This window comes from Rhipicephalus microplus, unplaced genomic scaffold, assembly GCF_043290135.1.
Source record: "Rhipicephalus microplus isolate Deutch F79 unplaced genomic scaffold, USDA_Rmic scaffold_38, whole genome shotgun sequence".
Lineage (NCBI taxonomy): Eukaryota > Metazoa > Arthropoda > Arachnida > Ixodida > Ixodidae > Rhipicephalus > Rhipicephalus microplus.
Window position 1 is genome coordinate 2,082,471 of NW_027464611.1, and position 68,071 is coordinate 2,150,541.

Sequence of the window (68,071 nt, forward strand, 5' to 3'; positions counted from 1 at the left end):
CTGATGGTGGTGAGAGTGGAGCACGACTGTCTCTGTGGCGCCATTGGCTAGCGCGATCGGCTGTTAACCGAAAGGCTGGAGGTTCGAGCCCTCCCGGGAGGGGTGTGTTGCTTTTTTCTTTGCGCTTATAGCTTTAAAGATATGTTCTGATGGTGGTGAGAGTGGAGCACGACTGTCTGCGTGGTGCAATTGGCTAGCGCGATCGGCTGTTGACCGAAAGGTTGGAGGTTCGAGCGCACCCGGTGGTGGTGCAGCGCTTTTTTTTCTTTGGGCTGATAGCTTTGAAGATATGTTCTGATGGTGGTGAGAGTGGAGCACGACTGTCTCTGTGGCGCCATTGGCTAGCGCGATCGGCTGTTAACCGAAAGGCTGGAGGTTCGAGCCCTCCCAGGAGTGGTGTGTTGCTTTTTTTCTTTGGGCTAATAGCTTTGAAGATACGTTCTGATGGTGGTGAGAGTGGAGCAGGACTGTCTCCGTGGCGCAATTGGCTAGCGCGATCGGCTGTTAATCGAAAGGTTGGAGGTTCAAGCCCTCCCGGGAGGGGTGTGTTGCTTTTTTTTCTTTGGGCTGATAGCTTTGAAGATATGTTCTGATGGTGGTGAGAGTGGAGCAGGACTGTCTCCGTGGCGCAATTGGGTAGTGCGTTCGGTCGTTAACCGAAAGGTTGGAGGTTCGAGCCCACCCGGTGGTGGTGCGGCGCTTTTTTTCTATGGCCTGATAGCTTTGAAGATATGTTCTAATGGCGGTGAGAGTGGAACAGGGCTGTCTTCGTGGCGAAATTGGCTAGCGCAATTGGCTAGCACGATCGGCTGTTAATCGAAAGGTTGGAGTTTCGAGCCCACCCGGTGGTGGTGCGGCGCTTTTTTTTGGGCTGATAGCTTTGAAGATATGTTTTGATGATGGAGAGAGTGGAGCAGGACTGTCTCCATTGCGCAATTGTCTAGCGCGATCGGCTGTTAACCGAAAGGTTGGAGTTTCGAGCCCGCCCGGGAGTGGTGTGTTGCTTTTTTATTTGCGCTGATAGCTTTGAAGATATGTTCTGATGGTGGTGAGAGTGGAGCACGACTGTCTCCGTGGCGCGATCGGCTTGAGCGATCGTCTGTAAACTGAAAGGTTGGAGGTTCGAGCCCATCCGGTGGGGTTGCGGCGCTTTTTTTTCTTTAGGCTGATAGCTTTGAAGATATGTTCTGATGGTGGTGAGAGTGGAGCAGGACTGTTTCCGTGGCGCAATTGGCTAGCGCGATCGGCTGTTAACTGAACGGTTTGAGGTTCGAGCCCTCCCGGGAGTGGTGTGTTGCTTTTTTTTCTTTGGGCTAATAGCTTTGAAGATATGTTCTGATGGTGGTGAGAGTAGAGCAGGACTGTCTCCGTGGCGCAATTGGCTGGCGCGATCGGCTGTTAACCTAAAGGTTGGAGGTTCGAGCCCTCCCGGGAGTGGTGTGTTGCTTTTTTTTCTTTGGGCTGATAGCTTTGAAGATATGTTCTGATGGGGGTGAGAATGGAGCAGGACTGTCTCCGTGGCGCAATTGGGTAGTGCGTTCGGTCGTTAACCGAAAGGTTGGAGGTTCGAGCCCACCCGGTGGTGGTGCGGCGCTTTTTTTCTATGGCCTGATAGCTTTGAAGATATGTTCTAATGGTGGTGAGAGTGGAACAGGACTGTCTCCGTGGCGAAATTGGCTAGCGCAATAGGCTAGCGCGATCGGCTGTTAATCGAAAGGTTGGAGTTTCAAGCCCACCCGGTGGTAGAGCGGCGTTTTTTTTTGGGGCTGATAGCTTTGAAGATATGTTCTGATGATGGTGAGAGTGGAGCAGGGCTGTCTCCATTGCGCAATTGTCTAGCGCGATCGGCTGTTAACCGAAAGTTTGGAGTTTCGAGCCCACCCGGGAGTGGTGTGTTGCTTTTTTCTTTGCGCTGATAGCTTTGAAGATATGTTCTGATGGTGGTGAGAGTGGAGCACGACTGTCTCCGTGGCGCGATCGGCTTGCGCGATCGTCTGTAAACTGAAAGGTTGGAGGTTCGAGCCCACCCGGTGGGGTTGCGGCGCTTTTTTTTCTTTAGGCTGATAGCTTTGAAGATATGTTCTGATGGTGGTGAGAGTGGAGCAGGACTGTTTCTGTGGCGCAATTGGCTAGCGCGATCGGCTGTTAACTGAACGGTTGGAGGTTCGAGCCCTCCCGGGAGTGGTGTGTTGCTTTTTTTTCTTTGGGCTGATAGCTTTGAAGATATGTTCTGATGGTGGTGAGAGTGGAGCAGGACTGTTTCCGTGGCGCAAATGGCTAGCGCGATCGGCTGTTAACCGAAAGGTTGGAGGTTCGAGCCCACCCGGTGGTGGTGCGACGCTTTTTTTCTTTGGGCTGATAGCTCTGAAGAAATGTTCTGATGGTGGGGAGACTGGAGCACGACTGTCTCCGTGGCGCAATTGGCTAGCGCGATCGGCTGTTAACCGAAAGGTTGGAGGTTCAAGCCCTCCCGGGAGTGGTGTGTTGCTTTTTTTCTTTGCGCTGATAGCTTTGAAGATATGTTCTGATGGCGGTGAGAGTGGAGCAGGACTGTCTACGTGGCGCAATTTGGTAGCGCGTTCGGTCGTTAACCGAAAGGTTGGAGGTTCGAGCCCACCCGGTGGGGGTGCGGCGCTTTTTTTCTATGGCCTGATAGCTTTCAAGATATGTTCTAATGGTGGTGAGAGTGGAACAGGACTGTCTCCGTTGCGCAATTGGCTAGCGCGATCGGCTGTTAATCGAAAGGTTGGAGTTTCGAGCCCACCCGGTGGTGGTGCGGCGCTCTTTTTTCTATAGGCGGAAAAAGCTATAGGCAGCTTTGAAGATATGCTCTGATGGTGGTGAGAGTGGAGCACGACTGTCTCCGTGGCGCAATTGGCTAGCGCGATCGGCTGTTAACTGAAAGGTTGGAGGTTCGAGCCCTCCCGGGAGTGGTGTGTTGCTTTTTTTTCTTTGGGCTGATAGTTTGAAGATATGTTCTGATGGTGGTGAGAGTGGAGCAGGACAGTTTCCGTGGCGCAATTGGCTAGCGCGATCGGCTGTTAACCGAAAGGTTGGAGGTTAGAGCCCACCCAGTGGTGGTGCGACGCTTTTTTTCTTTGGGCTGATAGCTCTGAAGAAATGTTCTGACGGTGGGGAGACTGGAGCACGACTGTCTCCGTGGCGCAATTTGGTAGCGCGTTTGGTCGTTAACCGAAAGGTTGGAGGTTCGAGTCCACCCGGTGGTGGTGCGGCGCTTTTTTTCTATGGCCTGATAGCTTTGAAGATATGTTCTAATGGTGGTGAGAGTGTAACAGGACTGTCTCCGTGGCGAAATTGGCTAGCGCAATTGGCTAGCGCGATCGGCTGTTAATCGAAAGGTTGGAGTTTCGAGCTCGCCCGTTGATGGTGCGGCGCTTTTTTTTGGGGCTGATAGCTTTGAAGATATGTTCTGATGGTGGTGAGAGTGGAGCAGGACTGTCTCCATTGCGCAATTGGCTAGCGCGATCGGCTGTTAACCGAAAGGTTGGAGTTTCGAGCCCTCCGGGGAGTGGTGTGTTGCTTTTTTTTCTTTGCGCTGATAGCTTTGAAGATATGTTCTGATGGTGGTGAGAGTGGAGCACGACTGTCTTCTGGGCGCAATTGGCTTGCGCGATCGGCTGTTAACCGAAAGGTTGGAGGTTCGAGCCCACCCGGTGGTGGTGCGGCGCTTTTTTTTCTTTAGGCTGATAGCTTTGAATATATGTTCTGATGGTGGTGAGAGTGGAGCACGACTGTCTCCGTGGCGCAATTGGCTAGCGCGATCGGCTGTTGACCGAAAGGTTTGAGGTTCGAGCCCTCTGGGGAGTGGTGTGTTGCTTTATTTCTTTGGGCTGATAGCTTTGAAGATATGTTCTGATGGTGGTGACAGTAGAGCAGGACTGTCTCCGGGGCGCAATTGGCTTGCGCGATCGGCTGTTAACCGAAAGTTTGGAGGTTCGAGCCCACCCGGTGGTGGTGCGGCGCTTTTTTTTCTTTGGGCTGATAGCTTTGAAGATATGTTTTGATGGTGGTGAGAGTGGAGCACGACTGTCTCCATGGCGCCATTTGCTAGCCTGATTGGCTGTTGACCGAAAGGTTGGAGGTTCAAGCCCACCCGGTGTTGGTGCGACGCTTTTTTTCTTTGGGTTGATAGCTCTGAAGAAATGTTCTGACGGTTGGGAGAGTGGAGCACGACTGTCTCCGTGGCGCAATTGGCTAGCGCGATCGGCTGTTAACCGAAAGATTGGAGCTTCGAGCTCTCCCGGCAGTGGTGTGTTGCTTTTTTTTCTTTGGGCTGATAGCTTTGAAGATATGTTCTGATGGTGGTGAGTGTGGAACAGGACTGTCTCCGTGGCGCAATTGGCTAGCGCGATCGGCTGTTAATCGAAAGGTTGGAGTTTTGAGCCCACCCGGTGGCGGTGCGGCGCTTTTTTTTGGGCTGATAGCTTTGAAGATATGCTCTTGTGGTGGTGAGAGTGGAGCAGGACTGTTTCCGTTGCGCAATTGCCTAGCGCGATCGGCTGTTAACCGAAAGGTTGGAGTTTCGAGCCCTCCCGGGAGTGATGTGTTGCTTTTTTCTTTGCGCTGATAGCTTTGAAGATATGTTCTGATGGTGGTGAGAGAGGAGCACGACTGTCTCCATGGCACGATCGGCTGGCGCGATCGTCTGTTAACCGAAAGGTTGGAGGTTCGAGCTCACCCGCTGGTGGTGCGGCGCTCTTTTTTCTATAGGCAGAAAAAGCTATGGGCAGCTTTAAAGATATGCTCTGATGGTGGTGAGAGTGGAGCACGACTGTCTCCGTGGCGCAATTGGCTAGCGCGATCGGCTGTTAACTGAAAGGATGGAGGTTCGAGCCCTCCCGGGAGTGGTGTGTTGCTTTTTTTTCTTTGGGCTGATAGCTTTGAAGATATGTTCTGATGGTGGTGAGAGTGGAACAGGACTGTCTCCGTTGCGCAATTGGCTAGCGCGATCGGCTGTTAACCGAAAGGTTGGAGTTTCCAGCCCTCCCGGGAGTGGTGTGTTGCTTTTTTCTTTGCGCTGATAGCTTTGGAGATATGTTCTGATGGTGTTGAGAGTGGAGCACGACTGTCTCCGTGGCGCGATCGGCTAGCGCGATCGTCTGTTAACCGAAAGGTTGGAGGCTCGAGCCCACGCGGTGGTGGTGCGGCGCACTTTTTTCTTTAGGCAGAAAAAGCTATAGGCAGCTTTGAAGATATGCTCTGATGGTGGTGAGAGTGGAGCACGGCTGTCTCCGTGGCGCAATTGGCTAGCGCGATCGGCTGTTAACCGAAAGGTTGGAGGTTCGAGCCCACCCGGTGGTGGTGCGACGCTTTTTTTCTTTGGGCTGATAGCTCTGAAGAAATGTTCTGACGGTGGGGAGAGTGGAGCAGGACTGTCTCCGTTGCGCAATTGGCTAGCGCGATCGGCTGTTAACCGAAAGGTTGGAGTTTCGAGCCCTCCCGGGAGTGGTGTGTTGCTTTTTTCTTTGCGCTGATAGCTTTGAAGATATGTTCTGATGGTGGTGAGAGTGGAGCACGACTGTCTCCGTGGCGCGATCGGCTAGCGCGATCGTCTGTTAACCGAAAGGTTGGAGGTTCGAGCCCACCCGGTGGTGGTGCGGCGCTTTTTTTCTTTAGGCTGATAGCTTTGAAGATATGCTCTGATGGTGGTGAGAGTGAAGCACGACTGTCTCCGTGGCGCAATTGGCTAGCGCGATCGGCTGTTAACTGAAAGGTTGGAGGTTCGAGCCCTCCGGGGAGTGGTGTGTTGCTTTTTTTTCTTTGGGCTGATAGCTTTGAAGATATGTTCTGAGGGTGGTGAGAGTGGAGCAGGACTGTCTCCGGGGCGCAATTGGCTTGCGCGATCGGCTGTTAACCGAAAGGTTGGAGGTTCGAGCCCACCCGGTGGTGGTGCGGCGCTTTTTTTTCTTTGGGCTGATAGCTTTGAAGATATGTTCTGATGGTGGTGAGAGTGGAGCACGACCTTCTCCATGGCGCAATTGGCTAGCGCGATCAGCTGTTGACCGAAAGGTTGGAGGTTCGAGCGCACCCGGTGGTGGTGCGGCGCTTTTTTTGGGCTGATAACTTTGAAGATATGTTCTGATGGTTGTGAGAGTAGAGCAGGACTGCCTCCGTGGCGCAATTGGCTAGCGCGATCGGCTGTTAACCGAAAGGTTGGAGGTTCGAGCCCTCCCGGGAGGGGTGTGTTGCTTTTTTCTTTGCGCTTATAGCTTTAAAGATATGTTCTGATGGTGGCGAGAGTGGAGCACGACTGTCTGCGTGGTGCAATTGGCTAGCGCGATCGGCTGTTGACCGAAAGGTTGGAGGTTCGAGCGCACCCGGTGGTGGTGCAGCGCTTTTTTTCTTTGGGCTGATAGCTCAGAAGATATGTTCTGATGGTGGTGAGAGTGGAGCACGACTGTCTCTGTGGCGCAATTGGCTAGCGCGATCGGCTGTTAACCGAAAGGCTGGAGGTTCGAGCCCTCCCAGGAGTGGTGTGTTGCTTTTTTTTCTTTGGGCTAATAGCTTTGAAGATACGTTCTGATGGTGGTGAGAGTGGAGCAGGACTGTCTCCGTGGCGCAATTGGCTAGCGCGATCGGCTGTTAATCGAAAGGTTGGAGGTTCAAGCCCTCCCGGGAGGGGTGTATTGCTTTTTTTTCTTTGGGCTGATAGCTTTGAAGATATGTTCTGATGGTGGTGAGAGTGGAGCAGGACTGTCTCCGTGGCGCAATTGGGTAGTGCGTTCGGTCGTTAACCGAAATGTTGGAGGTTCGAGCCCACCCGGTGGTGGTGCGGCGCTTTCTTTCTATGGCCTTATAGCTTTGAAGATATGTTCTAATGGTGGTGAGAGTGGAACAGGACTGTCTTCGTGGCGAAATTGGCTAGCGCAATTGGCTAGCGCGATCGGCTGTTAATCGAAAGGTTGGAGTTTCGAGCCCACCCAGTGGTGGTGCGGCGCTTTTTTGGGGGCTGATAGCTTTGAAGATATGTTCTGATGATGGTGAGAGTGGAGCAGGACTTTCTCCATTGCGCAATTGTCTAGCGCGATCGGCTGTTAACCGAAAGGTTGGAGTTTCGAGCCCGCCCGGGAGTGGTGTGTTGCTTTTTTCTTTGCGCTGATAGCTTTGAAGATATGTTCTGATGGTGGTGAGAGTGGAGCACGACTGTCTCCGTGGCGCGATCGGCTTGCGCGATCGTCTGTTAACTGAAAGGTTGGAGGTTCGAGCCCACCCGGTGGGGTTGCGGCGCTTTTTTTTCTTTAGGCTGATAGCTTTGAAGATATGCTCTGATGGTGGTGAGAGTGGAGCACGACTGTCTCCGTGGCGCAATTGGCTAGCGCGATCGGCTGTTAACTGAAAGTTTGGAGGTTCGAGCCCTCCGGGGAGTGGTGTGTTCCTTTTTTTTCTTTGGGCTGATAGCTTTGAAGATATGTTCTGATGGTGGTGAGAGTGGAGCACGACTGTCTCCATGGCGCGATCGGCTAGCGCGATCGTCTCTTAACTGAAAGGTTGGAGGTTCGAGCCCTCCCGGGAGTGGTGTGTTGCTTTTTTTTCTTTGGGCTGATAGCTTGGAAGATATGTTCTGATGGTGGTGAGAGTGGAGCAGGACTGTTTCCGTGGCGCAATTGGCTAGCGCGATCGGCTCTTAACTGAAAGGTTGGAGGTTCGAGCCCTCCCGGGAGTGGTGTGTTGCTTTTTTTTCTTTGGGCTGATAGCTTTGAAGATATGTTCTGATGGTGGTGAGAGTGGAGCAGGACTGTTTCCGTGGCGCAATTGGCTAGCGCGATCGGCTATTAACCGAAAGGTTGGAGGTTCGAGCCGACCCGGTGGTGGTGCGACGCTTTTTTTCTTTGGGCTGATAGCTCTGAAGAAATGTTATGACGGTGGGGAGACTGGAGCACGACTGTCTCCGTGGCGCAATTGGCTAGCGCGATCGTCTGTTAACCGAAAGGTTGGAGGTTCGAGCCCACCCGCTGGTGGTGCGGCGCTCTTTTTTCTATAGGCAGAAAAAGCTATAGGCAGCTTTAAAGATATGCTCTGATGGTGGTGAGAGTGGAGCACGACTGTCTCCGTGGCGCAATTGGCTAGCGCGATCGGCTGTTAACTGAAAGGTTTGAGGTTCGAGCCCTCCCGGGAGTGGTGTGTTGCTTTTTTCTTTGCGCTGATAGCTTTGAAGATATGTTCTGATGGTGATGAGAGTGGAGCACGACTGTCTCCGTGGCGCGATCGGCTTGCGCGATCGTCTGTTAACTGAAAGGTTGGAGGTTCGAGCCCACCCGGTGGTGGTACGGCGCTTTTTTTTCTTTAGGCTGATAGGTTTGAAGATATGCTCTAATGGTGGTGAGAGTGGAGCACGACTGTCTCCGTGGCGCAATTGGCTGGCGCGATCGGCTGTTAACTGAAAGGTTGGAGGTTCGAGCCCTCCGGGGAGTGGTGTGTTGCTTTTTTTTCTTTGCGCTGATAGCTTTGAAGATATGTTCTGATGGTGGTGAGAGTGGAGCACGACTGTCTTCTGGGCGCAATTGGCTTGCGCGATCGGCTGTTAACCGAAAGGTTGGAGGTTCGAGCCCACCCGGTGGTGGTGCGGCGCTTTTTTTTCTTTAGGCTGATAGCTTTGAATATATGTTCTGATGGTGGTGAGAGTGGAGCACGACTGTCTCCGTGGCGCAATTGGCTAGCGCGATCAGCTGTTGACCGAAAGGTTTGAGGTTCGAGCCCTCTGGGGAGTGGTGTGTTGCTTTATTTCTTTGGGCTGATAGCTTTGAAGATATGTTCTGATGGTGGTGACAGTAGAGCAGGACTGTCTCCGGGGCGCAATTGGCTTGCGCGATCGGCTGTTAACCGAAAGTTTGGAGGTTCGAGCCCACCCGGTGGTGGTGCGGCGCTTTTTTTTCTTTGGGCTGATAGCTTTGAAGATATGTTTTGATGGTGGTGAGAGTGGAGCACGACTGTCTCCATGGCGCCATTTGCTAGCCTGATTGGCTGTTGACCGAAAGGTTGGAGGTTCAAGCCCACCCGGTGTTGGTGCGACGCTTTTTTTCGTTGGGTTGATAGCTCTGAAGAAATGTTCTGACGGTTGGGAGAGTGGAGCACGCCTGTCTCCGTGGCGCAATTGGCTAGCGCGATCGGCTGTTAACCGAAAGATTGGAGCTTCGAGCTCTCCCGGGAGTGGTGTGTTGCTTTTTTTTCTTTGGGCTGATAGCTTTGAAGATATGTTCTGATGGTGGTGAGTGTGGAACAGGACTGTCTCCGTGGCGCAATTGGCTAGCGCGATCGGCTGTTAATCGAAAGGTTGGAGTTTTGAGCCCACCCGGTGGCGGTGCGGCGCTTTTTTTTGGGCTGATAGCTTTGAAGATATGTTCTTGTGGTGGTGAGAGTGGAGCAGGACTGTTTCCGTTGCGCAATTGGCTAGCGCGATCGGCTGTTAACCGAAAGGTTGGAGTTTCGAGCCCTCCCGGGAGTGATGTGTTGCTTTTTTCTTTGCGCTGATAGCTTTGAAGATATGTTCTGATGGTGGTGAGAGAGGAGCACGACTGTCTCCATGGCACGATCGGCTAGCGCGATCGTCTGTTAACCGAAAGGTTGGAGGTTCGAGCTCACCCGCTGGTGGTGCGGCGCTCTTTTTTCTATAGGCAGAAAAAGCTATAGGCAGCTTTAAAGATATGCTCTGATGGTGGTGAGAGTGGAGCACGACTGTCTCCGTGGCGCAATTGGCTAGCGCGATCGGCTGTTTACTGAAAGGATGGAGGTTCGAGCCCTCCCGGGAGTGGTGTGTTGCTTTTTTTTCTTTGGGCTGATAGCTTTGAAGATATGTTCTGATGGTGGTGAGAGTGGAACAGGACTGTCTCCGTTGCGCAATTGGCTAGCGCGATCGGCTGTTAACCGAAAGGTTGGAGTTTCCAGCCCTCCCGGGAGTGGTGTGTTGCTTTTTTCTTTGCGCTGATAGCTTTGGAGATATGTTCTGATGGTGTTGAGAGTGGAGCACGACTGTCTCCGTGGCGCGATCGGCTAGCGCGATCGTCTGTTAACCGAAAGGTTGGAGGCTCGAGCCCACGGGGTGGTGGTGCGGCGCACTTTTTTCTTTAGGCAGAAAAAGCTATAGGCAGCTTTGAAGATATGCTCTGATGGTGGTGAGAGTGGAGCACGGCTGTCTCCGTGGCGCAATTGGCTAGCGCGATCGGCTGTTAACCGAAAGGTTGGAGGTTCGAGCCCACCCGGTGGTGGTGCGACGCTTTTTTTCTTTGGGCTGATAGCTCTGAAGAAATGTTCTGACGGTGGGGAGAGTGGAGCAGGACTGTCTCCGTTGCGCAATTGGCTAGCGCGATCGGCTGTTAACCGAAAGGTTGGAGTTTCGAGCCCTCCCGGGAGTGGTGTGTTGCTTTTTTCTTTGCGCTGATAGCTTTGAAGATATGTTCTAATGGTGGTGAGAGTGTAACAGGACTGTCTCCGTGGCGAAATTGGCTAGCGCAATTGGCTAGCGCGATCGGCTGTTAATCGAAAGTTTGGAGTTTCGAGCTCGCCCGTTGAAGGTGCGGCGCTTTTTTTTGGGGCTGATAGCTTTGAAGATATGTTCTGATGGTGGTGAGAGTGGAGCAGGACTGTCTCCAATGCGCAATTGGCTAGCGCGATCGGCTGTTAACCGAAAGGTTGGAGTTTCGAGCCCTCCCGGGAGTGGTGTGTTGCTTTTTTCTTTGCGCTGATAGCTTTGAAGATATGTTCTGATGGTGGTGAGAGTGGAGCACGACTGTCTCCGTGGCACGATCGGCTTGCGCGATCGTCTGTTAACTGAAAGGTTGGAGGTTCGAGCCCACCCGGTGGTGGTACGGCGCTTTTTTTTCTTTAGGCTGATAGCTTTGAAGATATGCTCTGATGGTGGTGAGAGTGGAGCACGACTGTCTCCGTGGCGCAATTGGCTAGCGCGATCGGCTGTTAACTGAAAGGTTGGAGGTTCGAGCCCTCCGGGGAGTGGTGTGTTGCTTTTTTTTCTTTGCGCTGATAGCTTTAAAGATATGTTCTGATGGTGGTGAGAGTGGAGCACAACTGTCTTCTGGGCGCAATTGGCTTGCGCGATCGGCTGTTAACCGAAATGTTGGAGGTTCGAGCCCACCCGGTGGTGGTGCGGCGCTTTTTTTTCTTTGGGCTGATAGCTTTGAATATATGTTCTGATGGTGGTGAGAGTGGAGCACGACTGTCTCCGGGGCGCAATTGGCTAGCGCGATCGGCTGTTGACCGAAAGGTTGGAGGTTCGAGCCCTCCGGGGAGTGGTGTGTTGCTTTTTTTTCTTTGCGCTGATAGCTTTGAAGATATGTTCTGATGGTGGTGAGAGTGGAGCACGACTGTCTTCTGGGCGCAATTGGCTTGCGCGATCGGCTGTTAACCGAAAGGTTGGAGGTTCGAGCCCACCCGTTGGTGGTGCGGCGCTTTTTTTTCTTTGGGCTGATAGCTTTGAAGATATGTTTTGATGGTGGTGAGAGTGGAGCACGACTGTCTCCATGGCGCCATTTGCTAGCCTGATTGGCTGTTGACCGAAAGGTTGAGGTTCAAGCCCACCCGGTGTTGGTGCGACGCTTTTTTTCTTTGGGTTGATAGCTCTGAAGAAATGTTCTGACGGTTGGGAGAGTGGAGCACGACTGTCTCCATGGCGCAATTGGCTAGCGCGATCGGCTGTTAACCGAAAGATTGGAGCTTCGAGCTCTCCCGGGAGTGGTGTGTTGCTTTTTTTTCTTTGGGCTGATAGCTTTGAAGATATGTTCTGATGGTGGTGAGTGTGGAACAGGACTGTCTCCGTGGCGCAATTGGCTAGCGCGATCGGCTGTTATTCGAAAGGTTGGAGTTTTGAGCCCACCCGGTGGCGGTGCGGCGCTTTTTTTGGGCTGATAGCTTTGAAGATATGTTCTGTTGGTGGTGAGAGTGGAGCAGGACTGTTTCCGTTGCGCAATTGGCTATCGCGATCGGCTGTTAACCGAAAGGTTGGAGTTTCGAGCCCTCCCGGGAGTGATGTGTTGCTTTTTTCTTTGCGCTGATAGCTTTGAAGATATGTTCTGATGGTGGTGAGAGAGGAGCACGACTGTCTCCGTGGCGCGATCGGCTAGCGCGATCGTCTGTTAACCGAAAGGTTGGAGGTTCGAGCTCACCCGCTGGTGGTGCGGCGCTCTTTTTTCTATAGGCAGAAAAAGCTATAGGCAGCTTTAAAGATATGCTCTGATGGTGGTGAGAGTGTGGCACGACTGTCTCCGTGGCGCAATTGGCTAGCGCGATCGGCTGTTAACTGAAAGGATGGAGGTTCGAGCCCTCCCGGGAGTGGTGTGTTGCTTTTTTTTCTTTGGGCTGATAGCTTTGAAGATATGTTCTGATGGTGGTGAGAGTGGAACAGGACTGTCTCCGTTGCGCAATTGGCTAGCGCGATCGGCTGTTAACCGAAAGGTTGGAGTTTCCAGCCCTCCCGGGAGTGGTGTGTTGCTTTTTTCTTTGCGCTGATAGCTTTGGAGATATGTTCTGATGGTGTTGAGAGTGGAGCACGACTGTCTCCGTGGCGCGATCGGCTAGCGCGATCGTCTGTTAACCGAAAGGTTGGAGGCTCGAGCCGACGCGGTGGTGGTGCGGCGCTCTTTTTTCTTTAGGCAGAAAAAGCTATAGGCAGCTTTGAAGATATGCTCTGATGGTGGTGAGAGTGGAGCACGGCTGTCTCCGTGGCGCAATTGGCTAGCGCGATCGGCTGTTAACCGAAAGGTTGTAGGTTCGAGCCCACCCGGTGGTGGTGCGACGCTTTTTTTCTTTGGGCTGATAGCTCTGAAGAAATGTTCTGACGGTGGGGAGAGTGGAGCAGGACTGTCTTCGTTGCGCAATTGGCTAGCGCGATCGGCTGTTAACCGAAAGGTTGGAGTTTCGAGCCCTCCCGGGAGTGGTGTGTTGCTTTTTTCTTTGCGCTGATAGCTTTGAAGATATGTTCTGATGGTGGTGAGAGTGGAGCACGACTGTCTCCGTGGCGCGATCGGCTAGCGCGATCGTCTGTTAACCGGAAGGTTGGAGGTTCGAGCCCACCCGGTGGTGGTGCGGCGCTTTTTTTCTTTAGGCAGAAAAAGCTATAGGCAGCTTTGAAGATATGCTCTGATGGTGGTGAGAGTGGAGCACGGCTGTCTCCGTGGCGCAATTGGCTAGCGCGATCGGCTGTTAACTGAAAGGTTGGAGGTTCGAGCCCTCCCGGGAGTGGTGTGTTGCTTTTTTTTCTTTGGGCTGATAGCTTTGAAGATATGTTCTGATGGTGGTGAGAGTGGAGCCGGACTGTTTCCGTGGCGCAATTGGCTAGCGCGATCGGCTGTTAACCAAAAGGTTGAAGGTTCGAGCCCACCCGGTGGTGGTGTCACGCTTTTTTTGGGGGCTGATAGCTTTGAAGATATGTTCTGATGGTGGTGAGAGTGGAGCAGGACTGTCTCCGTTGCGCAATTGGCTAGCGCGATCGGCTGTTAACCGAAAGGTTGGAGTTTCGAGCCCTCCCGGGAGTGGTGTGTTGCTTTTTTCTTTGCGCTGATAGCTTTGAAGATATGTTCTGATGGTGGTGAGAGTGGAGCACGACTGTCTCCGTGGCGCGATCGGCTAGCGCGATCGTCTGTTAACCGAAAGGTTGGAGGTTCGAGCCCACCCGGTGGTGGTGCGGCGCTTTTTTTCTTTAGGCTGATAGCTTTGAAGATATGCTCTGATGGTGGTGAGAGTGGAGCACGACTGTCTCCGTGGCGCAATTGGCTAGCGCGATCGGCTGTTAACTGAAAGGTTGGAGGTTCGAGCCCTCCGGGGATTGGTGTGTTGCTTTTTTTTCTTTCGGCTGATAGCTTTGAAGATATGTTCTGATGGTGGTGAGAGTGGAGCAGGACTGTCTCCGGGGCGCAATTGGCTTGCGCGATCGGCTGTTAACCGAAAGGTTGGAGGTTCGAGCCCACCCGGTGGTGGTGCGGCGCTTTTTTTTTCTTTGGGCTGATAGCTTTGAAGATATGTTCTGATGGTGGTGAGAGTGGAGCACGACCTTCTCCATGGCGCAATTGGCTAGCGCGATCAGCTGTTGACCGAAAGGTTGGAGGTTCGAGCACACCCGGTGGTGGTGCGGCACTTTTTTTGGGCTGATAGCTTTGAAGATATGTTCTGATGGTGGTGAGAGTAGAGCAGGACTGTCTCCGTGGCGCAATTGGCTAGCGTGATCGGCTGTTAACCGAAAGGTTGGAGGTTCGAGCCCTCCCGGGAGGGGTGTGTTGCTTTTTTCTTTGCGCTTATAGCTTTGAAGATATGCTCTGATGGTGGTGAGAGTGGAGCACGACTGTCTCCGTGGCGCAATTGGCTAGCGCGATCGGCTGTTAACTGCAAGTTTGGAGGTTCGAGCCCTCCGGGGAGTGGTGTGTTCCTTTTTTTTCTTTGGGCTGATAGCTTTGAAGATATGTTCTGATGGTGGTGAGAGTGGAGCACGACTGTCTCCATGGCGCGATCGGCTAGCGCGATCGTCTGTTAACTGAAAGGTTGGAGGTTCGAGCCCTCCCGGGAGTGGTGTGTTGCTTTTTTTTCCTTGGGCTGATAGCTTTGAAGATATGTTCTGATGGTGGTGAGAGTGGAGCAGGACTGTTTCCGTGGCGCAATTGGCTAGCGCGATCGGCTCTTAACTGAAAGGTTGGAGGTTCGAGCCCTCCCGGGAGTGGTGTGTTGCTTTTTTTTCTTTGGGCTGATAGCTTTGAAGATATGTTCTGATGGTGGTGATAGTGGAGCAGGACTGTTTCCGTGGCACAATTGGCTAGCGCGATCGGCTGTTAACCGAAAGGTTGGAGGTTCGAGCCGACCCGGTGGTGGTGCGACGCTTTTTTCTTTGGGCTGATAGCTCTGAAGAAATGTTCTGACGGTGGGGAGACTGGAGCACGACTGTCTCCGTGGCGCTGTCTGTTAACCGAAAGGTTGGAGGTTCGAGCCCACCCGCTGGTGGTGCGGCGCTCTTTTTTCTATAGGCAGAAAAAGCTATAGGCAGCTTTAAAGATATGCTCTGATGGTGGTGAGAGTGGAGCACGACTGTATCCGTGGCGCAATTGGCTAGCGCGATCGGCTGTTAACTGAAAGGTTGGAGGTTCGAGCCCTCCCGGGAGTGGTGTGTTGCTTTTTTTCTTTGGGCTGATAGCTTTGAAGATATGTTCTGATGGTGGTGAGAGTGAAACAGGACTGTCTCCGTTGCGCAATTGGCTAGCGCGATGGGCTGTTAACCGAAAGGTTGGAGTTTCCAGCCCTCCCGGGAGTGGTGTGTTGCTTTTTTTCTTTGCGCTGATAGCTTTGAAGATATGTTCTGATGGCGTTGAGAGTGGAGCAGGACTGTCTACGTGGCGCAATTTGGTAGCGCGTTCGGTCGTTAACCGAAAGGTTGGAGGTTCGAGCCCACCCGGTGGGGGTGCGGCGCTTTTTTTCTATGGCCTGATAGCTTTCAAGATATGTTCTAATGGTGGTGAGAGTGGAACAGGACTGTCTCCGTTGCGCAATTGGCTAGCGCGATCGGCTGTTAATCGAAAGGTTGGAGTTTCGAGCCCACCCGGTGGTGGTGCGGCGCTCTTTTTTCTATAGGCGGAAAAAGCTATAGGCAGCTTTGAAGATATGCTCTGATGGTGGTGAGAGTGGAGCACGACTGTCTCCGTGGCGCAATTGGCTAGCGCGATCGGCTGTTAACTGAAAGGTTGGAGGTTCGAGCCCTCCCGGGAGTGGTGTGTTGCTTTTTTTTCTTTGGGCTGATAGTTTGAAGATATGTTCTGATGGTGGTGAGAGTGGAGCAGGACAGTTTCCGTGGCGCAATTGGCTAGCGCGATCGGCTGTTAACCGAAAGGTTGGAGGTTCGAGCCCACCCAGTGGTGGTGCGACGCTTTTTTTCTTTGGGCTGATAGCTCTGAAGAAATGTTCTGACGGTGGGGAGACTGGAGCACGACTGTCTCCGTGGCGCAATTTGGTAGCGCGTTCGGTCGTTAACCGAAAGGTTGGAGGTTCGAGCCCACCCGGTGGTGGTGCGGCGCTTTTTTTCTATGGCCTGATAGCTTTGAAGATATGTTCTAATGGTGGTGAGAGTGTAACAGGACTGTCTCCGTGGCGAAATTGGCTAGCGCAATTGGCTAGCGCGATCGGCTGTTAATCGAAAGGTTGGAGTTTCGAGCTCGCCCGTTGAAGGTGCGGCGCTTTTTTTTGGGGCTGATAGCTTTGAAGATATGTTCTGATGGTGGTGAGAGTGGAGCAGGACTGTCTCCATTGCGCAATTGGCTAGCGCGATCGGCTGTTAACCGAAAGGTTGGAGTTTCGAGCCCTCCCGGGAGTGGTGTGTTGCTTTTTTCTTTGCGCTGATAGCTTTGAAGATATGTTCTGATGGTGGTGAGAGTGGAGCACGACTGTCTCCGTGGCGCGATCGGCTTGCGCGATCGTCTGTTAACTGAAAGGTTGGAGGTTCGAGCCCACCCGGTGGTGGTACGGCGCTTTTTTTTCTTTAGGCTGATAGCTTTGAAGATATGATCTGATGGTGGTGAGAGTGGAGCACGACTGTCTCCGTGGCGCAATTGGCTAGCGCGATCGGCTGTTAACTGAAAGGTTGGAGGTTCGGGCCCTCCGGGGAGTGGTGTGTTGCTTTTTTTTCTTTGCGCTGATAGCTTTAAAGATATGTTCTGATGGTGGTGAGAGTGGAGCACGACTATCTTCTGGGCGCAATTGGCTTGCGCGATCGGCTGTTAACCGAAATGTTGGAGGTTCGAGCCCACCCGGTGGTGGTGCGGCGCTTTTTTTTCTTTGGGCTGATAGCTTTGAATATATGTTCTGATGGTGGTGAGAGTGGAGCACGACTGTCTCCGTGGCGCAATTGGCTAGCGCGATCGGCTGTTGACCGAAAGGTTGGAGGTTCGAGCCCTCCGGGGAGTGGTGTGTTGCTTTTTTTTCTTTGCGCTGATAGCTTTGAAGATATGTTCTGATGGTGGTGAGAGTGGAGCACGACTGTCTTCTGGGCGCAATTGGCTTGCGCGATCGGCTGTTAACCGAAAGGTTGGAGGTTCGAGCCCACCCGGTGGTGGTGCGGCGCTTTTTTTTCTTTGGGCTGATAGCTTTGAAGATATGTTTTGATGGTGGTGAGAGTGGAGCACGACTGTCTCCATGGCGCCATTTGCTAGCCTGATTGGCTGTTGACCGAAAGGTTGGAGGTTCAAGCCCACCCGGTGTTGGTGCGACGCTTTTTTTCTTTGGGTTGATAGCTCTGAAGAAATGTTCTGACGGTTGGGAGAGTGGAGCACGACTGTCTCCGTGGCGCAATTGGCTAGCGCGATCGGCTGTTAACCGAAAGATTGGAGCTTCGAGCTCTCCCGGGAGTGGTGTGTTGCTTTTTTTTCTTTGGGCTGATAGCTTTGAAGATATGTTCTGATAATGGTGAGTGTGGAACAGGACTCTCTCCGTGGCGCAATTGGCTAGCGCGATCGGCTGTTAATCGAAAGGTTGGAGTTTTGAGCCCACCCGGTGGCGGTGCGGCGCTTTTTTTTGGGCTGATAGCTTTGAAGATATGTTCTGGTGGTGGTGAGAGTGGAGCAGGACTGTTTCCGTTGCGCAATTGGCTATCGCGATCGGCTGTTAACCGAAAGGTTGGAGTTTCGAGCCCTCCCGGGAGTGATGTGTTGCTTTTTTCTTTGCGCTGATAGCTTTGAAGATATGTTCTGATGGTGGTGAGAGAGGAGCACGACTGTCTCCGTGGCGCGATCGGCTAGCGCGATCGTATGTTAACCGAAAGGTTGGAGGTTCGAGCTCACCCGCTGGTGGTGCGGCGCTCTTTTTTCTATAGGCAGAAAAAGCTATAGGCAGCTTTAAAGATATGCTCTGATGGTGGTGAGAGTGTGGCACGACTGTCTCCGTGGCGCAATTGGCTAGCGCGATCGGCTGTTAACTGAAAGGATGGAGGTTCGAGCCCTCCCGGGAGTGGTGTGTTGCTTTTTTTTCTTTGGGCTGATAGCTTTGAAGATATGTTCTGATGGTGGTGAGAGTGGAACAGGACTGTCTCCGTTGCGCAATTGGCTAGCGCGATCGGCTGTTAACCGAAAGGTCGGAGTTTCCAGCCCTCCCGGGAGTGGTGTGTTGCTTTTTTCTTTGCGCTGATAGCTTTGGAGATATGTTCTGATGGTGTTGAGAGTGGAGCACGACTGTCTCCGTGGCGCGATCGGCTAGCGCGATCGTCTGTTAACCGAAAGGTTGGAGGCTCGAGCCCACGCGGTGGTGGTGCGGCGCTCTTTTTTCTTTAGGCAGAAAAAGCTATAGGCAGCTTTGAAGATATGCTCTGATGGTGGTGAGAGTGGAGCACGGCTGTCTCCGTGGCGCAATTGGCTAGCGCGATCGGCTGTTAACCGAAAGGTTATAGGTTCGAGCCCACCCGGTGGTGGTGCGACGCTTTTTTTCTTTGGGCTGATAGCTCTGAAGAAATGTTCTGACGGTGGGGAGAGTGGAGCAGGACTGTCTCCGTTGCGCAATTGGCTAGCGCGATCGGCTGTTAACCGAAAGGTTGGAGTTTCGAGCCCTCCCGGGAGTGGTGTGTTGCTTTTTTCTTTGCGCTGATAGCTTTGAAGATATGTTCTGATGGTGGTGAGAGTGGAGCACGACTGTCTCCGTGGCGCGATCGGCTAGCGCGATCGTCTGTTAACCGAAAAGTTGGAGGTTCGAGCCCACCCGGTGGTGGTGCGGCGCTTTTTTTCTTTAGGCTGATAGCTTTGAAGATATGCTCTGATGGTGGTGAGAGTGGAGCACGACTGTCTCCGTGGCGCAATTGGCTAGCGCCATCGGCTGTTAACTGAAAGGTTGGAGGTTCGAGCCCTCCGGGGAGTTGTGTGTTGCTTTTTTTTCTTGGGGCTGATAGCTTTGAAGATATGTTCTGATGGTGGTGAGAGTGGAGCAGGACTGTCTCCGGGGCGCAATTGGCTTGCGCGATCGGCTGTTAACCGAAAGGTTGGAGGTTCGAGCCCACCCGGTGGTGGTGCGGCGCTTTTTTTCTTTGGGCTGATAGCTCTGAAGATATGTTCTGATGGTAGTGAGAGTGGAGCACGACTGTCTCTGTGGCGCAATTGGCTAGCGCGATCGGCTGTTAACCGAAAGGCTGGAGGTTCGAGCCCTCCCAGGAGTGGTGTGTTGCTTTTTTTTCTTTGGGCTAATGACTTTGAAGATACGTTCTGATGGTGGTGAGAGTGGAGCAGGACTGTCTCCGTGGCGCAATTGGCTAGCGCGATCGGCTGTTAATCGAAAGGTTGGAGGTTCAAGCCCTCCCGGGAGGGGTGTATTGCTTTTTTTTCTTTGGGCTGATAGCTTTGAAGATATGTTCTGATGGTGGTGAGAGTGGAGCAGGACTGTCTCCGTGGCGCAATTTGGTAGCGCGTTCGGTCGTTAACCGAAAGGTTGGAGGTTCGAGCCCACCCGGTGGTGGTGCGGCGCTTTTTTTCTATGGCCTGATAGCTTTGAAGATATGTTCTAATGGTGGTGAGAGTGTAACAGGACTGTCTCCGTGGCGAAATTGGCTAGCGCAATTGGCTAGCGCGATCGGCTGTTAATCGAAAGGTTGGAGTTTCGAGCTCGCCCGTTGAAGGTGCGGCGCTTTTTTTTTGGGGCTGATAGCTTTGAAGATATGTTCTGATGGTGGTGAGAGTGGAGCAGGACTGTCTCCATTGCGCAATTGGCTAGCGCGATCGGCTGTTAACCGAAAGGTTGGAGTTTCGAGCCCTCCCGGGAGTGGTGTGTTGCTTTTTTCTTTGCGCTGATAGCTTTGAAGATATGTTCTGATGGTGGTGAGAGTGGAGCACGACTGTCTCCGTGGCGCGATCGGCTTGCGCGATCGTCTGTTAACTGAAAGGTTGGAGGTTCGAGCCCACCCGGTGGTGGTACGGCGCTTTTTTTTTCTTTAGGCTGATAGCTTTGAAGATATGCTCTGATGGTGGTGAGAGTGGAGCACGACTGTCTCCGTGGCGCAATTGGCTAGCGCGATCGGCTGTTAACTGAAAGGTTGGAGGTTCGGGCCCTCCGGGGAGTGGTGTGTTGCTTTTTTTTCTTTGCGCTGATAGCTTTAAAGATATGTTCTGATGGTGGTGAGAGTGGAGCACGACTGTCTTCTGGGCGCAATTGGCTTGCGCGATCGCCTGTTAACCGAAATGTTGGAGGTTCGAGCCCACCCGGTGGTGGTGCGGCGCTTTTTTTTTCTTTGGGCTGATAGCTTTGAATATATGTTCTGATGGTGGTGAGAGTGGAGCACGACTGTCTCCGTGGCGCAATTGGCTAGCGCGATCGGCTGTTGACCGAAAGGTTGGAGGTTCGAGCCCTCCGGGGAGTGGTGTGTTGCTTTTTTTTCTTTGCGCTGATAGCTTTGAAGATATGTTCTGATGGTGGTGAGAGTGGAGCACGACTGTCTTCTGGGCGCAATTGGCTTGCGCGATCGGCTGTTAACCGAAAGGTTGGAGGTTCGAGCCCACCCGGTGGTGGTGCGGCGCTTTTTTTTCTTTGGGCTGATAGCTTTGAAGATATGTTTTGATGGTGGTGAGAGTGGAGCACGACTGTCTCCATGGCGCCATTTGCTAGCCTGATTGGCTGTTGACCGAAAGGTTGGAGGTTCAAGCCCACCCGGTGTTGGTGCGACGCTTTTTTTCTTTGGGTTGATAGCTCTGAAGAAATGTTCTGACGGTTGGGAGAGTGGAGCACGACTGTCTCCGTGGCGCAATTGGCTAGCGCGATCGGCTGTTAACCGAAAGGTTATAGGTTCGAACCCACCCGGTGGTGGTGCGACGCTTTTTTTCTTTGGGCTGATAGCTCTGAAGAAATGTTCTGACGGTGGGGAGAGTGGAGCAGGACTGTCTCCGTTGCGCAATTGGCTAGCGCGATCGGCTGTTAACCGAAAGGTTGGAGTTTCGAGCCCTCCCGGGAGTGGTGTGTTGCTTTTTTCTTTGCGCTGATAGCTTTGAAGATATGTTCTGATGGTGGTGAGAGTGGAGCACGACTGTCTCCGTGGCGCGATCGGCTAGCGCGATCGTCTGTTAACCGAAAGGTTGGAGGTTCGAGCCCACCCGGTGGTGGTGCGGCGCTTTTTTTCTTTAGGCTGATAGCTTTGAAGATATGCTCTGATGGTGGTGAGAGTGGAGCACGACTGTCTCCGTGGCGCAATTGGCTAGCGCCATCGGCTGTTAACTGAAAGGTTGGAGGTTCGAGCCCTCCGGGGAGTTGTGTGTTGCTTTTTTTTCTTGGGGCTGATAGCTTTGAAGATATGTTCTGATGGTGGTGAGAGTGGAGCAGGACTGTCTCCGGGGCGCAATTGGCTTGCGCGATCGGCTGTTAACCGAAAGGTTGGAGGTTCGAGCCCACCCGGTGGTGGTGCGGCGCTTTTTTTCTTTGGGCTGATAGCTCTGAAGATATGTTCTGATGGTAGTGAGAGTGGAGCACGACTGTCTCTGTGGCGCAATTGGCTAGCGCGATCGGCTGTTAACCGAAAGGCTGGAGGTTCGAGCCCTCCCAGGAGTGGTGTGTTGCTTTTTTTTCTTTGGGCTAATGACTTTGAAGATACGTTCTGATGGTGGTGAGAGTGGAGCAGGACTGTCTCCGTGGCGCAATTGGCTAGCGCGATCGGCTGTTAATCGAAAGGTTGGAGGTTCAAGCCCTCCCGGGAGGGGTGTATTGCTTTTTTTTCTTTGGGCTGATAGCTTTGAAGATATGTTCTGATGGTGGTGAGAGTGGAGCAGGACTGTCTCCGTGGCGCAATTGGGTAGTGCGTTCGGTCGTTAACCGAAAGGTTGGAGGTTCGAGCCCACCCGGTGGTGGTGCGGAGCTTTTTTTCTATGGCCTTATAGCTTTGAAGATATGTTCTAATGGTGGTGAGAGTGGAACAGGACTGTCTTCGTGGCGAAATTGGCTAGCGCAATTGGCTAGCGCGATCGGCTGTTAATCGAAAGGTTGGAGTGTCGAGCCCACCCAGTGGTGGTGCGGCGCTTTTTTTGGGGCTGATAGCTTTGAAGATATGTTCTGATGATTGTGAGAGTGGAGCAGGACTTTCTCTATTGCGCAATTGTCTAGCGCGATCGGCTGTTAACCGAAAGGTTGGAGTTTCGAGCCCGCCCGGGAGTGGTGTGTTGCTTTTTTCTTTGCGCTGATAGCTTTGAAGATATGTTCTGATGGTGGTGAGAGTGGAGCACGACTGTCTCCGTGGCGCGATCGGCTTGCGCGATCGTCTGTTAACTGAAAGGTTGGAAGTTCGAGCCCACCCGGTGGGGTTGCGGCGCTTTTTTTTCTTTAGGCTGATAGCTTTGAAGATATGCTCTGATGGTGGTGAGAGTGGAGCACGACTGTCTCCGTGGCGCAATTGGCTAGCGCGATCGGCTGTTAACTGAAAGTTTGGAGGTTCGAGCCCTCCGGGGAGTGGTGTGTCCCTTTTTTTCTTTGGGCTGATAGCTTTGAAGATATGTTCTGATGGTGGTGAGAGTGGAGCACGACTGTCTCCATGGCGCGATCGGCTAGCGCGATCGTCTGTTAACTGAAAGGTTGGAGGTTCGAGCCCTCCCGGGAGTGGTGTGTTGCTTTTTTTTCTTTGGGCTGATAGCTTTGAAGATATGTTCTGATGGTGGTGAGAGTGGAGCAGGACTGTTTCCGTGGCGCAATTGGCTAGCGCGATCGGCTCTTAACTGAAAGGTTGGAGGTTCGAGCCCTCCCGGGAATGGTGTGTTGCTTTTTTTTCTTTGGGCTGATAGCTTTGAAGATATGTTCTGATGGTGGTGAGAGTGGAGCAGGACTGTTTCCGTGGCGCAATTGGCTAGCGCGATCGGCTATTAACCGAAAGGTTGGAGGTTCGAGCCGACCCGGTGGTGGTGCGACGCTTTTTTTCTTTGGGCTGATAGCTCTGAAGAAATGTTCTGACGGTGGGGAGACTGGAGCACGACTGTCTCCGTGGCGCAATTGGCTAGCGCGATCGTCTGTTAACCGAAAGGTTGGAGGTTCGAGCCCACCCGCTGGTGGTGCGGCGCTCTTTTTTCTATAGGCAGAAAAAGCTATAGGCAGCTTTAAAGATATGCTCTGATGGTGGTGAGAGTGGAGCACGACTGTATCCGTGGCGCAATTGGCTAGCGCGATCGGCTGTTAACTGAAAGGTTGGAGGTTCGAGCCCTCCCGGGAGTGGTGTGTTGCTTTTTTTCTTTGGGCTGATAGCTTTGAAGATATGTTCTGATGGTGGTGAGAGTGAAACAGGACTGTCTCCGTTGCGCAATTGGCTAGCGCGATCGGCTGTTAACCGAAAGGTTGGAGTTTCCAGCCCTCCTGGGAGTGGTGTGTTGCTTTTTTTCTTTGCGCTGATAGCTTCGAAGACATGTTCTGATGGCGTTGAGAGTGGAGCAGGACTGTCTACGTGGCGCAATTTGGTAGCGCGTTCGGTCGTTAACCGAAAGGTTGGAGGTTCGAGCCCACCAGGTGGGGGTGCGGCGCTTTTTTTCTATGGCCTGATAGCTTTCAAGATATGTTCTAATGGTGGTGAGAGTGGAACAGGACTGTCTCCGTTGCGCAATTGGCTAGCGCCATCGGCTGTTAATCGAAAGGTTGGAGTTTCGAGCCCACCCGGTGGTGGTGCGGCGCTCTTTTTTCTATAGGCGGAAAAAGCTATAGGCAGCTTTGAAGATATGCTCTGATGGTGGTGAGAGTGGAGCACGACTGTCTCCGTGGCGCAATTGGCTAGCGCGATCGGCTGTTAACTGAAAGGTTGGAGGTTCGAGCCCTCCCGGGAGTGGTGTGTTGCTTTTTTTTCTTTGGGCTGATAGTTTGAAGATATGTTCTGATGGTGGTGAGAGTGGAGCAGGACAGTTTCCGTGGCGCAATTGGCTAGCGCGATCGGCTGTTAACCGAAAGGTTGGAGGTTCGAGCCCACCCAGTGGTGGTGCGACGCTTTTTTTCTTTGGGCTGATAGCTCTGAAGAAATGTTCTGACGGTGGGGAGACTGGAGCACGACTGTCTCCGTGGCGCAATTTGGTAGCGCGTTCGGTCGTTAACCGAAAGGTTGGAGGTTCGAGCCCACCCGGTGGTGGTGCGGCGCTTTTTTTCTATGGCCTGATAGCTTTGAAGATATGTTATAATGGTGGTGAGAGTGTAACAGGACTGTCTCCGTGGCGAAATTGGCTAGCGCAATTGGCTAGCGCGATCGGCTGTTAATCGAAAGGTTGGAGTTTCGAGCTCGCCCGTTGAAGGTGCGGCGCTTTTTTTTGGGGCTGATAGCTTTGAAGATATGTTCTGATGGTGGTGAGAGTGGAGCAGGACTGTCTCCATTGCGCAATTGGCTAGCGCGATCGGCTGTTAACCGAAAGGTTGGAGTTTCGAGCCCTCCCGGGAGTGGTGTGTTGCTTTTTTCTTTGCGCTGATAGCTTTGAAGATATGTTCTGATGGTGGTGAGAGTGGAGCACGACTGTCTCCGTGGCGCGATCGGCTTGCGCGATCGTCTGTTAACTGAAAGGTTGGAGGTTTGAGCCCACCCGGTGGTGGTACGGCGCTTTTTTTTCTTTAGGCTGATAGCTTTGAAGATATGCTCTGATGGTGGTGAGAGTGGAGCACGACTGTCTCCGTGGCGCAATTGGCTAGCGCGATCGGCTGTTAACTGAAAGGTTGGAGGTTCGAGCCCTCCGGGGAGTGGTGTGTTGCTTTTTTTTCTTTGCGCTGATAGCTTTAAAGATATGTTCTGATGGTGGTGAGAGTGGAGCACGACTGTCTTCTGGGCGCAATTGGCTTGCGCGATCGGCTGTTGACCGAAAGGTTGGAGGTTCGAGACCTCCGGGGAGTGGTGTGTTGCTTGTTTTTCTTTGCGCTGATAGCTTTGAAGATATGTTCTGATGGTGGTGAGAGTGGAGCACGACTGTCTTCTGGGCGCAATTGGCTTGCGCGATCGGCTGTTAACCGAAAGGTTGGAGGTTCGAGCCCACCCGGTGGTGGTGCGGCGCTTTTTTTTCTTTGGGCTGATAGCTTTGAAGATATGTTTTGATGGTGGTGAGAGTGGAGCACGACTGTCTCCATGGCGCCATTTGCTAGCCTGATTGGCTGTTGACCGAAAGGTTGGAGGTTCAAGCCCACCCGGTGTTGGTGCGACGCTTTTTTTCTTTGGGTTGATAGCTCTGAAGAAATGTTCTGACGGTTGGGAGAGTGGAGCACGACTGTCTCCGTGGCGCAATTGGCTAGCGCGATCGGCTGTTAACCGAAAGATTGGAGCTTCGAGCTCTCCCGGGAGTGGTGTGTTGCTTTTTTTTCTTTGGGCTGATAGCTTTGAAGATATGTTCTGATGGTGGTGAGTGTGGAACAGGACTGTCTCCGTGGCGCAATTGGCTAGCGCGATCGGCTGTTAATCGAAAGGTTGGAGTTTTGAGCCCACCCGGTGGCGGTGCGGCGCTTTTTTTTGGGCTGATAGCTTTGAAGATATGTTCTGGTGGTGGTGAGAGTGGAGCAGGACTGTTTCCGTTGCGCAATTGGCTATCGCGATCGGCTGTTAACCGAAAGGTTGGAGTTTCGAGCCCTCCCGGGAGTGATGTGTTGCTTTTTTCTTTGCGCTGATAGCTTTGAAGATATGTTCTGATGGTGGTGAGAGAGGAGCACGACTGTCTCCGTGGCGCGATCGGCTACCGCGATCGTCTGTTAACCGAAAGGTTGGAGGTTCGAGCTCACCCGCTGGTGGTGCGGCGCTCTTTTTTCTATAGGCAGAAAAAGCTATAGGCAGCTTTAAAGATATGCTCTGATGGTGGTGAGAGTGTGGCACGACTGTCTCCGTGGCGCAATTGGCTAGCGCGATCGGCTGTTAACTGAAAGGATGGAGGTTCGAGCCCTCTCGGGAGTGGTGTGTTGCTTTTTTTCTTTGGGCTGATAGCTTTGAAGATATGTTCTGATGGTGGTGAGAGTGGAACAGGACTGTCTCCGTTGCGCAATTGGCTAGCGCGATCGGCTGTTAACCGAAAGGTTGGAGTTTCCAGCCCTCCCGGGAGTGGTGTGTTGCTTTTTTCTTTGCGCTGATAGCTTTGGAGCTATGTTCTGATGGTGTTGAGAGTGGAGCACGACTGTCTCCGTGGCGCGATCGGCTAGCGCGATCGTCTGTTAACCGAAAGGTTGGAGGCTCGAGCCCACGCGGTGGTGGTGCGGCGCTCTTTTTTCTTTAGGCAGAAAAAGCTATAGGCAGCTTTGAAGATATGCTCTGATGGTGGTGAGAGTGGAGCACGGCTGTCTCCGTGGCGCAATTGGCTAGCGCGATCGGCTGTTAACCGAAAGGTTGTAGGTTCGAGCCCACCCGGTGGTGGTGCGACGCTTTTTTTCTTTGGGCTGATAGCTCTGAAGAAATGTTCTGACGGTGGGGAGAGTGGAGCAGGACTGTCTCCGTTGCGCAATTGGCTAGCGCGATCGGCTGTTAACCGAAAGATTGGAGTTTCGAGCCCTCCCGGGAGTGGTGTGTTGCTTTTTTCTTTGCGCTGATAGCTTTGAAGATATGTTCTGATGGTGGTGAGAGTGGAGCACGACTGTCTCCGTGGCGCGATCGTCTGTTAACCGAAAGGTTGGAGGTTCGAGCCCACCCGGTGGTGGTGCGGCGCTTTTTTTCTTTAGGCTGATAGCTTTGAAGATATGCTCTGATGGTGGTGAGAGTGGAGCACGACTGTCTCCGTGGCGCAATTGGCTAGCGCCATCGGCTGTTAACTGAAAGGTTGGAGGTTCGAGCCCTCCGGGGAGTTGTGTGTTGCTTTTTTTTCTTGGGGCTGATAGCTTTGAAGATATGTTCTGTTGGTGGTGAGAGTGGAGCAGGACTGTCTCCGGGGCGCAATTGGCTTGCGCGATCGGCTGTTAACCGAAAGGTTGGAGGTTCGAGCCCACCCGGTGGTGGTGCGGCGCTTTTTTTCTTTGGGCTGATAGCTCTGAAGATGTGTTCTGATGGTAGTGAGAGTGGAGCACGACTGTCTCTGTGGCGCAATTGGCTAGCGCGATCGGCTGTTAACCGAAAGGCTGGAGGTTCGAGCCCTCCCAGGAGTGGTGTGTTGCTTTTTTTTCTTTGGGCTAATGACTTTGAAGATACGTTCTGATGGTGGTGAGAGAGGAGCAGGACTGTCTCCGTGGCGCAATTGGCTAGCGCGATCGGCTGTTAATCGAAAGGTTGGAGGTTCAAGCCCTCCCGGGAGGGGTGTATTGCTTTTTTTTCTTTGGGCTGATAGCTTTGAAGATATGTTCTGATGGTGGTGAGAGTGGAGCAGGACTGTCTCCGTGGCGCAATTGGGTAGTGCGTTCGGTCGTTAACCGAAAGGTTGGAGGTTCGAGCCCACCCGGTGGTGGTGCGGCGCTTTTTTTCTATGGCCTTATAGCTTTGAAGATATGTTCTAATGGTGGTGAGAGTGGAACAGGACTGTCTTCGTGGCGAAATTGGCTAGCGCAATTGGCTAGCGCGATCGGCTGTTAATCGAAAGGTTGGAGTTTCGAGCCCACCCAGTGGTGGTGCGGCGCTTTTTTTGGGGCTGATAGCTTTGAAGATATGTTCTGATGATTGTGAGAGTGGAGCAGGACTTTCTCTATTGCGCAATTGTCTAGCGCGATCGGCTGTTAACCGAAAGGTTGGAGTTTCGAGCCCGCCCGGGAGTGGTGTGTTGCTTTTTTCTTTGCGCTGATAGCTTTGAAGATATGTTCTGATGGTGGTGAGAGTGGAGCACGACTGTCTCCGTGGCGCGATCGGCTTGCGCGATCGTCTGTTAACTGAAAGGTTGGAGGTTCGAGCCCACCCGGTGGGGTTGCGGCGCTTTTTTTTCTTTAGGCTGATAGCTTTGAAGATATGCTCTGATGGTGGTGAGAGTGGAGCACGACTGTCTCCGTGGCGCAATTGGCTAGCGCGATCGGCTGTTAACTGAAAGTTTGGAGGTTCGAGCCCTCCGGGGAGTGGTGTGTTCCTTTTTTTTCTTTGGGCTGATAGCTTTGAAGATATGTTCTGATGGTGGTGAGAGTGCAGCACGACTGTCTCCATGGCGCGATCGGCTAGCGCGATCGTCTGTTAACTGAAAGGTTGGAGGTTCGAGCCCTCCCGGGAGTGGTGTGTTGCTTTTTTTTCTTTGGGCTGATAGCTTTGAAGATATGTTCTGATGGTGGTGAGAGTGGAGCAGGACTGTTTCCGTGGCGCAATTGGCTAGCGCGATCGGCTCTTAACTGAAAGGTTGGAGGTTCGAGCCCTCCCGGGAATGGTGTGTTGCTTTTTTTTCTTTGGGCTGATAGCTTTGAAGATATGTTCTGATGGTGGTGAGAGTGGAGCAGGACTGTTTCCGTGGCGCAATTGGCTAGCGCGATCGGCTATTAACCGAAAGGTTGGAGGTTCGAGCCGACCCGGTGGTGGTGCGACGCTTTTTTTCTTTGGGCTGATAGCTCTGAAGAAATGTTCTGACGGTGGGGAGACTGGAGCACGACTGTCTCCGTGGCGCAATTGGCTAGCGCGATCGTCTGTTAACCGAAAGGTTGGAGGTTCGAGCCCACCCGCTTGTGGTGCGGCGCTCTTTTTTCTATAGGCAGAAAAAGCTATAGGCAGCTTTAAAGATATGCTCTGATGGTGGTGAGAGTGGAGCACGACTGTCTCCGTGGCGCAATTGGCTAGCGCGATCGGCAGTTAACTGAAAGGTTGGAGGTTCGAGCCCTCCCGGGAGTGGTGTGTTGCTTTTTTTCTTTGGGCTGATAGCTTTGAAGATATGTTCTGATGGTGGTGAGAGTGGAACAGGACTGTCTCCGTGGCGCAATTGGCTAGCGCGATCGGCTGTTAACTGAAAGTTTGGAGGTTCGAGCCCTCCGGGGAGTGGTGTGTTCCTTTTTTTTCTTTGGGCTGATAGCTTTGAAGATATGTTCTGATGGTGGTGAGAGTGGAGCACGACTGTCTCCATGGCGCGATCGGCTAGCGCGATCGTCTGTTAACTGAAAGGTTGGAGGTTCGAGCCCTCCCGGGAGTGGTGTGTTGCTTTTTTTTCTTTGGGCTGATAGCTTTGAAGATATGTTCTGATGGTGGTGAGAGTGGAGCAGGACTGTTTCCGTGGCGCAATTGGCTAGCGCGATCGGCTCTTAACTGAAAGGTTGGAGGTTCGAGCCCTCCCGGGAATGGTGTGTTGCTTTTTTTTCTTTGGGCTGATAGCTTTGAAGATATGTTCTGATGGTGGTGAGAGTGGAGCAGGACTGTTTCCGTGGCGCAATTGGCTAGCGCGATCGGCTATTAACCGAAAGGTTGGAGGTTCGAGCCGACCCGGTGGTGGTGCGACGCTTTTTTTCTTTGAGCTGATAGCTCTGAAGAAATGTTCTGACGGTGGGGAGACTGGAGCACGACTGTCTCCGTGGCGCAATTGGCTAGCGCGATCGTCTGTTAACCGAAAGGTTGGAGGTTCGAGCCCACCCGCTTGTGGTGCGGCGCTCTTTTTTCTATAGGCAGAAAAAGCTATAGGCAGCTTTAAAGATATGCTCTGATGGTGGTGAGAGTGGAGCACGACTGTCTCCGTGGCGCAATTGGCTAGCGCGATCGGCTGTTAACTGAAAGGTTGGAGGTTCGAGCCCTCCTGGGAGTGGTGTGTTGCTTTTTTTTCTTTGGGCTGATAGCTTTGAAGATATGTTCTGATGGTGGTGAGAGTGGAACAGGACTGTCTCCGTTGCGCAATTGGCTAGCGCGATCGGCTGTTAACCGAAAGGTTGGAGTTTCCAGCCCTCCCGGGAGTGGTGTGTTGCTTTTTTTTTGCGCTGATAGCTTTGGAGATATGTTCTGATGGTGGTGAGAGTGGAGCACGACTGTCTCCGTGGCGCGATCGGCTAGCGCGATCGTCTGTTAACCGAAAGGTTGGAGGCTCGAGCCCACGCGGTGGTGGTGCGGCGCTCTTTTTTCTTTAGGCAGAAAAAGCTATAGGCAGCTTTGAAGATATGCTCTGATGGTGGTGAGAGTGGAGCACGGCTGTCTCCGTGGCGCAATTGGCTAGCGCGATCGGCTGTTAACTGAAAGGTTGGAGGTTCGAGCCCTCCCGGGAGTGGTGTGTCGCTTTTTTTTTCTTTGGGCTGATAGCTTTGAAGATATGTTCTGATGGTGGTGAGAGTGGAGCCGGACTGTTTCCGTGGCGCAATTGGCTAGCGCGATCGGCTGTTAACCAAAAGGTTGAAGGTTCGAGCCCACCCGGTGGTGGTGTCACGCTTTTTTTGGGGGCTGATAGCTTTGAAGATATGTTCTGATGGTGGTGAGAGTGGAGCAGGACTGTCTCCGTGGCGCAATTGGCTAGCGCGATCGGCTGTTAACTGAAAGTTTGGAGGTTCGAGCCCTCCGGGGAGTGGTGTGTTCCTTTTTTTTCTTTGGGCTGATAGCTTTGAAGATATGTTCTGATGGTGGTGAGAGTGGAGCACGACTGTCTCCATGGCGCGATCGGCTAGCGCGATCGTCTGTTAACTGAAAGGTTGGAGGTTGGAGCCCTCCCGGGAGTGGTGTGTTGCTTTTTTTTCTTTGGGCTGATAGCTTTGAAGATATGTTCTGATGGTGGTGAGAGTGGAGCAGGACTGTTTCCGTGGCGCAATTGGCTAGTGCGATCGGCTCTTAACTGAAAGGTTGGAGGTTCGAGCCCTCCCGGGAATGGTGTGTTGCTTTTTTTTCTTTGGGCTGATAGCTTTGAAGATATGTTCTGATGGTGGTGAGAGTGGAGCAGGACTGTTTCCGTGGCGCAATTGGCTAGCGCGATCGGCTATTAACCGAAAGGTTGGAGGTTCGAGCCGACCCGGTGGTGGTGCGACGCTTTTTTTCTTTGAGCTGATAGCTCTGAAGAAATGTTCTGACGGTGGGGAGACTGGAGCACGACTGTCTCCGTGGCGCAATTGGCTAGCGCGATCGTCTGTTAACCGAAAGGTTGGAGGTTCGAGCCCACCCGCTTGTGGTGCGGCGCTCTTTTTTCTATAGGCAGAAAAAGCTATAGGCAGCTTTAAAGATATGCTCTGATGGTGGTGAGAGTGGAGCACGACTGTCTCCGTGGCGCAATTGGCTAGCGCGATCGGCTGTTAACTGAAAGGTTGGAGGTTCGAGCCCTCCTGGGAGTGGTGTGTTGCTTTTTTTTCTTTGGGCTGATAGCTTTGAAGATATGTTCTGATGGTGGTGAGAGTGGAACAGGACTGTCTCCGTTGCGCAATTGGCTAGCGCGATCGGCTGTTAACCGAAAGGTTGGAGTTTCCAGCCCTCCCGGGAGTGGTGTGTTGCTTTTTTTTGCGCTGATAGCTTTGGAGATATGTTCTGATGGTGGTGAGAGTGGAGCACGACTGTCTCCGTGGCGCGATCGGCTAGCGCGATCGTCTGTTAACCGAAAGGTTGGAGGCTCGAGCCCACGCGGTGGTGGTGCGGCGCTCTTTTTTCTTTAGGCAGAAAAAGCTATAGGCAGCTTTGAAGATATGCTCTGATGGTGGTGAGAGTGGAGCACGGCTGTCTCCGTGGCGCAATTGGCTAGCGCGATCGGCTGTTAACTGAAAGGTTGGAGGTTCGAGCCCTCCCGGGAGTGGTGTGTCGCTTTTTTTTTCTTTGGGCTGATAGCTTTGAAGATATGTTCTGATGGTGGTGAGAGTGGAGCCGGACTGTTTCCGTGGCGCAATTGGCTAGCGCGATCGGCTGTTAACCAAAAGGTTGAAGGTTCGAGCCCACCCGGTGGTGGTGTCACGCTTTTTTTGGGGGCTGATAGCTTTGAAGATATGTTCTGATGGTGGTGAGAGTGGAGCAGGACTGTCTCCGTTGCGCAATTGGCTAGCGCGATCGGCTGTTAACCGAAAGGTTGGAGTTTCGAGCCCTCCTGGGAGTGGTGTGTTGCTTTTTTCTTTGCGCTGATAGCTTTGAAGATATGTTCTGATGGTGGTGAGAGTGGACCACGACTGTCTCCGTGGCGCGATCGGCTAGCGCGATCGTCTGTTAACCGAAAGGTTGGAGGTTCGAGCCCACCCGGTGGTGGTGCGGCGCTTTTTTTCTTTAGGCTGATAGCTTTGAAGATATGCTCTGATGGTGGTGAGAGTGGAGCACGACTGTCTCCGTGGCGCAATTGGCTAGCGCGATCGGCTGTTAACTGAAAGGTTGGAGGTTCGAGCCCTCCGGGGAGTGGTGTGTTGCTTTTTTTTCTTTGGGCTAATGACTTTGAAGATACGTTCTGATGGTGGTGAGAGAGGAGCAGGACTGTCTCCGTGGCGCAATTGGCTAGCGCGATCGGCTGTTAATCGAAAGGTTGGAGGTTCAAGCCCTCCCGGGAGGGGTGTATTGCTTTTTTTTCTTTGGGCTGATAGCTTTGAAGATATGTTCTGATGGTGGTGAGAGTGGAGCAGGACTGTCTCCGTGGCGCAATTGGGTAGTGCGTTCGGTCGTTAACCGAAAGGTTGGAGGTTCGAGCCCACCCGGTGGTGGTGCGGCGCTTTTTTTCTATGGCCTTATAGCTTTGAAGATATGTTCTAATGGTGGTGAGAGTGGAACAGGACTGTCTTCGTGGCGAAATTGGCTAGCGCAATTGGCTAGCGCGATCGGCTGTTAATCGAAAGGTTGGAGTTTCGAGCCCACCCAGTGGTGGTGCGGCGCTTTTTTTGGGGCTGATAGCTTTGAAGATATGTTCTGATGATTGTGAGAGTGGAGCAGGACTTTCTCTATTGCGCAATTGTCTAGCGCGATCGGCTGTTAACCGAAAGGTTGGAGTTTCGAGCCCGCCCGGGAGTGGTGTGTTGCTTTTTTCTTTGCGCTGATAGCTTTGAAGATATGTTCTGATGGTGGTGAGAGTGGAGCACGACTGTCTCCGTGGCGCGATCGGCTTGCGCGATCGTCTGTTAACTGAAAGGTTGGAGGTTCGAGCCCACCCGGTGGGGTTGCGGCGCTTTTTTTTCTTTAGGCTGATAGCTTTGAAGATATGCTCTGATGGTGGTGAGAGTGGAGCACGACTGTCTCCGTGGCGCAATTGGCTAGCGCGATCGGCTGTTAACTGAAAGTTTGGAGGTTCGAGCCCTCCGGGGAGTGGTGTGTTCCTTTTTTTTCTTTGGGCTGATAGCTTTGAAGATATGTTCTGATGGTGGTGAGAGTGCAGCACGACTGTCTCCATGGCGCGATCGGCTAGCGCGATCGTCTGTTAACTGAAAGGTTGGAGGTTCGAGCCCTCCCGGGAGTGGTGTGTTGCTTTTTTTTCTTTGGGCTGATAGCTTTGAAGATATGTTCTGATGGTGGTGAGAGTGGAGCAGGACTGTTTCCGTGGCGCAATTGGCTAGCGCGATCGGCTCTTAACTGAAAGGTTGGAGGTTCGAGCCCTCCCGGGAATGGTGTGTTGCTTTTTTTTCTTTGGGCTGATAGCTTTGAAGATATGTTCTGATGGTGGTGAGAGTGGAGCAGGACTGTTTCCGTGGCGCAATTGGCTAGCGCGATCGGCTATTAACCGAAAGGTTGGAGGTTCGAGCCGACCCGGTGGTGGTGCGACGCTTTTTTTCTTTGGGCTGATAGCTCTGAAGAAATGTTCTGACGGTGGGGAGACTGGAGCACGACTGTCTCCGTGGCGCAATTGGCTAGCGCGATCGTCTGTTAACCGAAAGGTTGGAGGTTCGAGCCCACCCGCTTGTGGTGCGGCGCTCTTTTTTCTATAGGCAGAAAAAGCTATAGGCAGCTTTAAAGATATGCTCTGATGGTGGTGAGAGTGGAGCACGACTGTCTCCGTGGCGCAATTGGCTAGCGCGATCGGCAGTTAACTGAAAGGTTGGAGGTTCGAGCCCTCCCGGGAGTGGTGTGTTGCTTTTTTTCTTTGGGCTGATAGCTTTGAAGATATGTTCTGATGGTGGTGAGAGTGGAACAGGACTGTCTCCGTGGCGCAATTGGCTAGCGCGATCGGCTGTTAACTGAAAGTTTGGAGGTTCGAGCCCTCCGGGGAGTGGTGTGTTCCTTTTTTTTCTTTGGGCTGATAGCTTTGAAGATATGTTCTGATGGTGGTGAGAGTGGAGCACGACTGTCTCCATGGCGCGATCGGCTAGCGCGATCGTCTGTTAACTGAAAGGTTGGAGGTTCGAGCCCTCCCGGGAGTGGTGTGTTGCTTTTTTTTCTTTGGGCTGATAGCTTTGAAGATATGTTCTGATGGTGGTGAGAGTGGAGCAGGACTGTTTCCGTGGCGCAATTGGCTAGCGCGATCGGCTCTTAACTGAAAGGTTGGAGGTTCGAGCCCTCCCGGGAATGGTGTGTTGCTTTTTTTTCTTTGGGCTGATAGCTTTGAAGATATGTTCTGATGGTGGTGAGAGTGGAGCAGGACTGTTTCCGTGGCGCAATTGGCTAGCGCGATCGGCTATTAACCGAAAGGTTGGAGGTTCGAGCCGACCCGGTGGTGGTGCGACGCTTTTTTTCTTTGAGCTGATAGCTCTGAAGAAATGTTCTGACGGTGGGGAGACTGGAGCACGACTGTCTCCGTGGCGCAATTGGCTAGCGCGATCGTCTGTTAACCGAAAGGTTGGAGGTTCGAGCCCACCCGCTTGTGGTGCGGCGCTCTTTTTTCTATAGGCAGAAAAAGCTATAGGCAGCTTTAAAGATATGCTCTGATGGTGGTGAGAGTGGAGCACGACTGTCTCCGTGGCGCAATTGGCTAGCGCGATCGGCTGTTAACTGAAAGGTTGGAGGTTCGAGCCCTCCTGGGAGTGGTGTGTTGCTTTTTTTTCTTTGGGCTGATAGCTTTGAAGATATGTTCTGATGGTGGTGAGAGTGGAACAGGACTGTCTCCGTTGCGCAATTGGCTAGCGCGATCGGCTGTTAACCGAAAGGTTGGAGTTTCCAGCCCTCCCGGGAGTGGTGTGTTGCTTTTTTTTTGCGCTGATAGCTTTGGAGATATGTTCTGATGGTGGTGAGAGTGGAGCACGACTGTCTCCGTGGCGCGATCGGCTAGCGCGATCGTCTGTTAACCGAAAGGTTGGAGGCTCGAGCCCACGCGGTGGTGGTGCGGCGCTCTTTTTTCTTTAGGCAGAAAAAGCTATAGGCAGCTTTGAAGATATGCTCTGATGGTGGTGAGAGTGGAGCACGGCTGTCTCCGTGGCGCAATTGGCTAGCGCGATCGGCTGTTAACTGAAAGGTTGGAGGTTCGAGCCCTCCCGGGAGTGGTGTGTCGCTTTTTTTTTCTTTGGGCTGATAGCTTTGAAGATATGTTCTGATGGTGGTGAGAGTGGAGCCGGACTGTTTCCGTGGCGCAATTGGCTAGCGCGATCGGCTGTTAACCAAAAGGTTGAAGGTTCGAGCCCACCCGGTGGTGGTGTCACGCTTTTTTTGGGGGCTGATAGCTTTGAAGATATGTTCTGATGGTGGTGAGAGTGGAGCAGGACTGTCTCCGTTGCGCAATTGGCTAGCGCGATCGGCTGTTAACCGAAAGGTTGGAGTTTCGAGCCCTCCTGGGAGTGGTGTGTTGCTTTTTTCTTTGCGCTGATAGCTTTGAAGATATGTTCTGATGGTGGTGAGAGTGGACCACGACTGTCTCCGTGGCGCGATCGGCTAGCGCGATCGTCTGTTAACCGAAAGGTTGGAGGTTCGAGCCCACCCGGTGGTGGTGCGGCGCTTTTTTTCTTTAGGCTGATAGCTTTGAAGATATGCTCTGATGGTGGTGAGAGTGGAGCACGACTGTCTCCGTGGCGCAATTGGCTAGCGCGATCGGCTGTTAACTGAAAGGTTGGAGGTTCGAGCCCTCCGGGGAGTGGTGTGTTGCTTTTTTTTCTTTGGGCTGATAGCTTTGAAGATATGTTCTGATGGTGGTGAGAGTGGAGCAGGACTGTTTCCGGGGCGCAATTGGCTTGCGCGATCGGCTGTTAACCGAAAGGTTGGAGGTTCGAGCCCACCCGGTGGTGGTGCGGCGCTTTTTTTTCTTTGGGCTGATAGCTTTGAAGATATGTTCTGATGGTGGTGAGAGTGGAGCACGACCTTCTCCATGGCGCAATTGGCTAGCGCGATCAGCTGTTGACCGAAAGGTTGGAGGTTCGAGCGCACCCGGTGGTGGTGCGGCGCTTTTTTTGGGCTGATAGCTTTGAAGATATGTTCTGATGGTGGTGAGAGTAGAGCAGGACTGTCTCCGTGGCGCAATTGGCTAGCGTGATCGGCTGTTAACCGAAAGGTTGGAGGTTCGAGCCCTCCCGGGAGGGGTGTGTTGCTTTTTTCTTTGCGCTTATAGCTTTGAAGATATGCTCTGATGGTGGTGAGAGTGGAGCACGACTGTCTCCGTGGCGCAATTGGCTAGCGCGATCGGCTGTTAACTGAAAGTTTGGAGGTTAGAGCCCTCCGGGGAGTGGTGTGTTCCTTTTTTTTCTTTGGGCTGATAGCTTTGAAGATATGTTCTGATGGTGGTGAGAGTGGAGCACGACTGTCTCCATGGCGCGATCGGCTAGCGCGATCGTCTGTTAACTGAAAGGTTGGAGGTTCGAGCACTCCCGGGAGTGGTGTGTTGCTTTTTTTTCTTTGGGCTGATAGCTTTGAAGATATGTTCTGATGGTGGTGAGAGTGGAGCAGGACTGTTTCCGTGGCGCAATTGGCTAGCGCGATCGGCTCTTAACTGAAAGGTTGGAGGTTCGAGCCCTCCCGGGAGTGGTGTGTTGCTTTTTTTTCTTTGGGCTGATAGCTTTGAAGATATGTTCTGATGGTGGTGAGAGTAGAGCAGGACTGTTTCCGTGGCGCAATTGGCTAGCGCGATCGGCTGTTAACCGAAAGGTTGGAGGTTCGAGCCGACCCGGTGGTGGTGCGACGCTTTTTTTCTTTGGGCTGATAGCTCTGAAGAAATGTTCTGACGGTGGGGAGACTGGAGCACGACTGTCTCCGTGGCGCAATTGGCTAGCGCGATCGTCTGTTAACCGAAAGGTTGGAGGTTCGAGCCCACCCGCTGGTGGTGCGGCGCTCTTTTTTCTATAGGCCGAAAAAGGTATAGGCAGCTTTAAAGATATGCTCTGATGGTGGTGAGAGTGGAGCACGACTGTCTCCGTGGCGCAATTGGCTAGCGCGATCGGCTGTTAACTGAAAGGTTGGAGGTTCGAGCCCTCCCGGGAGTGGTGTGTTGCTTTTTTTCTTTGGGCTGATAGCTTTGAAGATATGTTCTGATGGTGGTGAGAGTGAAACAGGACTGTCTCCGTTGCGCAATTGGCTAGCGCGATCGGCTGTTAACCGAAAGGTTGGAGTTTCCAGCCCTCCCGGGAGTGGTGTGTTGCTTTTTTTCTTTGCGCTGATAGCTTTGAAGATATGTTCTGATGGCGGTGAGAGTGGAGCAGGACTGTCTACGTGGCGCAATTTGGTAGCGCGTTCGGTCGTTAACCGAAAGGTTGGAGGTTCGAGCCCACCCGGTGGGGGTGCGGCGCTTTTTTTCTATGGCCTGATAGCTTTCAAGATATGTTCTAATGGTGGTGAGAGTGGAACAGGACTGTCTCCGTTGCGCAATTGGCTAGCGCGATCGGCTGTTAATCGAAAGATTGGAGTTTCGAGCCCACCCGGTGGTGGTGCGGCGCTCTTTTTTCTATAGGCGGAAAAAGCTATAGGCAGCTTTGAAGATATGCTCTGATGGTGGTGAGAGTGGAGCACGACTGTCTCCGTGGCGCAATTGGCTAGCGCGATCGGCTGTTAACTGAAAGGTTGGAGGTTCGAGCCCTCCCGGGAGTGGTGTGTTGCTTTTTTTTCATTGGGCTGATAGTTTGAAGATATGTTCTGATGGTGGTGAGAGTGGAGCAGGACAGTTTCCGTGGCGCAATTGGCTAGCGCGATCGGCTGTTAACCGAAAGGTTGGAGGTTCGAGCCCACCCAATGGTGGTGCGACGCTTTTTTTCTTTGGGCTGATAGCTCTGAAGAAATGTTCTGACGGTGGGGAGACTGGAGCACGACTGTCTCCGTGGCGCAATTTGGTAGCGCGTTCGGTCGTTAACCGAAAGGTTGGAGGTTCGAGCCCACCCGGTGGTGGTGCGGCGCTTTTTTTCTATGGCCTGATAGCTTTGAAGATATGTTCTAATGGTGGTGAGAGTGTAACAGGACTGTCTCCGTGGCGAAATTGGCTAGCGCAATTGGCAAGCGCGATCGGCTGTTAATCGAAAGGTTGGAGTTTCGAGCTCGCCCGTTGAAGGTGCGGCGCTTTTTTTTGGGGCTGATAGCTTTGAAGATATGTTCTGATGGTGGTGAGAGTGGAGCAGGACTGTCTCCATTGCGCAATTGGCTAGCGCGATCGGCTGTTAACCGAAAGGTTGGAGTTTCGAGCCCTCCCGGTAGTGGTGTGTTGCTTTTTTCTTTGCGCTGATAGCTTTGAAGATATGTTCTGATGGTGGTGAGAGTGGAGCACGACTGTCTTCTGGGCGCAATTGGCTTGCGCGATCGGCTGTTAACCGAAAGGTTGGAGGTTCGAGCCCACCCGGTGGTGGTGCGGCGCTTTTTTTTCTTTGGGCTGATAGCTTTGAATATATGTTCTGATGGTGGTGAGAGTGGAGCACGACTGTCTCCGTGGCGCAATTGGCTAGCGCGATCGGCTGTTGACCGAAAGGTTGGAGGTTCGAGCCCTCCGGGGAGTGGTGTGTTGCTTTTTTTCTTTGCGCTGATAGCTTTGAAGATATGTTCTGATGGTGGTGAGAGTGGAGCACGACTGTCTTCTGGGCGCAATTGGCTTGCGCGATCGGCTGTTAACCGAAAGGTTGGAGGTTCGAGCCCACCCGGTGGTGGTGCGGCGCTTTTTTTTCTTTGGGCTGATAGCTTTGAAGATATGTTTTGATGGTGGTGAGAGTGGAGCACGACTGTCTCCATGGCGCCATTTGCTAGCCTGATTGGCTGTTGACCGAAAGGTTGGAGGTTCAAGCCCACCCGGTGTTGGTGCGACGCTTTTTTTCTTTGGGTTGATAGCTCTGAAGAAATGTTCTGACGGTTGGGAGAGTGGAGCACGACTGTCTCCGTGGCGCAATTGGCTAGCGCGATCGGCTGTTAACCGAAAGATTGGAGCTTCGAGCTCTCCCGGGAGTGGTGTGTTGCTTTTTTTTCTTTGGGCTGATAGCTTTGAAGATATGTTCTGATGGTGGTGAGTGTGGAACAGGACTGTCTCCGTGGCGCAATTGGCTAGCGCGATCGGCTGTTAATCGAAAGGTTGGAGTTTTGAGCCCACCCGGTGGCGGTGCGGCGCTTTTTTTTGGGCTGATAGCTTTGAAGATATGTTCTGGTGGTGGTGAGAGTGGAGCAGGACTGTTTCCGTTGCGCAATTGGCTAGCGCGATCGGCTGTTAACCGAAAGTTTGGAGTTTCGAGCCCTCCCGGGAGTGATGTGTTGCTTTTTTCTTTGCGCTGATAGCTTTGAAGATATGTTCTGATGGTGGTGAGAGAGGAGCACGACTGTCTCCGTGGCGCGATCGGCTAGCGCGATCGTCTGTTAACCGAAAGGTTGGAGGTTCGAGCTCACCCGCTGGTGGGGCGGCGCTCTTTTTTCTATAGGCAGAAAAAGCTATAGGCAGCTTTAAAGATATGCTCTGATGGTGGTGAGAGTGGAGCACGACTGTCTCCGTGGCGCAATTGGCTAGCGCGATCGGCTGTTAACTGAAAGGATGGAGGTTCGAGCCCTCCCGGGAGTGGTGTGTTGCTTTTTTTTCTTTGGGCTGATAGCTTTGAAGATATGTTCTGATGGTGGTGAGAGTGGAACAGGACTGTCTCCGTTGCGCAATTGGCTAGCGCGATCGGCTGTTAACCGAAAGGTTGGAGTTTCCAGCCCTCCCGGGAGTGGTGTGTTGCTTTTTTCTTTGCGCTGATAGCTTTGGAGATATGTTCTGATGGTGTTGAGAGTGGAGCACGACTGTCTCCGTGGCGCGATCGGCTAGCGCGATCCTCTGTTAACCGAAAGGTTGGAGGCTCGAGCCCACGCGGTGGTGGTGCGGCGCTCTTTTTTCTTTAGGCAGAAAAAGCTATAGGCAGCTTTGAAGATATGCTCTGATGGTGGTGAGAGTGGAGCACGGCTGTCTCCGTGGCGCAATTGGCTAGCGCGATCGGCTGTTAACCGAAAGGTTGGAGGTTCGAGCCCACCCGGTGGTGGTGCGACGCTTTTTTTCTTTGGGCTGATAGCTCTGAAGAAATGTTCTGACGGTGGGGAGAGTGGAGCAGGACTGTCTCCGTTGCGCAATTGGCTAGCGCGATCGGCTGTTAACCGAAAGGTTGGAGTTTCGAGCCCTCCCGGGAGTGGTGTGTTGCTTTTTTCTTTGCGCTGATAGCTTTGAAGATATGTTCTGATGGTGGTGAGAGTGGAGCACGACTGTCTCCGTGGCGCGTTCGGCTAGCGCGATCGTCTGCTAACCGAAAGGTTGGAGGTTCGAGCCCACCCGGTGGTGGTGCGGCGCTTTTTTTCTTTAGGCTGATAGCTTTGAAGATATGCTCTGATGGTGGTGAGAGTGGAGCACGACTGTCTCCGTGGCGCAATTGGCTAGCGCGATCGGCTGTTAACTAAAAGGTTGGAGGTTCGAGCCCTCCGGGGAGTGGTGTGTTGCTTTTTTTTCTTTGGGCTGATAGCTTTGAAGATATGTTCTGATGGTGGTGAGAGTGGAGCAGGACTGTCTCCGGGGCACAATTGGCTTGCGCGATCGGCTGTTAACCGAAAGGTTGGAGGTTCGAGCCCACCCGGTGGTGGTGCGGCGCTTTTTTTTCTTTGGGCTGATAGCTTTGAAGATATGTTCTGATGGTGGTGAGAGTGGAGCACGACCTTCTCCATGGCGCAATTGGCTAGCGCGATCAGCTGTTGACCGAAAGGTTGGAGGTTCGAGCGCACCCGGTGGTGGTGCGGCGCTTTTTTTGGGCTGATAGCTTTGAAGATATGTTCTGATGGTGGTGAGAGTAGAGCAGGACTGTCTCCGTGGCGCAATTGGCTAGCGCGATCGGCTGTTAACCGAAAGGTTGGAGGTTCGAGCCCTCCCGGGAGGGGTGTGTTGCTTTTTTCTTTGCGCTTATAGCTTTAAAGATATGTTCTGATGGTGGTGAGAGTGGAGCACGACTGTCTGCGTGGTGCAATTGGCTAGCGCGATCGGCTGTTGACCGAAAGGTTGGAGGTTCGAGCGCACCCGGTGGTGGTGCAGCGCTTTTTTTCTTTGGGCTGATAGCTCTGAAGATATGTTCTGATGGTGGTGAGAGTGGAGCACGACTGTCTCTGTGGCGCAATTGGCTAGCGCGATCGGCTGTTAACCGAAAGGCTGGAGGTTCGAGCCCTCCCAGGAGTGGTGTGTTGCTTTTTTTTCTTTGGGCTAATAGCTTTGAAGATACGTTCTGATGGTGGTGAGAGTGGAGCAGGACTGTCTCCGTGGCGCAATTGGCTAGCGCGATCGGCTGTTAATCGAAAGGTTGGAGGTTCAAGCCCTCCCGGGAGGGGTGTATTGCTTTTTTTTCTTTGGGCTGATAGCTTTGAAGATATGTTCTGATGGTGGTGAGAGTGGAGCAGGACTGTCTCCGTGGCGCAATTGGGTAGTGCGTTCGGTCGTTAACCGAAAGTTTGGAGGTTCGAGCCCACCCGGTGGTGGTGCGGCGCTTTTTTTCTATGGCCTTATAGCTTTGAAGATATGTTCTAATGGTGGTGAGAGTGGAACAGGACTGTCTTCGTGGCGAAATTGGCTAGCGCAATTGGCTAGCGCGATCGGCTGTTAACCGAAAGGTTGGAGGTTCGAGCCGACCCGGTGGTGGTGCGACGCTTTTTTTCTTTGGGCTGATAGCTCTGAAGAAATGTTCTGACGGTGGGGAGACTGGAGCACGACTGTCTCCGTGGCGCAATTGGCTAGCGCGATCGTCTGTTAACCGAAAGGTTGGAGGTTCGAGCCCACCCGCTGGTGGTGCGGCGCTCTTTTTTCTATAGGCAGAAAAAGGTATAGGCAGCTTTAAAGATATGCTCTGATGGTGGTGAGAGTGGAGCACGACTGTCTCCGTGGCGCAATTGGCTAGCGCGATCGGCTGTTAACTGAAAGGTTGGAGGTTCGAGCCCTCCCGGGAGTGGTGTGTTGCTTTTTTTCTTTGGGCTGATAGCTTTGAAGATATGTTCTGATGGTGGTGAGAGTGAAACAGGACTGTCTCCGTTGCGCAATTGGCTAGCGCGATCGGCTGTTAACCGAAAGGTTGGAGTTTCCAGCCCTCCCGGGAGTGGTGTGTTGCTTTTTTTCTTTGCGCTGATAGCTTTGAAGATATGTTCTGATGGCGGTGAGAGTGGAGCAGGACTGTCTACGTGGCGCAATTTGGTAGCGCGTTCGGTCGTTAACCGAAAGGTTGGAGGTTCGAGCCCACCCGGTGGGGGTGCGGCGCTTTTTTTCTATGGCCTGATAGCTTTCAAGATATGTTCTAATGGTGGTGAGAGTGGAACAGGACTGTCTCCGTTGCGCAATTGGCTAGCGCGATCGGCTGTTAATCGAAAGATTGGAGTTTCGAGCCCACCCGGTGCTGGTGCGGCGCTCTTTTTTCTATAGGCGGAAAAAGCTATAGGCAGCTTTGAAGATATGCTCTGATGGTGGTGAGAGTGGAGCACGACTGTCTCCGTGGCGCAATTGGCTAGCGCGATCGGCTGTTAACTGAAAGGTTGGAGGTTCGAGCCCTCCCGGGAGTGGTGTGTTGCTTTTTTTTCATTGGGCTGATAGTTTGAAGATATGTTCTGATGGTGGTGAGAGTGGAGCAGGACAGTTTCCGTGGCGCAATTGGCTAGCGCGATCGGCTGTTAACCGAAAGGTTGGAGGTTCGAGCCCACCCAATGGTGGTGCGACGCTTTTTTTCTTTGGGCTGATAGCTCTGAAGAAATGTTCTGATGGTGGGGAGACTGGAGCACGACTGTCTCCGTGGCGCAATTTGGTAGCGCGTTCGGTCGTTAACCGAAAGGTTGGAGGTTCGAGCCCACCCGGTGGTGGTGCGGCGCTTTTTTTCTATGGCCTGATAGCTTTGAAGATATGTTCTATTGGTGGTGAGAGTGTAACAGGACTGTCTCCGTGGCGAAATTGGCTAGCGCAATTGGCTAGCGCGATCGGCTGTTAATCGAAAGGTTGGAGTTTCGAGCTCGCCCGTTGAAGGTGCGGCGCTTTTTTTTGGGGCTGATAGCTTTGAAGATATGTTCTGATGGTGGTGAGAGTGGAGCAGGACTGTCTCCATTGCGCAATTGGCTAGCGCGATCGGCTGTTAACCGAAAGGTTGGAGTTTCGAGCCCTCCCGGGAGTGGTGTGTTGCTTTTTTCTTTGCGCTGATAGCTTTGAAGATATGTTCTGATGGTGGTGAGAGTGGAGCACGACTGTCTTCTGGGCGCAATTGGCTTGCGCGATCGGCTGTTAACCGAAAGGTTGGAGGTTCGAGCCCACCCGGTGGTGGTGCGGCGCTTTTTTTTCTTTGGGCTGATAGCTTTGAATATATGTTCTGATGGTGGTGAGAGTGGAGCACGACTGTCTCCGTGGCGCAATTGGCTAGCGCGATCGGCTGTTGACCGAAAGGTTGGAGGTTCGAGCCCTCCGGGGAGTGGTGTGTTGCTTTTTTTCTTTGCGCTGATAGCTTTGAAGATATGTTCTGATGGTGGTGAGAGTGGAGCACGACTGTCTTCTGGGCGCAATTGGCTTGCGCGATCGGCTGTTAACCGAAAGGTTGGAGGTTCGAGCCCACCCGGTGGTGGTGCGGCGCTTTTTTTTCTTTGGGCTGATAGCTTTGAAGATATGTTTTGATGGTGGTGAGAGTGGAGCACGACTGTCTCCATGGCGCCATTTGCTAGCCTGATTGGCTGTTGACCGAAAGGTTGGAGGTTCAAGCCCACCCGGTGTTGGTGCGACGCTTTTTTTCTTTGGGTTGATAGCTCTGAAGAAATGTTCTGACGGTTGGGAGAGTGGAGCACGACTGTCTCCGTGGCGCAATTGGCTAGCGCGATCGGCTGTTAACCGAAAGATTGGAGCTTCGAGCTCTCCCGGGAGTGGTGTGTTGCTTTTTTTTCTTTGGGCTGATAGCTTTGAAGATATGTTCTGATGGTGGTGAGTGTGGAACAGGACTGTCTCCGTGGCGCAATTGGCTAGCGCGATCGGCTGTTAATCGAAAGGTTGGAGTTTTGAGCCCACCCGGTGGCGGTGCGGCGCTTTTTTTTGGGCTGATAGCTTTGAAGATATGTTCTGGTGGTGGTGAGAGTGGAGCAGGACTGTTTCCGTTGCGCAATTGGCTAGCGCGATCGGCTGTTAACCGAAAGTTTGGAGTTTCGAGCCCTCCCGGGAGTGATGTGTTGCTTTTTTCTTTGCGCTGATAGCTTTGAAGATATGTTCTGATGGTGGTGAGAGAGGAGCACGACTGTCTCCGTGGCGCGATCGGCTAGCGCGATCGTCTGTTAACCGAAAGGTTGGAGGTTCGAGCTCACCCGCTGGTGGTGCGGCGCTCTTTTTTCTATAGGCAGAAAAAGCTATAGGCAGCTTTGAAGATATGCTCTGATGGTGGTGAGAGTGGAGCACGGCTGTCTCCGTGGCGCAATTGGCTAGCGCGATCGGCTGTTAACCGAAAGGTTGGAGGTTCGAGCCCACCCGGTGGTGGTGCGACGCTTTTTTTCTTTGGGCTGATAGCTCTGAAGAAATGTTCTGACGGTGGGGAGAGTGGAGCAGGACTGTCTCCGTTGCGCAATTGGCTAGCGCGATCGGCTGTTAACCGAAAGGTTGGAGTTTCGAGCCCTCCCGGGAGTGGTGTGTTGCTTTTTTCTTTGCGCTGATAGCTTTGAAGATATGTTCTGATGGTGGTGAGAGTGGAGCACGACTGTCTCCGTGGCGCGTTCGGCTAGCGCGATCGTCTGCTAACCGAAAGGTTGGAGGTTCGAGCCCACCCGGTGGTGGTGCGGCGCTTTTTTTCTTTAGGCTGATAGCTTTGAAGATATGCTCTGATGGTGGTGAGAGTGGAGCACGACTGTCTCCGTGGCGCAATTGGCTAGCGCGATCGGCTGTTAACTAAAAGGTTGGAGGTTCGAGCCCTCCGGGGAGTGGTGTGTTGCTTTTTTTTCTTTGGGCTGATAGCTTTGAAGATATGTTCTGATGGTGGTGAGAGTGGAGCAGGACTGTCTCCGGGGCACAATTGGCTTGCGCGATCGGCTGTTAACCGAAAGGTTGGAGGTTCGAGCCCACCCGGTGGTGGTGCGGCGCTTTTTTTTTTTTGGGCTGATAGCTTTGAAGATATGTTCTGATGGTGGTGAGAGTGGAGCACGACCTTCTCCATGGCGCAATTGGCTAGCGCGATCAGCTGTTGACCGAAAGGTTGGAGGTTCGAGCGCACCCGGTGGTGGTGCGGCGCTTTTTTTGGGCTGATAGCTTTGAAGATATGTTCTGATGGTGGTGAGAGTAGAGCAGGACTGTCTCCGTGGCGCAATTGGCTAGCGCGATCGGCTGTTAACCGAAAGGTTGGAGGTTCGAGCCCTCCCGGGAGGGGTGTGTTGCTTTTTTCTTTGCGCTTATAGCTTTAAAGATATGTTCTGATGGTGGTGAGAGTGGAGCACGACTGTCTGCGTGGTGCAATTGGCTAGCGCGATCGGCTGTTGACCGAAAGGTTGGAGGTTCGAGCGCACCCGGTGGTGGTGCAGCGCTTTTTTTCTTTGGGCTGATAGCTCTGAAGATATGTTCTGATGGTGGTGAGAGTGGAGCACGACTGTCTCTGTGGCGCAATTGGCTAGCGCGATCGGCTGTTAACCGAAAGGCTGGAGGTTCGAGCCCTCCCAGGAGTGGTGTGTTGCTTTTTTTTCTTTGGGCTAATAGCTTTGAAGATACGTTCTGATGGTGGTGAGAGTGGAGCAGGACTGTCTCCGTGGCGCAATTGGCTAGCGCGATCGGCTGTTAATCGAAAGGTTGGAGGTTCAAGCCCTCCCGGGAGGGGTGTATTGCTTTTTTTTCTTTGGGCTGATAGCTTTGAAGATATGTTCTGATGGTGGTGAGAGTGGAGCAGGACTGTCTCCGTGGCGCAATTGGGTAGTGCGTTCGGTCGTTAACCGAAAGGTTGGAGGTTCGAGCCCACCCGGTGGTGGTGCGGCGCTTTTTTTCTATGGCCTTATAGCTTTGAAGATATGTTCTAATGGTGGTGAGAGTGGAACAGGACTGTCTTCGTGGCGAAATTGGCTAGCGCAATTGGCTAGCGCGATCGGCTGTTAATCGAAAGGTTGGAGTTTCGAGCCCACCCAGTGGTGGTGCGGCGCTTTTTTTGGGGCTGATAGCTTTGAAGATATGTTCTGATGATGGTGAGAGTGGAGCAGGACTTTCTCCATTGCGCAATTGTCTAGCGCGATCGGCTGTTAAGCGAAAGGTTGGAGTTTCGAGCCCGCCCGGGAGTGGTGTGTTCCTTTTTTCTTTGTGCTGATAGCTTTGAAGATATGTTCTGATGGTGGTGAGAGTGGAGCACGACTGTCTCCGTGGCGCGATCGGCTTGCGCGATCGTCTGTTAACTGAAAGGTTGGAGGTTCGAGCCCACCCGGTGGGGTTGCGGCGCTTTTTTTTCTTTAGGGTGATAGCTTTGAAGATATGCTCTGATGGTGGTGAGAGTGGAGCACGACTGTCTCCGTGGCGCAATTGGCTAGCGCGATCGGCTGTTAACTGAAAGTTTGGAGGTTCGAGCCCTCCGGGGAGTGGTGTGTTCCTTTTTTTTCTTTGGGCTGATAGCTTTGAAGATATGTTCTGATGGTGGTGAGAGTGGAGCACGACTGTCTCCATGGCGCGATCGGCTAGCGCGATCGTCTGTTAACTGAAAGGTTGGAGGTTCGAGCCCTCCCGGGAGTGGTGTGTTGCTTTTTTTTCTTTGGGCTGATAGCTTTGAAGATATGTTCTGATGGTGGTGAGAGTGGAGTAGGACTGTTTCCGTGGCGCAATTGGCTAGAGCGATCGGCTCTTAACTGAAAGGTTGGAGGTTCGAGCCCTCCCGGGAGTGGTGTGTTGCTTTCTTTTCTTTGGGCTGATAGCTTTGAAGATATGTTCTGATGGTGGTGAGAGTGGAGCAGGACTGTTTCCGTGGCGCAATTGGCTAGCGCGATCGGCTATTAACCGAAAGGTTGGAGGTTCGAGCCGACCCGGTGGTGGTGCGACGCTTTTTTTCTTTGGGCTGATAGCTCTGAAGAAATGTTCTGACGGTGGGGAGACTGGAGCACGACTGTCTCCGTGGCGCAATTGGCTAGCGCGATCGTCTGTTAACCGAAAGGTTGGAGGTTCGAGCCCACCCGCTGGTGGTGCGGCGCTCTTTTTTCTATAGGCAGAAAAAGCTATAGGCAGCTTTAAAGATATGCTCTGATGGTGGTGAGAGTGGAGCACGACTGTCTCCGTGGCGCAATTGGCTAGCGCGATCGGCTGTTAACTGAAAGGTTGGAGGTTCGAGCCCTCCCGGGAGTGGTGTGTTGCTTTTTTTTCTTTGGGCTGATAGCTTTGAAGATATGTTCTGATGGTGGTGAGAGTGGAACAGGACTGTCTCCGTTGCGCAATTGGCTAGCGCGATCGGCTGTTAACCGAAAGGTTGGAGTTTCCAGCCCTCCCGGGAGTGGTGTGTGGCTTTTTTCTTTGCGCTGATAGCTTTGGAGATATGTTCTGATGGTGGTGAGAGTGAAGCACGACTGTCTCCGTGGCGCGATCGGCTAGCGCGATCGTCTGTTAACCGAAAGGTTGGAGGCTCGAGCCCACGCGGTGGTGGTGCGGTGCTCTTTTTTCTTTAGGCAGAAAAAGCTATAGGCAGCTTTGAAGATATGCTCTGATGGTGGTGAGAGTGGAGCACGGCTGTCTCCGTGGCGCAATTGGCTAGCGCGATCGGCTGTTAACTGAAAGGTTGGAGGTTCGAGCCCTCCCGGGAGTGGTGTGTTGCTTTTTTTTCTTTGGGCTGATAGCTTTGAAGATGTGTTCTGATGGTGGTGAGAGTGGAGCCGGACTGTTTCCGTGGCGCAATTGGCTAGCGCGATCGGCTGTTAACCAAAAGGTTGAAGGTTCGAGCCCACCCGGTGGTGGTGTCACGCTTTTTTGGGGGGCTGATAGCTTTGAAGATATGTTCTGATGGTGGTGAGAGTGGAGCAGGACTGTCTCCGTTGCGCAATTGGCTAGCGCGATCGGCTGTTAACCGAAAAGTTGGAGTTTCGAGCCCTCCCGGGAGTGGTGTGTTGCTTTTTTCTTTGCGCTGATAGCTTTGAAGATATGTTCTGATGGTGGTGAGAGTGGAGCACGACTGTCTCCGTGGCGCGATCTGCTAGCGCGATCGTCTGTTAACCGAAAGGTTGGAGGTTCGAGCCCACCCGGTGGTGGTGCGGCGCTTTTTTTCTTTAGGCTGATAGCTTTGAAGATATGCTCTGATGGTGGTGAGAGTGGAGCACGACTGTCTCTGTGGCGCAATTGGCTAGCGCGATCGGCTGTTAACTGAAAGGTTGGAGGTTCGAGCCCTCCGGGAAGTGGTGTGTTGCTTTTTTTTCTTTGGGCTGATAGCTTTGAAGATATGCTCTGATGGTGGTGAGAGTGGAGCAGGACTGTTTCCGTGGCGCAATTGGCTAGCGCGATCGGCTTTTAACCGAAAGGTTGGAGGTTCGAGCCGACCTGGTGGTGGTGCGACGCTTTTTTTCTTTGGGCTGATAGCTCTGAAGAAATGTTCTGACGGTGGGGAGACTGGAGCACGACTGTCTCCGTGGCACAATTGGCTAGAGCGATCGTCTGTTAACCGAAAGGTTGGAGGTTCGAGGCCACCCGCTGGTGGTGCGGCGCTCTTTTTTCTATAGGCAGAAAAAGCTATAGGCAGCTTTAAAGATATGCTCTGATGGTGGTTAGAGTGGAGCACGACTGTCTCCGTGGCGCAATTGGCTAGCGCGATCGGCTGTTAACTGAAAGGTTGGAGGTTCGAGCCCTCCCGGGAGTGGTGTGTTGCTTTTTTTTCTTTGGGCTGATAGCTTTGAAGATATGTTCTGATGGTGGTGAGAGTGGAACAGGACTGTCTCCGTTGCGCAATTGGCTAGCGCGATCGGCTGTTAACCGAAAGGTTGGAGTTTCCAGCCCTCCCGGGAGTGGTGTGTGGCTTTTTTCTTTGCGCTGATAGCTTTGGAGATATGTTCTGATGGTGGTGAGAGTGGAGCACGACTGTCTCCGTGGCGCGATCGGCTAGCGCGATCGTCTGTTAACCGAAAGGTTGGAGGCTCGAGCCCACGCGGTGGTGGTGCGGCGCTCTTTTTTCTTTAGGCAGAAAAAGCTATAGGCAGCTTTGAAGATATGCTCTGATGGTGGTGAGAGTGGAGCACGGCTGTCTCCGTGGCGCAATTGGCTAGCGCGATCGGCTGTTAACTGAAAGGTTGGAGGTTCGAGCCCTCCCGGGAGTGGTGTGTTGCTTTTTTTTCTTTGGGCTGATAGCTTTGAAGATGTGTTCTGATGGTGGTGAGAGTGGAGGCGGACTGTTTCCGTGGCGCAATTGGCTAGCGCGATCGGCTGTTAACCAAAAGGTTGAAGGTTCGAGCTCACCCGGTGGTGGTGTCACGCTTTTTTTGGGGGCTGATAGCTTTGAAGATATGTTCTGATGGTGGTGAGAGTGGAGCAGGACTGTCTCCGTTGCGCAATTGGCTAGCGCGATCGGCTGTTAACCGAAAGGTTGGAGTTTCGAGCCCTCCCGGGAGTGGTGTGTTGCTTTTTTCTTTGCGCTGATAGCTTTGAAGATATGTTCTGATGGTGGTGAGAGTGGAGCACGACTGTCTCCGTGGCGCGATCGGCTAGCGCGATCGTCTGTTAACCGAAAGGGTGGAGGTTCGAGCCCACCCGGTGGTGGTGCGGCGCTTTTTTTCTTTAGGCTGATAGCTTTGAAGATATGCTCTGATGGTGGTGAGAGTGGAGCACGACTGTCTCCGTGGCGCAATTGGCTTGCGCGATCGGCTGTTAACCGAAAGGTTGGAGGTTCGAGCCCACCCGGTGGTGGTGCGGCGCTTTTTTTTCTTTGGGCTGATAGCTTTGAAGATATGTTCTGATGGTGGTGAGAGTGGAGCACGACCTTCTCCATGGCGCAATTGGCTAGGGCGATCAGCTGTTGACCGAAAGGTTGGAGGTTCGAGCGCACCCGGTGGTGGTGCGGCGCTTTTTTTGGGCTGATAGCTTTGAAGATATGTTCTGATGGTGGTGAGAGTAGAGCAGGACTGTCTCCGTGGCGCAATTGGCTAGCGTGATCGGCTGTTAACCGAAAGGTTGGAGGTTCGAGCCCTCCCGGGAGGGGTGTGTTGCTTTTTTTTTTGCGCTTATAGCTTTGAAGATATGCTCTGATGGTGGTGAGAGTGGAGCACGACTGTCTCCGTGGCGCAATTGGCTAGCGCGATCGGCTGTTAACTGAAAGTTTGGATTTTCGAGCCCTCCGGGGAGTGGTGTGTTCCTTTTTTTTCTTTGGGCTGATAGCTTTGAAGATATGTTCTGATGGTGGTGAGAGTGGAGCACGACTGTCTCCATGGCGCGATCGGCTAGCGTGATCGTCTGTTAACTGAAAGGTTGGAGGTTCGAGCCCTCCCGGGAGTGGTGTGTTGCTTTTTTTTCTTTGGGCTGATAGCTTTGAAGATATGTTCTGATGGTGGTGAGAGTGGAGCAGGACTGTTTCCGTGGCGCAATTGGCTAGCGCGATCGGCTCTTAACTGAAAGGTTGGAGGTTCGAGCCCTCCCGGGAGTGGTGTGTTGCTTTTTTTTCTTTGGGCTGATAGCTTTGAAGATATGTTCTGATGGTGGTGAGAGTGGAGCAGGACTGTTTCCGTGGCGCAATTGGCTAGCGCGATCGGCTGTTAACCGAAAGGTTGGAGGTTCGAGCCGACCCGGTGGTGGTGCGACGCTTTTTTTCTTTGGGCTGATAGCTCTGAAGAAATGTTCTGACGGTGGGGAGACTGGAGCACGACTGTCTCCGTGGCGCAATTGGCTAGCGCGATCGTCTGTTAACCGAAAGGTTGGAGGTTCGAGCCCACCCGCTGGTGGTGCGGCGCTCTTTTTTCTATAGGCAGAAAAAGCTATAGGCAGCTTTAAAGATATGCTCTGATGGTGGTGAGAGTGGAGCACGACTGTCTCCGTGGCGCAATTGGCTGGCGCGATCGGCTGTTAACTGAAAGGTTGGAGGTTCGAGCCCTCCCGAGAGTGGTGTGTTGCTTTTTTTCTTTGGGCTGATAGCTTTGAAGATATGTTCTGATGGTGGTGAGAGTGAAACAGGACTGTCTCCGTTGCGCAATTGGCTAGCGCGATCGGCTGTTAACCGAAAGGTTGGAGTTTCCAGCCCTCCCGGGAGTGGTGTGTTGCTTTTTTCTTTGCGCTGATAGCTTTGGAGATATGTTCTGATGGTGGTGAGAGTGGAGCACGACTGTCTCCGTGGCGCGATCGGCTAGCGCGATCGTCTGTTAACCGAAAGGTTGGAGGCTCGAGCCCACGCGGTGGTGGTGCGGCGCTCTTTTTTCTTTAGGCAGAAAAAGCTATAGGCAGCTCTGAAGATATGCTCTGATGGTGGTGAGAGCGGAGCACGGCTGTCTCCGTGGCGCAATTGGCTAGCGCGATCGGCTGTTAACTGAAAGGTTGGAGGTTCGAGCCCTCCCGGGAGTGGTGTGTTGCTTTTTTTTCTTTGGGCTGATAGCTTTGAAGATATGTTCTGATGGTGGTGAGAGTGGAGCCGGACTGTTTCCGTGGCGCAATTGGCTAGCGCGATCGGCTGTTAACCAAAAGGTTGAAGGTTCGAGCCCACCCGGTGGTGGTGTCACGCTTTTTTGGGGGCTGATAGCTTTGAAGATATGTTCTGATGGTGGTGAGAGTGGAGCAGGACTGTCTCCGTTGCGCAATTGGCTAGCGCGATCGGCTGTTAACCGAAAGGTTGGAGTTTCGAGCCCTCCCGGGAGTGGTGTGTTGCTTTTTTCTTTGCGCTGATAGCTTTGAAGATATGTTCTGTTGGTGGTGAGAGTGGAGCACGACTGTCTCCGTGGCGCGATCGGCTAGCGCGATCGTCTGTTAACCGAAAGGTTGGAGGTTCGAGCCCACCCGGTGGTGGTGCGGCGCTTTTTTTCTTTAGGCTGATAGCTTTGAAGATATGCTCTGATGGTGGTGAGAGTGGAGCACGACTGTCTCCGTGGCCCAATTGGCTAGCGCGATCGGCTGTTAACTGAAAGGTTGGAGGCTCGAGCCCTCCGGGGAGTGGTGTGTTGCTTTTTTTTCTTTGGGCTGATAGCTTTGAAGATATGTTCTGATGGTGGTGAGAGCGGAGCAGGACTGTCTCCGGGGCGCAATTGGCTTGCGCGATCGGTTGTTAACCGAAAGGTTGGAGGTTCGAGCCCTCCCGGTGGTGGTGCGGCGCAATTTTTCTTTGGGCTGATAGCTTTGAAGATATGTTCTGATGGTGGCGAGAGTGGAGCACGACCTTCTCCATGGCGCAATTGGCTAGCGCGATCAGCTGTTGACCGAAAGGTTGGAGGTTCGAGCGCACCCGGTGAAGGTGCGGCGCTTTTTTTGGGCTGATAGCTTTGAAGATATGTTCTGATGGTGGTGAGAGTAGAGCAGGACTGTCTCCGTGGCGCAATTGGCTAGCGCGATCGGCTGTTAACCGAAAGGTTGGAGGTTCGAGCCCTCCCGGGAGGGGTGTGTTGCTTTTTTCTTTGCGCTTATAGCTTTAAAGATATGTTCTGATGGTGGTGAGAGTGGAGCACGACTGTCTGCGTGGTGCAATTGGCTAGCGCGATCGGCTGTTGACCGAAAGGTTGGAGGTTCGAGCGCACCCGGTGGTGGTGCAGCGCTTTTGTTTTCTTTGGGCTGATAGCTCTGAAGATATGTTCTGATGGTGGTGAGAGTGGAGCACGACTGTCTCTGTGGCGCAATTGGCTAGCGCGATCGGCTGTTAACCGAAAGGCTGGAGGTTCGAGCCCTCCCAGGTGTGGTGTGTTGCTTTTTTTTCTTTGGGCTAATAGCTTTGAAGATACGTTCTGATGGTGGTGAGAGTGGAGCAGGACTGTCTCCGTGGCGCAATTGGCTAGCGCGATCGGCTGTTAATCGAAAGGTTGGAGGTTCAAGCCCTCCCGGGAGGGGTGTGTTGCTTTTTTTTCTTTGGGCTGATAGCTTTGAAGATATGTTCTGATGGTGGTGAGAGTGGCGCAGGACTGTCTCCGTGGCGCAATTGGGTAGTGCGTTCGGTCGTTAACTGAAAGGTTGGAGGTTCGAGCCCACCCGGTGGTGGAGCGGCGCTTTTTTTCTATGGCCTGATAGCTTCTAAGATATGTTCTAATGGTGGCGAGAGTGGAACAGGACTGTCTTCGTGGCGAAATTGGCTAGCGCAATTGGCTAGCGCGACCGGCTGTTAATCGAAAGGTTGGAGTTTCGAGCCCACCCGGTGGTGGTGCGGCGCTTTTTTTGGGGCTGATAGCTTTGAAGATATGTTCTGATGATGGTGAGAGTGGAGCAGGACCGTCTCCATTGCGCAATTGTCTAGCGCGTTCGGCTGTTAACCGAACGGTTGGAGTTTCGAGCCCGCCCGGGAGTGGTGTGTTGCTTTTTTCTTTGCGCTGATAGCTTTGAAGATATGTTCTGATGGTGGTGAGAGTGGAGCACGACTGTCTCCGTGGCGCGATCGGCTTGCGCGATCGTCTGTTAACTGACAGGTTGGAGGTTCGAGCCCACCCGGTGGGGTTGCGGCGCTTTTTTTTCTTTAGGCTGATAGCTTTGAAGATATGCTCTGATGGTGGTGAGAGTGGAGCACGACTGTCTCCGTGGCGCAAGTGGCTAGCGCGATCGGCTGTTAACTGAAAGTTTGGAGGTTCGAGCCCTCCGGGGAGTGGTGTGTTGCTTTTTTTTCGTTGGGCTGATAGCTTTGAAGATATGTTCTGATGGTGGTGAGAATGCAGCACGACTGTCTCCATGGCGCGATCGGCTAGCGCGATCGTCTGTTAACTGAAAGGTTGGAGGTTCGAGCCCTCCCGGGAGTGGTGTGTTGCTTTTTTTTCTTTGGGCTGATAGCTTTGAAGATATGTTCTGATGGTGGTGAGTGTGGAGCAGGACTGTTTCCGTGGCGCAATTGGCTAGCGCGATCGGCTGATAACCGAAAGGTTGGAGGTTCGAGCCGACCCGGTGGTGGTGCGACGCTTTTTTTCTTTTGGGCTGATAGCTTTGAAGATATGTTCTGATGGTGGTGAGAGTGGAGCACGACTGTCTCCGGGGCGCAATTGGCTTGCGCGATCGGCTGTTAACCGAAAGGTTGGAGGTTCGAGCCCACCCGGTGGTGGTGCGGCGCTTTTTTTTCTTTGGGCTGATAGCTTTGAAGATATGTTCTGATGGTGGTGAGAGTGGAGCACGACTGTCTCCGTGGCGCAATTGGCTAGCGCGATCGGCTGTTAATCGAAAGTCGGAGTTTCGAGCCCACCCGGGAGTGGTGTGTTGCTTTTTTCTTTGCGCTGATAGCTTTGAAGATATGTTTTGATGGTGGTGAGAGTGGAGCACGACTGTCTCCGTGGCGCGATCGGCTTGCGCGATCGTCTGTTAACTGAAAGGTTGGAGGTTCGAGCCCACCCGGTGGTGGTACGGCGCTTTTTTTTCTTTAGGCTGATAGCTTTGAAGATATGCTCTGATGGTGGTGAGAGTGGAGCACGACTGTCTCCGTGGCGCAATTGGCTAGCGCGATCGGCTGTTAACTGAAAGGTTGGAGGTTCGAGCCCTCCGGGAAGTGGTGTGTTGCTTTTTTTTCTTTGCGGTGATAGCTTTGAAGATATGTTCTGATGGTGGTGAGAGTGGAGCACGACTGTCTCCGGGGCGCAATTGGCTTGCGCGATCGGCTGTTAACCGAAAGTTTGGAGGTTCGAGCCCACCCGGTGGTGGTGCGGCGCTTTTTTTTCTTTGGGCTGATAGCTTTGAAGATATGTTTCGATGGTGGTGAGAGTGGAGCACGACTGTCTCCATGGCGCCATTGGCTAGCGTGATCGGCTGTTGACCGAAAGGTTGGAGGTTCGAGCCCACCCGGTGGTGGTGCGACGCTTTTTTTCTTTGGGCTGATAGCTCTGAAGAAATGTTCTGACGGTTGGGAGAGTGGAGCACGACTGTCTCCGTGGCGCAATTGGTTAGCGCGATCGGCTGTCAACCGAAAGATTGGAGCTTCGAGCCCTCCCGGGAGTGGTGTGTTGCTTATTTTTCTTTGGGCTGATAGCTTTGAAGATATGTTCTGCTGGTGGTGAGTGTGGAACAGGACTGTCTCCGTGGCGCAATTGGCTAGCGCGATCGGCTGTTCATCGAAAGGTTGGAGTTTCGAGCCCACCCGGTGGCGGTGCGGCGCTTTTTTTTGGGCTGATAGCTTTGAAGATATGTTCTGGTGGTGGTGAGAGGGGAGCAGGACTGTTTCCGTTGCGCAATTGGCTTGTGCGATCGGCTATTACCCGAAAGGTTGGAGTTTCGAGCCCTCCCGGGAGTGGTGTGTTGCTTTTTTCTTTGCGCTGATAGCTTTGAAGATATGTTCTGATGGTGGTGAGAGAGGAGCACGACTGTCTCCGTGGCGCGATCGGCTACGCGATCGTCTCTTAACCGAAAGGTTGGAGGTTCGAGCCCACCCGGTGGTGGTGCGGCGCTCTTTTTTCTATAGGCAGAAAAAGCTATAGGCAGCTTTAAAGATATGCTCTGATGGTGGTGAGAGTGGAGCACGACTGTCTCCGTGGCGCAATTGGCTAGCGCGATCGGCTGTTAACTGAAAGGTTGGAGGTTCGAGCCCTCCCGGGAGTGGTGTGTTGCTTTTTTTCTTTGGGCTGATAGCTTTGAAGATATGTTCTGATGGTGGTGAGAGTGGAGCAGGACTGTTTCCGTGGCGCAATTGGCTAGCCCGATCGGCCGTTAACCGAAAGGTTGGAGGTTCGAGCCCACTCGGTGGTGGTGCGACGCTTTTTTGGGGGGCTGATAGCTTTGAAGATATGTTCTGATGGTGGTGGGAGTGGAACAGGACTGTCTCCGTTGCGCAATTGGCTAGCGCGATCGGCTGTTAACCGAAAGTTTGGAGTTTCCAGCCCTCCCGGGAGTGGTGTGTTGCTTTTTTCTTTGCACTGATAGCTTTGGAGATATGATCCGATGGTGGTGAGAGTGGAGCACGACTGTCTCCGTGGCGCGATCGGCTAGCGCGATCGTCTGTTAACCGAAAGGTTGGAGGCTCGAGCCCACCCGGTGGTGATGCGGCGCTTTTTTTTCTTTAGGCTGATAGCTTTGAAGATATGCTCTGATGGTTGTGAGAGTGGAGCACGACTGTCTCCGTGGCGCAATTGGCTAGCGCGATCGGCTGTTAACCGAAAGGTTGGAGGTTCGAGCCCTCCCGGGAGTGGTGTGTTGCTTTTTTCTTTCCGCTGATAGCTTTGAAGATATGTTCTGATGGTGGTGAGAGTGGAGCACGACTGTCTCCGTGGTGCAAATGGCTAGCGCGATCGGCTGTTGACCGAAACGTTGGAGGTTCGAGCGCACCCGGTGGTGGTGCGGCGCTTTTTTTTCTTTCGGCTGATAGCTTTGAAGATATGTTCTGATGGTGGTGAGAGTGGAGCACGACTGTCTCCGTGGCGCAATTGGCTAGCGCGATCGGCTGTTAACCGAAAGGTTGGAGGTTCGAGCCCTCCCGGGAGTGGTGTGTTGCTTTTTTTTCTTTGGGCTGATGGCTTTGAAGATATGTTCTGATGGTGGTGAGAGTGGAGCAGGACTGTCTCCGTGGCGCAATTGGCTGGCGCGATCGGCTGTTAACTGAAAGGTTGGAGGTTCGAGCCCTCCGGGTAGTGGTGTGTTGCTTTTATTTCTTTGGGCTGATAGCTTTCAAGATATGTTCTGATGGTGGTGAGAGTGGAGCAGGACTGTCTCCGTGGCGCAATTGGCTAGCGCGATCGGCTGTTAACCGAAAGGTTGGAGGTTCGAGCCCTCGCGGGAGTGGTGTGTTGCTTTTTTCTTTGCGCTGATAGCTTTGAAGATATGTTCTGATGGTGGTGAGAGTGGAGCACGACTGTCTCCGTGGTGCAATTGGCTAGCGCGATCGGCTGTTAACTGAAAGATTGGAGGTTCGAGGCCACCCGGTGGGGTTGCGGCGATTTTTTTCTTTAGGCTGATAGCTTTGAAGATATGCTCTGGTGGTGGTGAGAGTGGAGCACGACTGTCTCCGTGGCGCAATTGGCTAGCGTGATCGGCTGTTAACTGAAAGTTTGGAGGTTCGAGCCCTCCGGAGAGTGGTGTGTTGCTTTTTTTTCTTTGGGCTGATAGCTTTGAAGATATGTTCTGATGGTGGTGAGAGTGGAGCACGACTGTCTCCGTGGCGCAATTGGCTAGCGCGATCGGCTGTTGACCGAAAGGTTGGAGGTTCGAGCCCTCCGGGGAGTGGTGTGTTGCTTTTTTCTTTGCGCTGATAGCTTTGAAGATATGTTCTGATGGTGGTGAGAGAGGAGCACGACTGTCTCCGTGGCGCGATCGGCTAGCGCGATCATCTGTTAACTGAAAGGTTGGAGGTTCGAGCCCTCCCGGGAGTGGTGTGTTGCTTTTATTTCTTTGGGCTGATAGCTTTGAAGATATGTTCTGATGGTGGTGAGAGTGGAGCAGGACTGTTTCCGTGGCGCAATTGGCTAGCGCGATCGGCTGTTAACTGAAAGGTTGGAGGTTCGAGCCCTCCCGGGAGTGGTGTGTTGCTTTCTTTTCTTTGGGCTGATAGCTTTGAAGATATGTTCTAATAATGGTGAGAGTGGAGCAGGACTGTTTCCGTGGCGCAATTTGGTAGCGCGTTCGGTCGTTAACCGAGAGGTTGGAGGTTCGAGCCCACCCGGTGGTGGTGCGGCGCTTTTTTTCTATGGCCTGATAGCTTTCAAGATATGTTCTAATGGTGGTGAAAGTGGAACAGGACTGTCTCCGTGGCGCAATTGGCTAGCGCGATCGGCTGTTAATCGAAAGGTTGCAGTTTCGAGCCCACCCGCTGGTGGTGCGGCGCTCTTTTTTCTATAGCCAGAAAAAGCTATAGGCAGCTTTGAAGATATGCTCTGATGGTGGTGAGAGTGGAGCACGATTGTCTCCGTGGCGCAACTGGGTAGCGCGTTCGGTCGTTAACCGAAAGGTTGGAGGTTCGAGCCCACCCGGTGGTGGTGCGGCGCTTTTTTTCTATGGCCTGATTGCTTTGAAGATATGTTCTAATGGTGGTGACAGTGGAACAGGACTGTCTCCGTGGCAAAATTGGCTAGCGCAATTGGCTAGCGCGATCGGCTGTTAATCGAAAGGTTGGAGTTTCGAGCCCACCCGGTGATGGTGCGGCGCTTTTTTTTTGGGGCTGATAGCTTTGAAGATATGTTCTGATGGTCGTGAGAGTGGAGCAGGACTGTCTCCATTGCGCAATTGGCTAGCGCGATCGGCTGTTAACTGAAAAGTTGGAGGTTCGAGCCCTCCGGGGAGTGGTGTGTTGCTTTTTTTTCTTTGCGCTGATAGCTTTGAAGATATGTTCTGATGGTGGTGAGAGTGGAGCACGACTGTCTCCGGGGCGCAATTGGCTTGCGCGATCGGCTGTTAACCGAAAGGTTGGAGGTTTGAGCCCACCCGGTGGTGGGGGGCGCTTTTTTTTCTTTGGGCTGATAGCTTTGAAGATATGTTCTGATGGTGGTGAGAGTGGAGCACGACTGTCTCCGTGGCGCAATTGGCTAGTGCGATCGGCTGTTGACCGAAAGGTTGGAGGTTCGAGCCCTCCGGGGAGTGGTGTGTTGCTTTTTTTCTTTAGGCTGATAGCTTTGAAGATATGTTCTGATGGTGGTGAGAGTGGAGCAGGACTGTGTCCGGGGCGCAATTGGCTTGCGCGATCGGCTGTTAACCGAAAGTTTGGAGGTTCGAGCCCACCCGGTGGTGGTGTGGCACTTTTTTTTCTTTGGGCTGATAGCTTTGAAGATATGTTTTGATGTTGGTGAGAGTGGAGCACGACTGTCTCCTCTCCATGGCGCCATTGGCTAGCGTGATCGGCTGTTGACCGAAAGGTTGGAGGTTCGAGCCCACTCGGTGGTGGTGCGACGCTTTTTTTCTTTGGGCTGATAGCTCTGAAGAAATGTCCTGACGGTTGGGAAAGTGGAGCACGACTGTCTCCGTGGCGCAATTGGCTAGCGCGATCGGCTGTTAACCGAAAGATTGGAGCTTCGAGCCCTCCCGGGAGTGGTGTGTTGCTTTTTTTTCTTTTGGCTGATAGCTTTGAAGATATGTTCTGATGGTGGTGAGTGCGGAACAGGACTGTCTCCGTGGCGCAATTGGCTAGCGCGATCGGCTGTTGATCGAAAGGTTGGAGTTTTGAGCCCACCCGGTGGCGGTGCGGCGCTTTTTTTTGGGCTGATAGCTTTGAAGATATGTTCTGGTGGTGGTGAGAGTGGAGCAGGACTGTTTCCGTTGCGCAATTGGCTAGCGCGATCGGCTGTTACCGAAAGGTTGGAGTTTCCAGCCCTCCCGGGAGTGGTGTGTTGCTTTTTTCTTTGCAATAATAGCTTTGGAGATATGTTCTGATGGTGGTGAGAGTGGAGCACGACTGTCTCCGTGGCGCGTTCGGCTAGCGCGATCGTCTGTTAACCGAAAGGTTGGAGGCTCGAGCCCACCCGGTGGTGGTGCGGCGCTTTTTTTTCTTTAGGCTGATAGCTTTGAAGATATGCTCTGATGGTGGTGAGAGTGGAGCACGACTGTCTCCGTGGCGCAATTGGCTAGCGCGATCGGCTGTTAACCGAAAGGTTGGAGGTTCGAGCCCTCCCGGGAGTGGTGTGTTGCTTTTTTCTTTCCACTGATAGCTTTGAAGATATGTTCTGATGTTGGTGAGAGTGGAGCACGACTGTCTCCGTGGTGCAATTGGCTAGCGTGATCGGCTGTTGACCGAAAGGTTGGAGGTTCGAGCCCACTCGGTGGTGGTGCGACGCTTTTTTTCTTTGGGCTGATAGCTCTGAAGAAATGTCCTGACGGTTGGGAGAGTGGAGCACGACTGTCTCCGTGGCGCAATTGGCTAGCGCGATCGGCTGTTAACCGAAAGATTGGAGCTTCGAGCCCTCCCGGGAGTGGTGTGTTGCTTTTTTTTCTTTTGGCTGATAGCTTTGAAGATATGTTCTGATGGTGGTGAGTGCGGAACAGGACTGTCTCCGTGGCGCAATTGGCTAGCGCGATCGGCTGTTGATCGAAAGGTTGGAGTTTTGAGCCCACCCGGTGGCGGTGCGGCGCTTTTTTTTTGGGCTGATAGCTTTGAAGATATGTTCTGGTGGTGGTGAGAGTGGAGCAGGACTGTTTCCGTTGCGCAATTGGCTAGCGCGATCGGCTGTTACCGAAAGGTTGGAGTTTCCAGCCCTCCCGGGAGTGGTGTGTTGCTTTTTTCTTTGCAATAATAGCTTTGGAGATATGTTCTGATGGTGGTGAGAGTGGAGCACGACTGTCTCCGTGGCGCGTTCGGCTAGCGCGATCGTCTGTTAACCGAAAGGTTGGAGGCTCGAGCCCACCCGGTGGTGGTGCGGCGCTTTTTTTTCTTTAGGCTGATAGCTTTGAAGATATGCTCTGATGGTGGTGAGAGTGGAGCACGACTGTCTCCGTGGCGCAATTGGCTAGCGCGATCGGCTGTTAACCGAAAGGTTGGAGGTTCGAGCCCTCCCGGGAGTGGTGTGTTGCTTTTTTCTTTCCACTGATAGCTTTGAAGATATGTTCTGATGTTGGTGAGAGTGGAGCACGACTGTCTCCGTGGTGCAATTGGCTAGCGCGATCGGCTGTTGACTGAAACGTTGGAGGTTCGAGCGCACCCGGTGGTGGTGCGGCGCTTTTTTTTCTTTGGGCTGATAGCTTTGAAGATATGTTCTGATGGTGGTGAGAGTGGAGCACGACTGTCTCCGTGGCGCAATTGGCTAGCGCGATCGGCTGTTAACCGAAAGGTTGGAGGTTCGAGCCCTCCCGGGAGTGGTGTGTTGCTTTTTTTTCTTTGGGCTGATAGCTTTGAAGATATGTTCTGATGGTGGTGAGAATGGAGCAGGACTGTCTCCGTGGCGCAATTGGCTAGCCCGATCGGTTGTTAACCGAAAGGTTGGAGGTTCGAGCCCTCCCGGGAGTGGTGTGTTGCTTTTTTTTGCGCTGATAGCTTTGAAGATATGTTCTGATGGTGGTGAGAGTGGAGCACGACTGTCTCCGTGGCGCGATCGGCTTGCGCGATCGTCTGTTAACTGAAAGGTTGGAGGTTCGAGCCCACCCGGTGGTGGTGCGGCGCTTTTTTTCTTTAGGCTGATAGCATTGAAGATATGCTCTGATGGTGGGGAGAGTGGAGCACGACTGTCTCCGTGGCGCAATTGGCTAGCGCGATCGGCTGTTAACTGAAAGGTTGGAGGTTCGAGGCCTCCGGGGAGTGGTGTGTTGCTTTTTTTTCTTTAGGCTGATAGCTTTGAAGATATTTCTGATGGTGGTGAGAGTGGAGCAGGACTGTCTCCGGGGCGCATTTGGCTTGCGCGATCGGCTGTTAACCGAAAGGTTGGAGGTTTGAGCCCACCCGGTGGTGGTGCGGCGCTCTTTTTTCTATAGGCAGAAAAAGCTATAGGCAGCTTTGAAGATATGCTCTGATGGTGGTGAGAGTGGAGCACGACTGTCTCCGTGGCGCAATTGGCTAGCGCGATCGGCTGTTGACCGAAAGGTTGGAGGTTTGAGCCCTCCGGGGAGTGGTGTGTTGCTTTTTTCTTTGCGCTGATAGCTTTGAAGATATGTTCTGATGGTGGTGAGAGAGGAGCACGACTGTCTCCGTGGCGCGATCGGCTAGCGCGATCATCTGTTAACTGAAAGGTTGGAGGTTCGAGCCCTCCCGGGAGTGGTGTGTTGCTTTTATTTCTTTGGGCTGATAGCTTTGAAGATATGTTCTGATGGTGGTGAGAGTGGAGCAGGACTGTTTCCGTGGCGCAATTGGCTAGCGCGATCGGCTGTTAACTGAAAGGTTGGAGGTTCGAGCCCTCCCGGGAGTGGTGTGTTGCTTTCTTTTCTTTGGGCTGATAGCTTTGAAGATATGTTCTAATAATGGTGAGAGTGGAGCAGGACTGTTTCCGTGGCGCAATTTGGTAGCGCGTTCGGTCGTTAACCGAGAGGTTGGAGGTTCGAGCCCACCCGGTGGTGGTGCGGCGCTTTTTTTCTATGGCCTGATAGCTTTCAAGATATGTTCTAATGGTGGTGAAAGTGGAACAGGACTGTCTCCGTGGCGCAATTGGCTAGCGCGATCGGCTGTTAATCGAAAGGTTGGAGTTTCGAGCCCACCCGCTGGTGGTGCGGCGCTCTTTTTTCTATAGCCAGAAAAAGCTATAGGCAGCTTTGAAGATATGCTCTGATGGTGGTGAGAGTGGAGCACGATTGTCTCCGTGGCGCAATTGGCTAGCGCGATCGGCTGTTAACTGAAAGGTTGGAGGTTCGAGCCCACCCAGTGGTGGTGCGACGCTTTTTTTCTTTGGGCTGATAGCTCTGAAGAAATGTTCTGACGGTGGGGAGACTGGAGCACGACTGTCTCCGTGGCGCAACTGGGTAGCGCGTTCGGTCGTTAACCGAAAGGTTGGAGGTTCGAGCCCACCCGGTGGTGGTGCGGCGCTTTTTTTCTATGGCCTGATTGCTTTGAAGATATGTTCTAATGGTGGTGACAGTGGAACAGGACTGTCTCCGTGGCAAAATTGGCTAGCGCAATTGGCTAGCGCGATCGGCTGTTAATCGAAAGGTTGGAGTTTCGAGCCCACCCGGTGATGGTGCGGCGCTTTTTTTTTGGGGCTGATAGCTTTGAAGATATGTTCTGATGGTCGTGAGAGTGGAGCAGGACTGTCTCCATTGCGCAATTGGCTAGCGCGATCGGCTGTTAACTGAAAAGTTGGAGGTTCGAGCCCTCCGGGGAGTGGTGTGTTGCTTTTTTTTCTTTGCGCTGATAGCTTTGAAGATATGTTCTGATGGTGGTGAGAGTGGAGCACGACTGTCTCCGGGGCGCAATTGGCTTGCGCGATCGGCTGTTAACCGAAAGGTTGGAGGTTTGAGCCCACCCGGTGGTGGGGGGCGCTTTTTTTTCTTTGGGCTGATAGCTTTGAAGATATGTTCTGATGGTGGTGAGAGTGGAGCACGACTGTCTCCGTGGCGCAATTGGCTAGTGCGATCGGCTGTTGACCGAAAGGTTGGAGGTTCGAGCCCTCCGGGGAGTGGTGTGTTGCTTTTTTTCTTTAGGCTGATAGCTTTGAAGATATGTTCTTATGGTGGTGAGAGTGGAGCAGGACTGTGTCCGGGGCGCAATTGGCTTGCGCGATCGGCTGTTAACCGAAAGTTTGGAGGTTCGAGCCCACCCGGTGGTGGTGTGGCACTTTTTTTTCTTTGGGCTGATAGCTTTGAAGATATGTTTTGATGTTGGTGAGAGTGGAGCACGACTGTCTCCTCTCCATGGCGCCATTGGCTAGCGTGATCGGCTGTTGACCGAAAGGTTGGAGGTTCGAGCCCACTCGGTGGTGGTGCGACGCTTTTTTTCTTTGGGCTGATAGCTCTGAAGAAATGTCCTGACGGTTGGGAGAGTGGAGCACGACTGTCTCCGTGGCGCAATTGGCTAGCGCGATCGGCTGTTAACCGAAAGATTGGAGCTTCGAGCCCTCCCGGGAGTGGTGTGTTGCTTTTTTTTCTTTTGGCTGATAGCTTTGAAGATATGTTCTGATGGTGGTGAGTGCGGAACAGGACTGTCTCCGTGGCGCAATTGGCTAGCGCGATCGGCTGTTGATCGAAAGGTTGGAGTTTTGAGCCCACCCGGTGGCGGTGCGGCGCTTTTTTTTTGGGCTGATAGCTTTGAAGATATGTTCTGGTGGTGGTGAGAGTGGAGCAGGACTGTTTCCGTTGCGCAATTGGCTAGCGCGATGGGCTGTTACCGAAAGGTTGGAGTTTCCAGCCCTCCCGGGAGTGGTGTGTTGCTTTTTTCTTTGCAATAATAGCTTTGAAGATATGTTCTGATGGTGGTGAGAGTGGAGCACGACTGTCTCCGGGGCGCAATTGGCTTGCGCGATCGGCTGTTAACCGAAAGGTTGGAGGTTTGAGCCCACCCGGTGGTGGGGGGCGCTTTTTTTTCTTTGGGCTGATAGCTTTGAAGATATGTTCTGATGGTGGTGAGAGTGGAGCACGACTGTCTCCGTGGCGCAATTGGCTAGTGCGATCGGCTGTTGACCGAAAGGTTGGAGGTTCGAGCCCTCCGGGGAGTGGTGTGTTGCTTTTTTTCTTTAGGCTGATAGCTTTGAAGATATGTTCTGATGGTGGTGAGAGTGGAGCAGGACTGTGTCCGGGGCGCAATTGGCTTGCGCGATCGGCTGTTAACCGAAAGTTTGGAGGTTCGAGCCCACCCGGTGGTGGTGTGGCACTTTTTTTTCTTTGGGCTGATAGCTTTGAAGATATGTTTTGATGTTGGTGAGAGTGGAGCACGACTGTCTCCTCTCCATGGCGCCATTGGCTAGCGTGATCGGCTGTTGACCGAAAGGTTGGAGGTTCGAGCCCACTCGGTGGTGGTGCGACGCTTTTTTTCTTTGGGCTGATAGCTCTGAAGAAATGTCCTGACGGTTGGGAGAGTGGAGCACGACTGTCTCCGTGGCGCAATTGGCTAGCGCGATCGGCTGTTAACCGAAAGATTGGAGCTTCGAGCCCTCCCGGGAGTGGTGTGTTGCTTTTTTTTCTTTTGGCTGATAGCTTTGAAGATATGTTCTGATGGTGGTGAGTGCGGAACAGGACTGTCTCCGTGGCGCAATTGGCTAGCGCGATCGGCTGTTGATCGAAAGGTTGGAGTTTTGAGCCAACCCGGTGGCGGTGCGGCGCTTTTTTTTGGGCTGATAGCTTTGAAGATATGTTCTGGTGGTGGTGAGAGTGGAGCAGGACTGTTTCCGTTGCGCAATTGGCTAGCGCGATCGGCTGTTACCGAAAGGTTGGAGTTTCCAGCCCTCCCGGGAGTGGTGTGTTGCTTTTTTCTTTGCAATAATAGCTTTGGAGATATGTTCTGATGGTGGTGAGAGTGGAGCACGACTGTCTCCGTGGCGCGTTCGGCTAGCGCGATCGTCTGTTAACCGAAAGGTTGGAGGCTCGAGCCCACCCGGTGGTGGTGCGGCGCTTTTTTTTCTTTAGGCTGATAGCTTTGAAGATATGCTCTGATGGTGGTGAGAGTGGAGCACGACTGTCTCCGTGGCGCAATTGGCTAGCGCGATCGGCTGTTAACCGAAAGGTTGGAGGTTCGAGCCCTCCCGGGAGTGGTGTGTTGCTTTTTTCTTTCCACTGATAGCTTTGAAGATATGTTCTGATGTTGGTGAGAGTGGAGCACGACTGTCTCCGTGGTGCAATTGGCTAGCGTGATCGGCTGTTGACCGAAAGGTTGGAGGTTCGAGCCCACTCGGTGGTGGTGCGACGCTTTTTTTCTTTGGGCTGATAGCTCTGAAGAAATGTCCTGACGGTTGGGAGAGTGGAGCACGACTGTCTCCGTGGCGCAATTGGCTAGCGCGATCGGCTGTTAACCGAAAGATTGGAGCTTCGAGCCCTCCCGGGAGTGGTGTGTTGCTTTTTTTTCTTTTGGCTGATAGCTTTGAAGATATGTTCTGATGGTGGTGAGTGCGGAACAGGACTGTCTCCGTGGCGCAATTGGCTAGCGCGATCGGCTGTTGATCGAAAGGTTGGAGTTTTGAGCCCACCCGGTGGCGGTGCGGCGCTTTTTTTTTGGGCTGATAGCTTTGAAGATATGTTCTGGTGGTGGTGAGAGTGGAGCAGGACTGTTTCCGTTGCGCAATTGGCTAGCGCGATCGGCTGTTACCGAAAGGTTGGAGTTTCCAGCCCTCCCGGGAGTGGTGTGTTGCTTTTTTCTTTGCAATAATAGCTTTGGAGATATGTTCTGATGGTGGTGAGAGTGGAGCACGACTGTCTCCGTGGCGCGTTCGGCTAGCGCGATCGTCTGTTAACCGAAAGGTTGGAGGCTCGAGCCCACCCGGTGGTGGTGCGGCGCTTTTTTTTCTTTAGGCTGATAGCTTTGAAGATATGCTCTGATGGTGGTGAGAGTGGAGCACGACTGTCTCCGTGGCGCAATTGGCTAGCGCGATCGGCTGTTAACCGAAAGGTTGGAGGTTCGAGCCCTCCCGGGAGTGGTGTGTTGCTTTTTTCTTTCCACTGATAGCTTTGAAGATATGTTCTGATGTTGGTGAGAGTGGAGCACGACTGTCTCCGTGGTGCAATTGGCTAGCGCGATCGGCTGTTGACTGAAACGTTGGAGGTTCGAGCGCACCCGGTGGTGGTGCGGCGCTTTTTTTTCTTTGGGCTGATAGCTTTGAAGATATGTTCTGATGGTGGTGAGAGTGGAGCACGACTGTCTCCGTGGCGCAATTGGCTAGCGCGATCGGCTGTTAACCGAAAGGTTGGAGGTTCGAGCCCTCCCGGGAGTGGTGTGTTGCTTTTTTTTCTTTGGGCTGATAGCTTTGAAGATATGTTCTGATGGTGGTGAGAATGAAGCAGGACTGTCTCCGTGGCGCAATTGGCTAGCCCGATCGGTTGTTAACCGAAAGGTTGGAGGTTCGAGCCCTCCCGGGAGTGGTGTGTTGCTTTTTTTTTGCGCTGATAGCTTTGAAGATATGTTCTGATGGTGGTGAGAGTGGAGCACGACTGTCTCCGTGGCGCGATCGGCTTGCGCGATCGTCTGTTAACTGAAAGGTTGGAGGTTCGAGCCCACCCGGTGGTGGTGCGGCGCTTTTTTTCTTTAGGCTGATAGCATTGAAGATATGCTCTGATGGTGGGGAGAGTGGAGCACGACTGTCTCCGTGGCGCAATTGGCTAGCGCGATCGGCTGTTAACTGAAAGGTTGGAGGTTCGAGGCCTCCGGGGAGTGGTGTGTTGCTTTTTTTTCTTTAGGCTGATAGCTTTGAAGATATTTCTGATGGTGGTGAGAGTGGAGCAGGACTGTCTCCGGGGCGCATTTGGCTTGCGCGATCGGCTGTTAACCGAAAGGTTGGAGGTTTGAGCCCACCCGGTGGTGGTGCGGCGCTCTTTTTTCTATAGGCAGAAAAAGCTATAGGCAGCTTTGAAGATATGCTCTGATGGTGGTGAGAGTGGAGCACGACTGTCTCCGTGGCGCAATTGGCTAGCGCGATCGGCTGTTGACCGAAAGGTTGGAGGTTCGAGCCCTCCGGGGAGTGGTGTGTTGCTTTTTTCTTTGCGCTGATAGCTTTGAAGATATGTTCTGATGGTGGTGAGAGAGGAGCACGACTGTCTCCGTGGCGCGATCGGCTAGCGCGATCATCTGTTAACTGAAAGGTTGGAGGTTCGAGCCCTCCCGGGAGTGGTGTGTTGCTTTTATTTCTTTGGGCTGATAGCTTTGAAGATATGTTCTGATGGTGGTGAGAGTGGAGCAGGACTGTTTCCGTGGCGCAATTGGCTAGCGCGATCGGCTGTTAACTGAAAGGTTGGAGGTTCGAGCCCTCCCGGGAGTGGTGTGTTGCTTTCTTTTCTTTGGGCTGATAGCTTTGAAGATATGTTCTAATAATGGTGAGAGTGGAGCAGGACTGTTTCCGTGGCGCAATTTGGTAGCGCGTTCGGTCGTTAACCGAGAGGTTGGAGGTTCGAGCCCACCCGGTGGTGGTGCGGCGCTTTTTTTCTATGGCCTGATAGCTTTCAAGATATGTTCTAATGGTGGTGAAAGTGGAACAGGACTGTCTCCGTGGCGCAATTGGCTAGCGCGATCGGCTGTTAATCGAAAGGTTGGAGTTTCGAGCCCACCCGCTGGTGGTGCGGCGCTCTTTTTTCTATAGCCAGAAAAAGCTATAGGCAGCTTTGAAGATATGCTCTGATGGTGGTGAGAGTGGAGCACGATTGTCTCCGTGGCGCAATTGGCTAGCGCGATCGGCTGTTAACTGAAAGGTTGGAGGTTCGAGCCCACCCAGTGGTGGTGCGACGCTTTTTTTCTTTGGGCTGATAGCTCTGAAGAAATGTTCTGACGGTGGGGAGACTGGAGCACGACTGTCTCCGTGGCGCAACTGGGTAGCGCGTTCGGTCGTTAACCGAAAGGTTGGAGGTTCGAGCCCACCCGGTGGTGGTGCGGCGCTTTTTTTCTATGGCCTGATTGCTTTGAAGATATGTTCTAATGGTGGTGACAGTGGAACAGGACTGTCTCCGTGGCAAAATTGGCTAGCGCAATTGGCTAGCGCGATCGGCTGTTAATCGAAAGGTTGGAGTTTCGAGCCCACCCGGTGATGGTGCGGCGCTTTTTTTTTGGG

General features: G+C 52.9%; 5 non-coding genes across 5 annotated transcripts; all 5 read left to right on the forward strand.

Moving 5' to 3' along the window:
• Positions 1-22,622: 22,622 nt before the first annotated feature.
• TRNAK-CUU (transfer RNA lysine (anticodon CUU)) lies at positions 22,623-22,696 on the forward strand. The gene has a single exon. It is a non-coding gene; the product is annotated as a tRNA-Lys (tRNA).
• A 5,429-nt stretch (positions 22,697-28,125) lies between these two features.
• On the forward strand, positions 28,126-28,199 carry TRNAK-CUU (transfer RNA lysine (anticodon CUU)). The gene has a single exon. It is a non-coding gene; the product is annotated as a tRNA-Lys (tRNA).
• Positions 28,200-29,023: 824 nt separating this feature from the next.
• On the forward strand, positions 29,024-29,097 carry TRNAK-CUU (transfer RNA lysine (anticodon CUU)). Its single transcript has one exon. It is a non-coding gene; the product is annotated as a tRNA-Lys (tRNA).
• Positions 29,098-33,205: 4,108 nt separating this feature from the next.
• On the forward strand, positions 33,206-33,279 carry TRNAK-CUU (transfer RNA lysine (anticodon CUU)). Its single transcript has one exon. It is a non-coding gene; the product is annotated as a tRNA-Lys (tRNA).
• Positions 33,280-34,103: 824 nt separating this feature from the next.
• On the forward strand, positions 34,104-34,177 carry TRNAK-CUU (transfer RNA lysine (anticodon CUU)). Its single transcript has one exon. It is a non-coding gene; the product is annotated as a tRNA-Lys (tRNA).
• Positions 34,178-68,071: the final 33,894 nt, after the last annotated feature.